Genomic DNA, 72,089 nt, shown 5'->3' with positions numbered 1-72,089 from the left:
ACTGGACTGCTGAGGACTGGGGTAAAGTCATCTTCTCTGATGAATCCCCTTTCTGACTGTTTGAGGCATCCAGAAAAAAGCTTGTCCGGAGAAGACAAGGTGGACCATCAGTCCTGTGTCATGCCAACAGTAAAACATCCTGAGACCATTCATGTGTGGGGTTGCTTCTCAGCCAAGGGAGTGGGCTCACTCACAATTTTGCCTAAGTGAATAAAGCCATGAATAAAGAATGGTACCAACACATCCTCCGAGAGCAACTTCTCCCAACCATCCAGGAACAGTTTGATGACGAACAATGCCTTTTCCAGCATGATGGATCACCTTGCCATAAGGCAAACGTGATAACTAAGTGGCTCCGGGAACAAAACATCAATATTTTGGGTCCATGGCCAGGAAACTCCCCAGAACTTAATCCCATTGAGAACTTGTGGTCAATCCTCAAGAGGCGGGTGGACAAACAAACCCCACAAATTCTGACAAACTCCAAGCATTGATTATGCAAGAATGGGCTGCCATCAGTCAGGATGTGGCCCAGAAGCTAATTGACAGCATGCCAGGGCGGATTGCAGAGGTCTTGAAAAAGAAGGGTCAACACTGCAAATATTGACTCTTTGCATCAACTTCATGCAATTGTCAATAAAAGCCTTTGACACTTATGAAATGCTTGTAATTATACTTCAGTTTTCCATAGTAACATCTGACAACATTATCTAAAGACACTGAAGCAGCAAATTAATGTGGAAATTAATATTTGTGTCATTCTCAAAACTTTTGGCCACGACTATAGATGACTCTGAAGTAAAAGAAAAGAGCCATCGTGCATCGTGGCGCAAACTGATTGAGATTTACTCTGAGAAGAAAAATGTAATGGAATCAGAGGACGAGGGATGGCTGCTTCAACTGAAATCAAAGGAATATCGGAGGTTGCTGTGAAAAGTCTACCTACGTGTCCCAGCCACTCTGCGCCATTGTTGCAAGTGGACAGGGAACCCATAGGAGAGGCAGGAGCGGCGGCAGGACACAAAAAGAGGAGAGAGGGTCTCCTCAACCCAGCAGAGAGGTGGGCCCAGCTCCAGAAAGGCACCACAGAGAGAGAGTGGAGTCAGTAAGCCCAGCATGGACAGATCAAAATCAGAAAGATAAGCTTAGCTTCAGAATACCAAATTGAAAAAGGATACAGTGAATTAGACATCATAGAAGCAGTAAGCAGAGCTGTGAGCCCAGTAGTCCTGTGAAGTCAAATAGTTACTGCATGAGTGGAGCAGGTTCCATGTCTCACCAGAGGGATGACCACAAAGGAAACACAAGTTGTGGTACCAGGTCAGTACAGAACACTAATTTACAAGTACTGTCCTTACACACTGAAGTGGCCCATCTACTGTAGGTACAGAATGAGTGATAAACTTGGCACGAGAAAGATTTTATTGACAGCTCATGAATCATTACATTGAACACTTTTTGTAAGTGTCAAACAAAATAAACCTAGTGTAGTGACTACTGCACCTCCTTTCCAGATGATTTCAAATGGCTGTGCATTTAAAGAAAAGCAGAGGGGGCTATGAGTACATTTGAGTTATTTTAGGTCACTTTACAAAATTTGCGCAAGCCTACCCCACCAGAGAAAAGTCAGGGGAAACTACAACAACAAACAGCTTTGAGGACTTTTTTTTCCCAAAGTTTGGCTTTGTGTAAAAAATCCATCAACACGACCAGAACTTATCTCCTCGTTATGACACTAGTGAAACATTTGGGACAATATTTATTTATTGTGGGAAGGGTGTGAGGGGCTTAATACAGTGGTATTCCAGCTACTAGGGGAAACTCAGGTGAAGCCCATTGGAAATAACAAAAATAAGTGTGTTTTAAGGATGAAAACTAACAAAAAAAGCTGTAAACCGCTGTTACATCGTTCTGACATGATTTAAAAAGTAAAGCAAACAGCATCTTTTGTGTTGGAGTTTATATTATAAGCTCATAGGAAGGATAACAAATAAACTTGTGAGAAACAATACTTTTATCTCGCATATAGTCATCATGGTTGTACTTTTGGAATGGTTTTAGAATGATTTACTAAACTGTTCTCTTTTCCTGGATACCCATGTTCATAACTGTTTACATGTCACATTAGCACGCCGACAGTTGGGTAGATATCCATGTTCATAACTGTTTACATGTCACATTAGCACGCCGACAGTTGGGTAGATATCCATGTTCATAACTGTTTACATGTCACATTAGCATACCGACAGTTGGGTAGATATCCATGTTCATAACTGTTTACATGTCACATTAGCACGCCGACAGTTGGGTAGATATCCATGTTCATAACGGTTTACATGTCACATTAGCATACCGACAGTTGGGTAGATATCCATGTTCATAACGGTTTACATGTCACATTAGCATACCGACAGTTGGGTAGATATCCATGTTCATAACGGTTTACATGTCACATTAGCATACCGACAGTTGGGTAGATATCCATGTTCATAACGGTTTACATGTCACATTAGCATACCGACAGTTGGGTAGATATCCAGAAAGACCAACGGACTACCCTGGTGTAAAATACAGTAGAAAACAAGTCCGATTACACAGATCAGGTCAAATAGTTTTTATTAGGGCGATAAACAAGAATGGAAGGTAGTCTCTGTAACTTTCCTCAAAATAACAAAAGCACAGTGCGTAAGGGAAACATTTTGATAAAGTTCTGCACTGATATCACCTAGAACAAGGACAAATTCACAAAACAAAAATGACTTACAAAGATATCACCAAATGAAGTATTTTTCCTAATTGGCATCCAAAATGAAGAATAAAGTACAGTGTTGTCATGGAGTGTGTTAACCTGTTATGTAAACATACTCTGTAATACATGAATAGAATATTGCAATGGTGAAATGGCAGCAGTTGTGTTGTAAGGTGCTGGAGTCTCCCTGCAATGTAGGTGCACCAGAGCTGTTGAATGTTCTGCAGTGCCAATTGCACGCTCCCTCAAAACGTCAGACATCTGTGGCATTGTGTTACGTCACAAAACTGCACATTTGAGTGCCCTTTTATTTCCCCCCAGCACAAGGTGCACCTGTGTAACGATCATGCTGTTCAATCTTTTTGATATGCCACACCTTTCTGGTGGATGGACTATCTTGGCAAAGGAGAAATGCTCACTAACAGGGATGTAAACAAATGTGTGCACATCAATTTGTGCCCCAAAATTTGAGATAAATGATTTAACCTTTATTTAACATTTCTGGGATCTTTTATTTCAGCTCATGTAACATGCGACCAACACTTTACATGTTGCATTCATATTTTTGTTCAGTGTATCTTCAATCTTGTCTGTAACTGTTATCGCATCAGAATCCACAGTGTTACGGATACAGGTATCCTGTGTGTGTGTGTGTGTATCCTGTGTTCTTTTCTCTCCTTCTTCCCTCACAGGTGAAAATCATCACTCCCAAATCAGTCACCAATCATCAATCAGAAGACACACCCCCCCTGTTTCCTACCCAATCACAGTTCCTTTCCCTTGGTTTAAAAACCCTGTCAGTTGTTTGCTCTGGAGCTCAATCTCTCTGTAAATGCCATGTCTGTAGGTCTCTGTGTTTCACTCTCGCTTTATGTATTAACCTCTCTTTTGTTTGAGCACCTCCATATCACTTTGTCATCACCTGTGAGTATTGTTTTTGGTTATGGTGTTTGTTTGTTTGCTGGTGGGAAAAGGGGAAACCAAGACAATTCGCCCATGGGCATACACTACCCGTAGGGTAAACTTTGTTAAATACACTAGTTAGAACTGGGCGGACCACCCACTGTATTTTTGGCTAGTTAGTTAGCTGTTGTTAAAATAGGCTAGTCTAGCTTAGGGGTGTGTTTGATGCTTATTGTTTCTTTCCTTGGGTCCAGCTCAGCCCCTTTTCCTGCCCCCCCATTACCGTGTGTTCACTAATAAAACCTGAGTTTGACAGTAGATTTCAGTTGTCTTGGTTATTTCGTTCACACTTTTACTTTGTCACTATAAATTGCATGAGTTATGTTATGGGTCTCATTACCACCCCCACCCTAGACTGTCGGGCCAAAAGGGATTCGTAACAACAGTCTCAAATTTCCTGACAATGTTTGGTTGTTACTAGTAACCTCAAAATTTGCTACACTTGCTTTACACTAGATAACACAGCCACAAACTCTCAGTGCGGCTGTTGATGCCAAGTCATCAGTGGTGACCACCAATGAGAGCTGGGGTTTCTGGGATATCGTGTTCAAATCTAGAAAAAAAATATTGCATACTTGCCAGAGGGGACACCTGTACACACACAGTTAACGCAGGGATCTCCAAAAACACCTGTCCACACAACTCCATAGTTGGGTAGAGCTGCTTTAATTTGTTTTTGAGCCCTTTATGTGGAATAACTAACAGAGCTCTCTCTGAAATGAGATGTTCTGGGCCCCTTGGTCAGTTCAGAGTAATGACTGAAGACCTCTATGTTGATTAATGTGTCTGTTTTTCTTCATATGTTTTGTATATTGTTTATATTTGTTTGATTGTGTTGATACAGGGCTCATCTGTGAAAGAGACCTTAGTCTCAATAACAAGAAGTTAGCTGATGGCGGTGGTAGGCCTGATCACAGACGATAATGAGACAGCCTGTAGGGAGGAGGTCAGAGACCTGGCAGTGTGGTGCCAGGACAAACAACCACTCCCTCAACGTCAGCTGATTGTGGACTACAGGAAACAGAGGGCCGAGCACGCCCCATTCACATCGACAGGGCTGTAGTGGAGCAGGTTGAGAGCTTCAAGTACCTCGGTGTCTACATCACTTAGGATCTATCATGGTCCACACACACTGATACAGTCATGAAGAAGTGTTAGGTTTTAATTCTCAGAGGAAAAAAACTCTGAAAAGCTTAACCAAGACAGGTTCGACAGGAAGACAAAGTGATTGGGTAATAAACCATTGTTTCTCCCTTAAGGGGATCTGACCTCAACCCCCTTGATGCCTAATCCAAAGACCTCCACCTGTATCCCCTATAGCAATCCTGTGACTTCCTCCCGTCCACCCAACACATTCCAAAGTCATCTGGCTCCTACGGATAACCATTAACTTCTGATGTAAAAACAGTCTTTAGGGCCTGTACTGCAGCGCTAGCTGTGCCATCAGAGACTCTGGGTTCGTGCCCAGGCTCTGTCGTAACCGGCCGCGACCGGGAGGTCAGTGGAGCTAATTGGCCTAGCGTCGTCTGGGTTAGGGAGGGCTTGGCCGGTAGGGATATCTGTCGTGGAATTATCAGAATATGTTGGTAACATTTGTAAGATGTTTAATATTCATCAAATGTGTGTAAGTGACTTCTCATAAGAATGTATTTTGTTGTACTATAGTGGTGGCCATTGGCAGTTATCTGTTCTATGTCAGGACTAAGTTGCATGGGCCACATGAGAGGGGAGAGGTCAAAGTGTCATCATGTGTAAACATATCTTATACTCCCTAACTTTCCCAGTGGGGAAAGGAGGGGTTGCAGTGTCTGGAATCATTCTATGCTCCCTCTTTGTTGACCTGTAGGGTCACTCTCCTATCTGTGAGTTTGTCCAGGAGTTTGTATTTAGTGGTTGTATCTAAATGACAATTTGATATATGCCTGTTGATATGGAGGATTGGTTTATGGTTCTGGGGTTTTGAGAAAGGAGACAAAGCTGAACGATGAATTATGTCTATGTTGTCTGACTATGGGTGTCTTTGCTATTAAAGGAACTCAGTTGCATTGTAAGGGGGCTCTCAGAGAATTCACTGGGAGACACTGAATTTATCTGAGAGTCACGGGATTGTGATAAGAGCTCATATAATTAGAGATGGACTTTTATAACTAACTCTGACGTGTGTGTGTGGTTTGCTCCCATGATTAGGTAAATAGAGGAAATGTCCACGACATATCCTTGTGTCATCGCGCACCAGCGACTCCCGTGGCGGGACGGGCGCAGTGCGCGCTAACCAAGGTTGCCAGGTGCACAGTGTTTCCTCCGAAACATTGGTGCAGCTGGCTTCCGGGTTGGATGTGCGCTTCACACATTTGCTGATAACTACTTTATTGAGGCAAAATGCACTTGATATGTGGTTGTCTCACCCAGCTATCTTAAGATGAATGCACTGTAAGACACTCTGGATAAGACTGTCTGCTAGAATGACTGCAATCTAAACATGGTGACAACATACAGTGGCTTAGCTGCAGAGTGGAACACAAAGACCGATGACAGTGCAACACTGTCTATATCGATTCATGAAAGCCCCTCAAAAAAATTTGATGACATTCGGATGTTATATTATAATAGATAGACATTTTTATCATAGTTCCAATAAATGCCAAAATAACAACAGAAAATACATGACATGTTCACAATAGAATTGAAGGCTATTTGTAGTATAATTCTACAAGAAATGGGAAATGATTACATTAAATATATATAATCTTACTCCTTTTCAAGTAATATCCACTAGAGGGCAGCATAGTTTCAAATATTACATTTATGAATGTGTCTAGGAATGGTCTGCTCACCAAGGACACACTGGAACCAGGCAATGTAAATGAAACTTATAATTCGACATTTATTTTTCATGTAGTCATTTTTTACACATTTGTGTTTATAAGTGTCACAATCCATCGTCTGCTGTTGCTAAATCCATCTATCAAGCGAAAGCCTTTAATGAACATTTAGAGAAATACTAACTTGACATGTTATTCATTAGGGTTAGTCTGGAAATGCTTGAGCTGAGGTAATGGAAATGTCAGCATTGTTCTACAAAATCAGGAAAGTAATTCTGCCAGTCCTTTCTCCTCTATAAGCAATCATCACAGTCATAAGAACGCATTTCCCTCAACATCATCATCTACAAGAACACATTTCCTTTCACACAATATGTTTATCCCCCCCCAGAATCATTCTGTTGAGTGAGTTCTCTTTATAGGGCTATTGTCATTTCTATTTCCTAGTTTTGATTCAATCAAATAAGTAGACATACTTTTTATCCCCAGAATTTACCAACAACTTCACAGAGGAAGGAGATTTCTTCTATTGGTCTGTACTATGTTTCCTATTATTCTAACGGTATGTATTGTATTGAAATATTGTGATACAAAGTCACTATGGCATTTTGACTTGACCACAAAACACCACCACCCTCTTCCTGAGGTGTGACACAGTGAGAACAGATCATTGGCACCTATGTTTAGAGACCTATGGTCTCAATCTAATGTTAGTGTCACACCCTGATCAGTTTCCCCTGTCCTTGTTATTGCCCCCCCCAGGTGTCGCTTGTTTTCCCTGGTGTATATATCCCTGTGTTTCATGTCTCTCTGTGCCAGTTCGTCTTGTATGTTTCCAAGTCAACCAGCTTGGTTTTCCCATGCGCCTGCGTTTTCGATTATCTTTTACTAGTCCTCCCGGTTTGGACCCTTGCCTGTTTTCTGGACTCTGTACCTGCCTGCCTGACCATTCTGCCTGCCCTGACCTTGACCCTGCCTGACCATTCTGCCTGCCCTGACCTTGACCCTGCCTGACCATTCTGCCTGCCCTGACCTTGACCCTGCCTGACCAGTCTGCCTGCCCTGACCCTGACCTGCCTGACCATTCTGCCTGCCCTGACCTTGACTCTGCCTGACCACTCTGCCTGCCCTGACCTTGACCCTGCCTGACCAGTCTGCCTGCCCTGACCTCGAGCCTGCCTGACCAGTCTGCCTGCCCTGACCTTGACCCTGCCTGATCATTCTGCCTGCCCTGACCTCGAGCCTGTCTGCCACTCTGTACCTCCTGGAATCTGAAATGGTTTTGACCTTTTGCCTGTCCACAACCATTCTCTTGCCTAACCCTTTTTGGATGTATTAAATATCAAAGACTCAAACCATCTGCCTCCCGTGTCTGCATCTGGGTCTCGCCTTGTGCCGTCATAGTTAGATTATTATATAATGGTAATCACTCACGCTGGAGGGAGATATGAGTGTGAAAGGTTTATGGAATGTACTTTCAACACCCTTTTTTCAATTTCATCACAGCCTTGTCTGCTTGAAAACCTCTTTTGGCCATTTCTGGAAAGAATACAAATGTGTTAAGTAAGAATACAGACATAAATATTTTGGGCTGGTTTCACACACAGATTAATTCTAGTCCTGACCTAAAAATCATTCTAAAAGGACATTCACCATTAAACATGTTTTTTAGTGCACGACTACATTGCCCTCCAACTAATATTCACACCTTCGGTAAATACGAGCAAAACGGGCTGTGAATTTTTTTATTTGCTGTTTATCCTCTTGGTCCTCAAAAATAATCACATAAATCGAGCCTTTTAATAAAAAAAATGAAATCAATATTTTTCTCCAAAACATGTGTGCCACAATTATTGACACCCCTAGAAATTCTTACGAGTAAAATCTAGCTGAAGTATGTTCCCATTCATATTTAATGTTTAAAGTTCACCTGAGAGATTAGGAACACTTAAGTGGTAAGCCATGACTTCCTGTTTCACTGGGGTATAAATATGAGGAGACACACAGGCCAAGTTTCCTTAGTCATCCATCACTATGGGAAAGACCCGAGAATACAGTAATGATGTACAACAGAAGGTTGTTGAGTTTCACAAATCAGGAGTTGGCTACAAGAAAATATCTCAACGGTTGAAAATTCCCATTTCCACAATCAGGGCAATAATTAAGAAGTTTAAAGCAACTGGAGATGTTAACAATCGGCTTGGAAGAGGACGTGTGTCCTATTTTGAACCCCCCCACGCACATAAAGGGGGAATGTGGTCGAAAAATCTCCAAGGATCACAGCTGGAGCATTGCAGATGTTAGTTGTGTCTTGGTGTCAAAAAGTCTCCAGCACTATCAGATTCCCTTTGTCTGATACTACAGGCTAGTTACTACTGATACTACGGGCTAGTTATTACTGATACTACGGGCTAGTTACTACAGGCTAGTTACTACTGATACTACAGGCTAGTTACTACAGGCTAGTTACTACAGGCTAGTTACTACTGATACTACAGGCTAGTTACTACTGATACTACAGGCTAGTTACTACAGGCTAGTTACTACAGGCTAGTTACTACTGATACTACAGGCTAGTTACTACAGGCTAGTTACTACTGATACTACAGGCTAGTTACTACAGGCTAGTTACTACTGATACTACAGGCTAGTTACTTACTACAGGCTAGTTACTACTGATACTACAGGCTAGTTACTACTGATACTACAGGCTAGTTACTACAGGCTAGTTTCTACTGATACTACAGGCTAGTTACTACAGGCTAGTTACTACTGATACTACAGGCTAGTTACTATGGGCTAGTTACTACAGGCTAGTTACTACTGATACTACAGGCTAGTTACTACTGATACTACAGGCTAGTTACTACAGGCTAGTTACTACTGATACTACAGGCTAGTTACTACAGGCTAGTTACTACTGATACTACAGGCTAGTTACTACAGGCTAGTTACTACTGATACTACAGGCTAGTTACTACAGGCTAGTTACTACTGATACTACAGGCTAGTTACTACAGGCTAGTTACTACTGATACTACAGGCTAGTTACTACAGGCTAGTTACTACTGATACTACAGGCTAGTTACTACAGGCTAGTTACTACAGGCTAGTTACTACTGATACTACAGGCTAGTTACTACAGGCTAGTTACTACTGATACTACAGGCTAGCTACTACAGGCTAGTTACTACTGATACTACAGGCTAGTTACTACAGGCTAGTTACTACTGATACTACAGGCTAGTTACTACGGGCTAGTTACTACAGGCTAGTTACTACTGATACTACAGGCTAGTTACTACAGGCTAGTTACTACTGATACTACAGGCTAGTTACTACAGGCTAGTTACTACTGATACTACAGGCTAGTTACTACAGGCTAGTTACTACTGTTACTACTGATACTACAGGCTAGTTACTACAGGCTAGTTACTACTGATACTACAGGCTAGTTACTACAGGCTAGTTACTACAGGCTAGTTACTACTGATACTACAGGCTAGTTACTACTGATACTACAGGCTAGTTACTACAGGCTAGTTACTACTGATACTACAGGCTAGTTACTACAGGCTAGTTACTACTGATACTACAGGCTAGTTACTACAGGCTAGTTACTACTGATACTACAGGCTAGTTACTACAGGCTAGTTACTACTGATACTACAGGCTAGTTACTACAGGCTAGTTACTACTGATACTAAAGGCTAGTTACTACTGATACTACAGGCTAGTTATCTCAAAGCAACATTTGTCTCAGCACTCCTGTACCATAGAACGCTACTGTCATCGTATTTCCTGTGATACAAAATATCCCAGGAGACAGTAGTGGCTGTTACCCCTTACACCAGCATGGTTGGGTTGTTTGTGGCAGGTAGGACTGATGCTCCCATAGTCAGTGGAATATCAAAACTGTTGTTGTGAGAGCACGTGCTTCTCTTGTTCTTTGGATCCAGACAGGGACAGGGTTCAAATCCATAGCTTAGCAGTTAAAGCCTGTACAATGGAATGTGGGTGATGTCACATTTTCCACTCCGCACAATGGCTAGTAGTGACAATAAGGTGCATTTTCACTGAATTTGCACATAAACCAATACATCAAATAGGCGTGAGTTTAGCAGGCAGACATGACCAGGCTCAAAACCAAATGACACAGTAATTTATGCGGAACAAAATTGCCTCGTTGGATTTGCAGCATTAAAATGTGACTCAGAGAGACCAGCTGCTATTTGCTCATAACAGATTAAATTAATATGAAAATATTTAAGTCGGAGACAACGTTCAGGAGAATAGACAACAATTCTACGATAGAAACTAGAATAAAAAATGTTTTGGGATGAATCTGAATTCCAGTGGAAACATTGTTCCTGTGGCTCAATTGGTCGAGCATGGCGTTTGTGGGGTTATGGGTTTGATTCCCACTGGGGACTAGTATGAAAATGCATGCACTCGATCTGGATAAGAGTGTCGAATGCATGACGTAAACGTACATTTTCTCACTTCAGTTTGACGTAAATCAGTTTCGTGCTTCTCTGAATTTTCTCGTTTCAGCAAAATGTTTATCTGGATCTCAATGTTCTCAGGGGCAACGGGTGTAGTTTTGTTTGACAATCTTCTTCAGCAGCAAAATAGCTCACTTTTACAATATATCCTGCACACACACACACACACACACACACACACACACACACACACACACACACACACACACACACACACACACACACACACACACACACACACACACACACACACACACACACACACACACACACACACACACACACACACACACACACACACTTCAGAAATTGCAAGATGCCAGTCCAGGAATCCACTCATTTCTGTAGCAGAACATTCCAAGCAACCTACTCGGATACCTTTGATACTCTTCCAGATTGAGTAACTTATAAAAATCTATCATATCATTGCTATGTGGATGACACCAAACCACTCGCTGTTGGCTGGGCTCCCCACTTCTGCCATCAAACCACTGCAACGTATCCAGAACACCGCAGCCCGCTTGGTGTTCAACCTTCCCAAGTTCTCTCATGTCACCCCACTCCACTGGCTTCCAGTCGAAGCTCGCATCCACTACAAGACCATGGTACTTGCCTACAGGGCAGCAACAGGAACAGTCGCTCAGAATCTTCAGGCTATGCTCAAACCCTACACACCAAGTACTCTGTTATGCCAACTCAGGTCTCTTGGCTCTCCCACCCCTACGGGAGGACAGTTCCTCTCAGCCCAGTCAAAACTCTTCTCTGTCCTGGCACCCCAATGGAGGAACCAGCTTCCCCCTGAAGCTAGGACAGTAGAGTCCCCGTCCATCTTCTGAAAACATCTGAAACCCCCTAACCTCTTCAAAATCCCACAGCCACCACCCCCTCTCCTTGTACCCCTCCCAACATGTGTTTTGCCCTTTCATGAATTCACACTTGAGGGACATTCACCACGTCACTTACAGAACTGAGGGGAGGACAGAGAGCGGTTGTGTAACATGGGAGTCCATTAACAAAGTGTCTTTTGTAAGGGAGTATGGGAGGAAATCATATGGGTTGCATCTCAAATGGCCCACTATTATCTATTTAGTGCACTACATTTGACCAGGGCTCAAAGGGTCACAAGTAGTGCACTATGTAGGGAATAGGGTGCCATTTTGGGATGCAGATTTAGAGTAATAAAGAAGCATGGGGGAGTAGCTATTGTCAGTGCCCTGGTGACATATTCGCTGTTGATTGGCTGAGGCATCGATTAATGTGAGGGTTGTGTGAGGAGTTACTTGTTGCTTCAGACAACAATAAGGTCATTTTGAGAAAGTGTCGTGGACAGGGTGCAACGCATTCACACATACGTACCATGACAATGGACCCTGTCATTTTACATGTCCAGGGGCTGACACTCTAAATTAAGATGATGTCATCAGGGGTTCTGTTGTTTTGTTTTACTAGAAAACATGTGAGTTATGAGTCAAACTGAGTCATCCATTGAAACAATTTAATTTATTCCACATTTGATATACAGTACCAGTCAAAAGTTTGCAAACACCTACTCATTCCAGGGCTTGTATTTACAGTGGCTTGCGAAAGTATTCACCTCCTCTTGGCATTTTTCCTATTTTGTTGCCTTACTACCTGGAATTAAAATAGATTTTTGGGGGGGTTTGTATCATTTGATTTACACAATATGCCTACCACTCTGAAAATGCAAAATATGTTTTATTGTGAAACAAACAAGGAATAAGACAAAAAAACAGAAAAATTGAGCATGCATAACTGTTCAGCCCCCCCCACACCCCAAAGTCAATACTTTGGTAGAGCCACCAGTCTCTTTGGGTATGTCTCTATAAGCTTGGCACATCTAGCCACTGGGATTTTTGCCCATTCTTCAAGGCAAAACTGCTCCAGCTCCTTCAAGTTGGATGGGTTCCGCTGGTGTACAGAAATCTTTAAGTCATACCACAGATTTTCATTTGGATTAAGGTCTGGGCTTTGACTAAGCCATTCCAAGACATTTAAATGTTTCCCCTTAAACCACTCAAGTGTTGCTTTAGCAGTATGCTTAGGGTCATTGTCCTGCTGTTAGGTGAACCTCTGTCCCAGTCTAAAATCTATGCAAGACTGAAACAGCTTTCCCTCAAGAATTTTAGAGCCATCCATCATTCCTTCCATTCTGACCAGTTTCCCAGTCCCTGCCGATGAAAAACATCCCCACAGCATGATGCTGCCACCACCATGCATCACTGTGGGGATGGTGTTCTCGGGGTGATGAGAGGTGGTGGTAAAGCCCAGCTCTGTGGAATGTCCGGCTTAAAGTGGTCCTATGGACAGATACTCCAATTTCAGCTGTGGAGCTTTGCAGCTCCTTCAGGGTTCTCTGATTTATGCCTTCCTTGCCTGGTCCGTGAGTTTTGGTGGGCGGCCCTCTCTTGGCAGGTTTGTTGAGGTGCCATATTCTTTCAATTATTTTATGATGGATTTATTGGTGCCCCGTGGGATGTTCAAAGTTTCTGATATTTCTTTATAACCCAACCCTAATCTGTACTTCTCTGACCTGTTTGGAGAGCTCCTTGGTCTTCATGGTGCCGCTTGCTTGGTGGTGCCCCTTGCTTAGTGGTGTTGCAGACCCTGGGGCCTTTCAGAACAGGAGAAAATATACTGAGATCATGTGATAGATCATGTGACACTTAGATTGCACACAGGTGGACTTTATTTAACTAATTATGTGACTTCTGAAGGTAATTGGTTGCACCAGGTCTTATTTAGGGGCTTCATACCAAAGGGGGTCAATACACGCACCTCTTTTCTGTTGTTTAAAAAATATATATTTTGTTGTTGAAACAAGTAATTATTTTCATTCCACTTCACCAATTTGGACTATTTTGTGTATGTCCATTACATGAAATCCAAATAAAAATCCATTTAAATTACAGGTTGGAATGCAAAAAAATATCAAGGGGGTGAATACTTTTGCAAGGCACTGTATTTGTACTATTTTCTACATTATCGAATAATAGTGAAGACATCAAAACTATGAAATAACACATATGGAATCATGTAGTAACCAAAAATATGTTAAACAAATCAACATATTTTACATTTTAAATTTTTCAAAGTAGCCCCTGTTGCCTTGATGACAGCTTTGCACACTCTTGGCATTCCATCAACCAGATTCATGAGGAATGCTTTTCTAACAGTCTTGAAGGAGTTCCCACATTTGCTGAGCACATAAATTTATGAAGCATTGGAAAGCAGCATAATCACAAATAAAAAAAGTATTGGGCCAATGCATTTCAAATCAAACGTTATTTGTCACATGCTTTATAAATGTCATGACCCATTCCCTTTAAGGTGAATCACCATTTTCTTAAACCATTTTAAATACGACATCTTTTATGAAAAGCAAAGGACATCTTTATAATCTGGTTAGATGATAAGATAACAACCAACATAACCAAAAAAGGACATCAGACTGTTAAATAGCCATCACTAGCCGGCTACCATCTGGCTACTTAACCATGGACCTAAGAGGCTACTTACTGCCCTACAGACTGAGAATCAATAGTCACTTTAATAATGTTTACATGCTTTACTCATCTCATATATATACTGTATTCTATTCTACTGTATTTTAGTCTTCGCTACACCTGCAATAACATCTGCTAAATATGTGTGTGACCAATACATTTGATTTGATAACAGAGACCAGTTAGTTGTAATCTGGATATATGACGTCTTCTCAACCAGAAAAACAGTTTACAACAAGAAAATAACACAATTAAGATGGCATGTGCCAAAATTTGCCTGCTGGAACCTTGGAAAAGAATGGTGGGTTGGTATTGGAGGAGGTGACTGAAGGACGGTTCACTTCCAGGCTCTCTTTGATGCCGCGGACATCAGCAGTGGATAGGTTGGCTTTGAGAGAAAGCAGAGCCGAAATATGTCTCCAACTGAGAAAGGTGGAAGAGCAAAAAATAAAAGTTCATCAACAAAGTTCAAAACTGTCATTTTTTGTCCATTATATTAATCAACTGGGCTCCGAAGTGGCGCAGCGGTCTAAGGCACTGGATCTCAGTGCTAGAGACGTCACTACAGACCCTGGTTTGTTTCCAGGCTGTATCATAACCGGCCGTGATTGGGAGTCCCATAGGGCGGTGCACAATTAGCCCAGCATCGTTCGGGTTTGGTCTGGGGTAGGCCTTCATTGTAAATAAAAATGTGTTCTTAACTGATTTGCCTAGTTAAATAAAGGTTCAATATAATAAAAAATGTATAATGTTGCATCAACATGTTTTGACCATGCCAGTTTTACAATCCAAATACAAATAAACAGTTCCAAATGTCTACATTAAGTCATTCTAAACTTGAGAGAAAAGCCAGTATACACAGAATGTGCCAAATTTACAGTATAAACAGAAGGACATTTTCGTTTAAAAAAAAGGAGCAGAATAGTGGTAGAAAAAGTAGCAAGACTACTGGACTAGCCCACTAGCAGAGGTAATATTACTGATGACTGTAGTAGGACAGTACTACAGCAGTAGTAGTAACGGTAGCAATAGTACCATCAGTGGCAGTAGTTGTGCTAGTTCAGTAATAGTGATAGAGGAAGAAGTAACAAAAATAGTAAAGCACTATAGCAGTAGTTGTGTTAGTTCAGTAATAGTGATAGAGGAAGAAGTAACAAAAATAGTAAAGCACTATAGCAGTAGTTGTGTTAGTTCAGTAATAGTGATAGAGGAAGAAGTAACAAAAATAGTAAAGCCCTATAGCAGCTGTTGTAGCAACATTTAGTAATAGTACTGCTTGTGTGTGTCTGGCATCTCTGCCTCGATGCACTATTAGAAAAGAGGTGCTATCTAGAGCCTAAAAGGGTTCTTCAGCTGTCCCCATAGGATAACCCTTTTTGGTTCCAGGTAGAACCCTTTTTGGTTCCAGGTAGAACCCTTTTTGGTTCCATGTAGAAACATTTTGGTTCTACCTGGAACCAAAAAGGGGTAGAATAGTCTCAAACGGCACCCTATTCTCTGCATCGTGCACTAATGTTGCACTATAATGGGAATAGGGTGCCATTTGGGATGCTCTAGCCCTGGCCTGTATTTTTCCACTGCACAGTGCTGGGGATAGCAGGGATCGCTGGCCGGTTCTAGACATCAGACAGGAGTCATATTACACCCCTTCTCTGTGTATCTCCCTCCCTCCCACCCTCCCTCCATCTCTGTACTAGTACATGACAGAAGAGATGCCTCATATTGTGTAGTCAGCCAGACACCTGAGATTCGCAGTGAAGGCCCTTGTTACCTAGGTTACCGCCCGGTGATACCTGACTTGCCCTGAGTTACCTCATTGCAACAACCCCCCCCAATAGGGTTTCATTTTAAGATATTGTGAGAGGATTAGAGGGAAGATAAAGAGATAATTGGATTCAAGGGACTCAAAATAACTAAGGATCAGCTATTGCTTGTATTTATAAATCAGCAAGGCATTCATTGTCAAATAGAAATCAAAAAGCCTTTGTTTCAATTTGGCTTATATTCACAAATATAAAGGTGTGGCTCAGCTACCAGGGAGTCATTATCTGCGTTCTATTTCCATTCTCTGTCTTCTATTTCCCTTCTCTGCCTTCTATTTCCCTTCTCTGTCTTCTATTTCCATTCTGTCTTCTATTTCCCTTCTCTGCCTTCTATTTCCCTTCTCTGCCTTCTATTTCCCTTCTCTGCCTTCTATTTCCCTTCTCTGCCTTCTATTTCCCTTCTCTGCCTTCTATTTCCATTCTCTGTCTTCTACTTTTATTCTCTGTCTTCTATTTCCCTTCTCTGCCTTCTATTTCCCTTCTCTGCCTTCTATTTCCCTTCTCTGCCTTCTATTTCCCTTCTCTGCCTTCTATTTCCATTCTCTGCCTTCTATTTCCATTCTCTGCCTTCTATTTCCCTTCTCTGCCTTCTATTTCCCTTCTCTGCCTTCTATTTCCCTTCTCTGCCTTCTATTTCCATTCTCTGCCTTCTATTTCCATTCTCTGTCTTCTATTTCCATTCTCTGTCTTCTATTTCCCTTCTCTGCCTTCTATTTCCCTTCTCTGCCTTCTATTTCCCTTCTCTGCCTTCTATTTCCCTTCTCTGCCTTCTATTTCCCTTCTCTGTCTTCTATTTCCCTTCTCTGCCTTCTATTTCCCTTCTCTGCCTTCTATTTCCATTCTGTCTTCTACTTTTATTCTCTGTCTTCTATTTCCCTTCTCTGCCTTCTATTTCCCTTCTCTGTCTTCTATTTCCCTTCTCTGCCTTCTATTTCCCTTCTCTGCCTTCTATTTCCCTTCTCTGCCTTCTATTTCCATTCTGTCTTCTACTTTTATTCTCTGTCTTCTACTTTTATTCTCTGCCTTCTATTTCCCTTCTCTGCCTTCTATTTCCATTCTGTCTTCTACTTTTATTCTCTGTCTTCTATTTCCATTCTGTCTTCTACTTTTATTCTCTGTCTTCTATTTCCCTTCTCTGCCTTCTATTTCCCTTCTCTGTCTTCTATTTCCCTTCTCTGCCTTCTATTTCCCTTCTCTGCCTTCTATTTCCCTTCTCTGCCTTCTATTTCCCTTCTCTGTCTTCTATTTCCCTTCTCTGCCTTCTATTTCCCTTCTCTGCCTTCTATTTCCATTCTCTGTCTTCTATTTCCCTTCTCTGCCTTCTATTTCCCTTCTCTGCCTTCTATTTCCCTTCTCTGTCTTCTATTTCCCTTCTCTGCCTTCTATTTCCATTCTCTGTCTTCTATTTCCCTTCTCTGCCTTCTATTTCCCTTCTCTGTCTTCTATTTCCCTTCTCTGCCTTCTATTTCCCTTCTCTGCCTTCTATTTCCATTCTCTGTCTTCTATTCTGTCTTCTATTTCCCTTCTCTGCCTTCTATTTCCATTCTGTCTTCTATTTCCATTCTCTGTCTTCTACTTTTATTCTCTGTGTTCTAGTTTCATTCTCTGTGTTCTATTTAAATCCTGTGTTCTTTTGAGTGTGAACAACATCATGCAAGGACGGGTTTAGACATAGAAAGTGCAAGCAGAGATGTTGAGATCAAATTTGTCCCAAACAGCTGTTCAGCAGGATTAAGGCCAAGTTGATCTTTGACCACACAACTTTTATAATGGCGTTGCTGCTTATGTTAAATATGAAAGATATACAGGCAGACATGCCTTTTACACTTGCCCAACCCCACATTTAATCTGAGGACCCATTTTATGTTAGTCCTGCGTCATGTGACTGAGGTACTGTGAAAGTAGTACCAGGTTATGTCACTGGGATACTGTAAATGTAGTACTAGGTTAAGTGATTATGTGAATGTACTGTAGGCAAACTCTCCATCTATGTTGTTAGCCTTGTGTGGAGGATCTGTCTGTCTGTCTCACCTAAGGTCTGGGAAGTCCCTAGCCAGGGTGACGATCTCCAGCTGGATGCTTCCTGGGTCCTGCAGTCTGACCACCTCCGCCATTTTAGGGAGGACCTCACTCAGCCAGCTTATTTTGGACCCCTGTGGACAGTGGATAGGTCAAATCATGCATACTTTCATGTACAGTATTTAATGTCTTCCATTTACTGTGTTAGGGCTACTTTACTCTATCGAGATGTTTACATTCACTTTAAATAAAGTTGGATTTAATTTGATACTAATATCTATTGAGTGTCTAAATAAATAGAAGTTTAGGGGAATCAGACCACAGCTGCAGTTTATGATACATGGGCGATTTTATTTAGAGACTCGGCCTGGAGTCTGCCAAGTCATAACATGACCCAGGTGGTGGTGGTTTTCAACATCTTTCCATGATGGGCTACAGAAAAGGCTCTCATGCATTCCAGTAGGCTTAGTCTAACTTGGGAGAACAACTTAACAACCAAAAGAACGCTATGCATAAAGTACCAGTCAAAGGTTTGGACACACCTACTCATTCAAAGGTTGAAAAACCCTGGAATGAGTAGGTGTATCCAAACTCTTGACTGGTATTGTACATCTCTAGCTTAAATTGACATTTTGATGGGGATTTCTTTTATTATGTTACTCTAGGGGGTTAAGTTGTTGTTTAAATTCTTTATTTCTTTGTTATTCTTTATGCATCATAAACATTTGAAATAAAACAATTCTTAGGATAAATGTTTTGAAGTGTGTGTTTTGAGTTGGTTTTGTGTGTATAATGCTATTACTTTCATGTGTTTGTGTACACACACACGCTCAAGCTATATTAACTGCAATATGAGGTGTGTGTGTGTGTGTGTGTGCGTCTTCAGTGCTTACTGCTTCAGTAAAGTAGGTACTCAGTTTGCTGCTGTCTTCAGCCAGTAACTTGGCTGCTGCCTCCTGCTGCTCCTTGTCCTTCAGCCTCATCTTCCTCTTTATCATCCTCTTCACATACTCCACCATCATCTCCATGTGGAGCCGGCCCAGCAGCTCCTACACACACACAGACACACAAATATCACTGTGTGTTTGTGTGTGTTTGTGTGTACATGTGTCTTTGTTTTCACACATCTGTTGGCGTGTGTGTGAGTGTAAACTTACCTCCACACAGATGGGTTTGAGGTCTGTGAATTGCTGCACGTGTCTGTCTAGTGTCCCCAGAACTTCATCCAGTACCATCTGACCCCCAGTAAACCAGGCCTGTGTCCACAGCCTATGGTAATGCACCTGAGGAGACAGGAAGTCATGCAGAGGTCAATATCTGACCTTGAAGCAGAGGACACCAGTGGGTCATAACATGATCGGTGACCCGGATGTGAAAACGTTGCAGCCATAACAACTTCATAGTTCAAGTTAAAATCAATTCCTTCTCTATTCCACTAATTTGTAAATAATTATAATAAAACAAATGTGTTTTATTACTAATATGCATCAACTGTTTCATCACAACTGAAGTGCAAAAGTAAAAACATTATGGAGAATAACATGGACAATCTGTAACCCACAAAGATGGTCCAGGCCATGTGATTTGAGTGGTCACTTGGATGACCACATTGTACCATTGTAACCTACAGTCACTTCAAACATTGTGGCCTTGATAATGTTGGTTGGAAACCATTTAGGAGGGAATTCTCCTGAAGGCTTATATTTATTCTACTTCCTTCCTACCATTAGATTAGATAAAAAGAACAAAGGTTCACGGAAAAAAAAACAAATAAACCATCTCCAGCTCAATGCCTCGTGACCTACTTGTTGTGTGTATGTACGGACATGTACAATCCATTCTGAAAGTATTCAGAGCCCATTACTTTTTCCACATTTTGTTACGTTACAGACTTATTCTAAAACGGATTCAATCATTTTCCCCTCATCAATCTACACACAATTTCCCATAATGACAAAGCAAAAACTGCTTTAAAAAAAACGGAAATATCACATTTACGTAAGTATTCAGGCCCTTTACTCAGCACTTTGTTGAAACACATTTGGCAGCGATTACAGGCTCAAGTCTTCTTGGGTATGATGCTACAAGCTTGGCACACCTGTATTTGGGGAGTTTCTCACATTTTTCTTTGCAGATCCTATCAAGCGTCGCTGCAGAGATATTTTCAGGTCTTTCCAGAGATGTTCGATCGGGTTCAAGTCCGGGCTGTGGCTGGGACACTCAAGGGCATTCAGAGAATTGTCCCGAAGCCACATTGTCTTGGCTGTGTGCTTAGGGTCGTTGTCCTGTTGGCACCTGAATCTCACCCCAGTTTCAGGCCCTGAGCGCTCTGGAGCAGGTTTTCATCAAGGAGCTCAATGTACTTTGCACCGTTCATCTTTCCCTCGATCCTGACTAGTCTCCCAGTCCCTGCCACTGGAAAAACATCCCCACATGTTGCTGCCACCACCATGCTTCAGCATAGAGATGGTGCCAGGTTTCCTCCAGACGTGACGCTTGGCATTCAGGCCAAAGAGCTCAATCTTGGTTTCATCAGACCAGAGAATCTTGTTTAGTCTTAAGGTGAAAATCTTGAGTCTTTAAGTGCCTTTTGGCAACTCCAAGAGGGCTGTCATATGCCTTTTACTGAGGAGTGGCTACCGTCTGGCCACTACCATAAAGGCCTGATTGGTGGAGTGCTGCAGAGATGGTTATCCTTCTGGAAGATTCTCCCATATCCACAGAGGAACTCTGGAGCTCTGTCAGAGTGACCATTCTGACTTTGGTCATCTCCCTGACCAAGGCCCTTCTCCCCCGATTGCTCAGTTTGGCCGGGCGGCCAGCTCTAGGAAGATTCTTTGTGGTTCTAAACATCTTCAATTTAAGAATTATGGAGGCCAATGTGTTCTTGGGGACCTTCAATGCTGCAGAAATGTACTGGTACCCTTCCCCAGATCTGTGCCTTGACACAATCCTGTCTCGGAGCTCTACAGATAATTCCTTTGACCTCGTGGCTTGGTTTTTGGATTGTCAACTCATGTAGTTGTAGACATTTGTGTGCCTTTCCAAATCATGTCCAATCAATTTAATTTACCACAGGTGGACTCCAATCAAGTTGTTGAAACATCTCAAGGATGATCAATGAAAACAGGATGCACCTGAGCTCAATCTCAAGTCTCATAGCAAAGGTTCTGAAAACGTATGTCAATAAGGTATTTCTGTTTTTACAAGTTTGCACACATTTCTAAAAACCTCTTTTCACTTTTTCACAAAGGGGAATTGTGTGTAGATTGATGAGGGAAAAATGTAATTGAATCAATTTTAGAATAAGGCTGTAACATAACAAAATGTAGAAAATGACAAGAGCTCTGGATACTTTCACATTTCACTGTACGTGTAACTGATAGATACATTTAAAAACATGAACATGTAGTGTGTGTATGTAAATTGTAAAGTATTTTGTCTACAATGTATTTTTCATTATATGTCGGACCCCAGTAAGACTAGCTGTCGCCGTTGGCGTCGGCTAATAGGGAACCTAATGAGTCAAAATCAAACCAATCAAAGGTAGTGGAAACATTCCAGTGATCAGATACCTGTTTAGTTGTTTTCCTCTTCTTAAACAGATGACTTTTTCTGTTATAAAGGCAAATTCTATTTTCTTCCATTTGGTTTCAATGTTGTTGTATTTTTGGCAAGCTGTTGGTATTATGATATGTCCTTAAAAAAAAATATATATATATATATATATATATTGTGGCAAAGAAGGGGGTCGAGTGATAAGTGGCAGATATGTGAGAGCAGAACTAATAAACGGGCTCTGCCCGATCACTAAAATGGCCACCCCTGTCAGAACTACAGATCACAAAATGGCCGACCGCCAAAACTACAAGTCCCAGAAGCAAGGGGAACCCTCAGAAGGTGGAGCCGACTCACAGATAAAGGGTCAAGAAAAACCAGGAAGAAGAAGAGAGGGTGCTGGAAGGATCTATGAACAATAGAGAAAGAGACTATAGAGATTGGCTGGATTTACCGTGTATGATCTGGATTGTTTTGGACTTACCTGTTGGCGTTTGGACCTGGACCTACCGAGAACCCGATTCGTGTACCGAACCCTGCTATCCTTGACCTCGCCTACGGCCTGGGTGGACCAGGACGGAGAAACAAACGAACAGGTACTGTCCTGTTCGAAAGAACTCTCATTCTTGGGTGATTTGGTGACAGTTTACCACTTAGTTTGTGACAAACGCTCCTAACCTTGAAGAGGTTTGCCACAATATATATATATATATAAAGTAAATATGTGCTACAATTCTGCACATTCAATAACACCTCATTTAAACGCAACTTTATGTTAAGGGCATATGACATACTTCTTCTTATTCTAAAATAAATTCATAAAGAAAAATCCTAATTAATCTACACACAATACCCCACAATGACAAAATGAAAATGGGTTTTAAACATTTTTGCAAATGTATTAAAAATTAAAAACTGAAACACCTTATTTACATAAGTATTGAGACCTTTTGCTAGGAGATTCGAAATTGAGCTCAGGTGCATCTTGTTCCCATTGATCATGCTTGAGATGTATCTAAAATTTTATTGGATGGCACCAACAGATATGGCAGCTCTGCTTCTAGCTCCTGAGCAACTTTGCAGTATTTCTTTTTTTGTGTGATATTTATTACATTATTAGCCCTGAATTGTTTTTGTGTTGCAGCCGTACCCTCCAGGGCAATTTAACTTATTCCAGAGGCAGCTCCGAAACACCACCGGCAGAGAAAAGGTAGTCAGTCAGACTCAGGAAGTGTGCACACTCGCTAATGTTCAGTTTCTGGCTAATAAAGTAGATGAGCTCAGGGCGAGGATCTCCTTCCAGAGAGACATCAGGGATTGTAACATACTCTGTTTCACAGAGACATGGCTCTCTCACGGTATTCTATCCCCATCCATACAGCCAGCTGGGTTCTCAGTACATTGCGCAGACAGGAATAAAGAACTCTCAGGGAAGAAGATGTATGTTTCATAATTAACTACTCATGGTATAAATGTGATAAAATACAGAAACTCAAGTCCTTTTCTTCACCTGACCTAGAATACCTCACAATCAAATGCCAACCGTATTACCTCCCAAGAGAATTCTCTTCGGTTATAGTCACAGCCGTGTATATTCCCCCTCAAGCAGATACCACAACCTGAGGCCACATTTTTGAGGAAAACGCTACTGAAGTGCTACCAACACATTGACTGTAGTACTCGCTCTGGAAAAACATTGGACGACTGCTATTCAAGTTTTTGAAATGCCTACATGGCCTACAAACTGATCACGACTCTATTTGGCTCCTCCCGTCCTATAAGCAGAAACTCAAACAGGAAGTACCCGTGCTAAGGTCAATTCAACGCTGGTCTGACCAATTGAAATCCATGCTTCAAAATTGTTTTGATCACACGGACTGGGATATGTTCCGGGTAGCCTCTGAGAATAACATCGATGAATACACGTATACGGTGAGTGAGTTCATCAGGAAGTGTATAGGAGCTGTTGTACCCACAGTGACTATTAAAACCTGCCCAAACCAGAAACTGTGGATAAATAGCAGCCTTCGTGCAAAACTGAAAGCGCAAACCACCGCATTTAACCATGGCAGGGTGACTTGGAATATGGCCGAAAACAAACAGTGTAGTTATTCCCTCCGTAAGGCAAACAAACAGGCAAAACACCAGAACAGAGACAAAGTGCAGTCGCAATTCAACGGCTCAGACTACAGACAATCACGGACTACAAAGGGAAAACCAATCACATCGCGGACACTGATGTCTTGCTTCTGGACAAGCAAAACACCTTCCTCGCCTGCTTTGGGGACAACACAGTGCCACCGACACGACCCGCTACCAAGGACTGTGGGCTCTCCTTCTCCGTGGCCGACGTGAATAAGACATTTAAGCATGTTAACCCTCGCAAGGCTGCCAGCCCAGATGGCATCCCAAGCCGCATCCTCAGAGCATGCGCAGACCACCTGGCTGGAGTGTTTACAGTGTTTATTCAATCTCTTCCTATCCCAGTCTGCTGTCCCCACTTGTACCCAAGAAAGTCAAGGTAACTGAACTAAATGACTATTGCCCTGTAGCACTCACTTCTGTCATCATGAAGTGCTTTGAGAGGCTAGAACCTCTCTGGGATAGGTGGGACGCAATCGTCCCACCTGGCCAATAGCCAGGGAAAATGCAGAGCGCCAAATTCAAATAAAATACTATAAAAATCAATCTTTCATTAAATCACACGTGTAAGATACCAAATTAAAGCTACACTCATTGTGAATCCAGCCAACATGTCAGATTTCAAAAAGGTTTTTCGGCGAAAGTATAAGATGCTATTATCTGATGATAGAACAACGGTAAACAAAAAGAGTAGCATATTTCAACCCTGCAGGCACGACACAAAACGCAGAAATAAAAATATAATTCATGCCTTACCTTTGGCAAACATCTTTTGTTGGTACTCCAATATGTCCCATAACATCACAAATGGTCCTTTTCTTCGATTAATTCCGTCGATATATATCCAAAATGTCCATTTATTTGGTGCGTTTGATCCAGAAAAACACAGCATCCAACTTGCTACAACTCACTACAAAATATCTAAAAAATTACCTGTAAACTTTGCCTTTCAAACTAATTTCGTAATACAACTTTAGGTATTTTTTAAACGTTAATAATCGATCAAATTGAAGACGGGATGATCTGTGTTCAATACAAAAAGAAAACAAACTGACGCAACTTTTCTGGTTATCCGCCTCTCTCAAACAGTCCACATGAAGTGACTCTCATTCAAGATGGCCGTACTTCTTCATTACACAAAGGAAAAACCTCAACCAATTTCTAAAGACTGGTGACATCCAGTGGAAGCGGTATTAACTGCAAACAAAGTCCTTTAGAAATCTGGTTTCCCAATGAAAACCCATTGAAAAGACAGTGACCTCAAAAATGAAAAAGTCTGAATGGTTTTTCCTCTGGGTTTTGCCTGCTATATAAGTTCTGTTATACTCACAGACATGATTCAAACAGTTTTAGAAACCTCAGAGTGTTTTCTATCCAAATCTACTAATAATATGCATATCTTATATTCTGCAGATGAGTAGCAGGCAGTTGAATTTGGGCACGCTATTTATCCAAAAGTGAAAATGCTGCCCCCTATCCTTAAGAAGATTTAAGGATCATATCACCTCTACCTTACCTGACACCCTAGACCCACTTCCAGTTGCTTATTGCCCCAATAGATCCACAGACAATGCAATCGCCATCACACTGCACACTGCTCTATCCCATCTGGACAATAGGAATGCCTATGTAAGAATGATGTTCATTGACTATAGCTCAGTATTCAACACTATTGTACCCTTCAAGCTCATCATTAAGCTCGGGGCCCTGGCTTTGAACCCAACCCTTTGCAACTGGGTCCTGACGGGCAACCCCCAGCTGGTGAAGGTAGGAAACAACATCTCTCCTTCGCTGATCCTCAACACAGTGCATGATCAGCCCCCTCCTGTACTCCCTGTTCACGCATGACTGCATGGCCACGCACGCCTCCAACTCAATCATCAAGTTTGCAGACGACAGAACAGTAGTAGGCCTGATTATCAAAAATGATGAGACAGCCTACAGAGAGGAGGTAAGCGCCCTGGGAGTGTGGTGCCAGGAAAATAACCTCTCACTCAACAAAGCAAAGGAGCTGATCATGGACTTCAGGAAACAGCAGAGTTTGGGTTTTTTGGGTTTTATGCAAAGGTCAAAAGGAGCGCAGTTCAACGAACCACCTCTGCAACACACACACACCTCTGCAACACACACACACCTCTGCAACACACACACACCTCTGCAACAGACACACACCTCTGCAACACACACACACCTCTGCAACACACACACACCTCTGCAACACACACACTCCTCTGCAACACACACACACTCTCTTATTGATTGTAGGATATGCTATCAGTTTGCCCACAGTGGAATCGGCCTTGATGTCAAAACAGAGTTTGTTTCCGGTCAAAAGAGGATAGCGGATAAAATAACCTGGCTTGATTGACGAGTCCAAAACCAAAAGGAAACTACATTGGAACTATTACACGTGCAGAAATAAGTCGGTGGAGCTTCGAGACAGAATTGTGTCGAGGCACAGATCTGGGGAAGGGTACCAAAACATTTATGCAGCATTGAAGGCCCCCAGGAAAACACAATGACCTCCTTCATCTTAAATGTAGCAAGTTTGGAACCACCAAGAATCTTCCTAGAGCTGGCCGCCCGGCCAAACTGAGCAATCGGGGGAGAAGGGCCATGGTCAGGGAGCTGACCAGAACACGATAGTTACTCTGACAGAGCGCCAGAGTTGCTATGTGGAGTTTGGAGAATCTTCCAGAAGGATAACCATCTCTGCAGCACTCCCACCGATCAGGCCTTCATGGTAGAGTGACCAGACGTTAGACAATTCTCAGTTAAAGGCACATGGCAGCCCTCTTGGAGTTTGCCAAAATACACCTAAGGACTCAGACCATGAGAAGCAAGATTATCTGGTCTGATGAAACCAAGATTGAACTCTTTGGCCTGAATGCCAAGCATCACATCTGGAGGAAACCTGGCACCATCCCTACAGTGACGTATGATGGTGGCAGCAGCATCATGCTGTGGGGATGTTTTTCAGCGGCAGGGACTGGGAGACTAGTCAGGATCGAGGGAAAGATGAACAGAGCAAAGTACTTTGGTGGCTTCGGGACAAGTCTCTCAAGTAACTCCTGGGTAAGGAAAAATCATCTAATTTGAGAAAGGTTGTCTGGGATTTTGAACTAGATGCCAAAAGTCAACCAAATTAACGGAGCAAACAGAGCATTGTACATTGGAGTATTGCTAGACTATTATGCTTGGTGTCTCTGCTGTCACATGTAGCCTACCCTGAGCTCCTCATGTATGGGGCCGGTGAAGTATCCGTAGCCACAGTCTCTCAGGTCTGCCAATGTGGACATACAGCTTGTCCTGATCTCTTCTGGGATTGACTCCGCTCTTCCCACTATGAAGTCTCTGTAAAGGAGGAACCAATGTCATTGCATCAATGTTGGATTTATGAAGTCAAATAAGAGGTTGGGAGGATTGGAGGGATAGAATGACAATGGCAGTTCAAAGGTACTTTCAATCATCGAGCCGACAAGGTCAAAATCTGTCGTTCTGCCCCTGAGCAAGGCAGAACTGTTCCCTCGGGTGCCAATGACGTGGATTTTGATTAAGGCAGCCCCTCGCAGCTCTCTGATTCAGAGGGGTTGGGTTAAATGCGGAAGACACATTTTCAATTGAATGCATTCAGTTACAACTGACCTTTCCCTTTCCTGGAGTGTCTAAAAGTAGCTAGATAAGTAGAACAAATGATACAACTTCAGATTGTGAGACTGCATGCATATATATCAAGACTGTTTCATGAGATTGGGGATTAGTAGAAACAAAAAGCATTTATAAAATTCTTATTTAGTGCTTGTGAATGCTTTATGTAAGGATTATACATGTGTTATGAAGCTCATGTGTAGCTAGCTACCCTTCAAATACCAAGCAAATAAACACAGAAAATGTGATTTTATGAAACAAATGACTTGGTGAAATGAACAACAGTTTTTGGCCTACCTGAATTGTTCAATGTTAACCAAGTTAGCTTTCACGACTGCCTGAGTGTTCTCCCGTCTTGCCTTCACAAATTCTTCAAGAGATCTCTTATAGCTGCAAATATACATTGTACAAAATGTCATCATGTTTCTCCAGGTTCTTTTTCATTATGTCAGTAAAATGTTGAATAGTAACACTGCAGTTCATATTCCTCAGTTATGCAACGGGTGGGTCTAATCCTGAATGCTGATTGGTTAAAACTGCATTCAAGTAGGTGTCTATTCCACCAGTTACCACCGGCGAAATCTATGACGTTAAAATGCCAGTTACTCTGTTCCATCTGACTGCGCAATCCACTGTCTCATCAGCCCAGCCAAGCAACTATAAAAAGCAAACATTATGTCACATTTCTTTTAGACTAACATTTAGTTTTCAACAGCGGAGATTTGTATAAACCTTGCTGTCTGTCTCGCCGACATTTGCAATATTGTTTCGATATTCAAATTCGATCTTCAGCTGTCCCATAGTAATGAACGAGTCAGAACGAGACAGACAGGCAGGCAACATTTCTTAGACAGTCGAAAATCATGTCAATTGAAAAAAAGGTAAAACGAAATGAAGTGCAGCTAGTTTGCTGTCTTTCCAGCGTCAGTTTGAAGTGATTGTGTTAGCTGTGTTGTTGGCTAGCTCCTCTGAACAACAGTGATTGTGTTAGCTGTGTTGTTGGCTAGCTCCTCTGACCAACAGTGTCCTGACGAGTGAACACATTTTCTATGCCAGCCGAAATCGCGCCTCATTAGCTAATTATTATGGATGTATCCAAATAAATGTCACTAGAAAATAGCTTAAACAAATGCAAATATAGATACTTTGCTGTTATTCTGGCTTTTTGATGTGCCTGTAAGTTAGCCATAGTTGACTAGCTAGCAAGCAAGGGATAAGAACGTTGCCAGCAGGTATGGCAGTGGAACATTTAGAAAGAGCAACTGGGTCGCGTCCATAGATCCAGAACAAAAAGACTGAGCAACTGGGTCGCGTCCATAGATACAGAACAAAAAGACTGAGCAACTGGGTCGCGTCCATAGATACAGAACAAAAAGACTGAGCAACTGGGTCGCGTCCATAGATACAGAACAAAAAGACTGAGCAACTGGGTCGCGTCCATAGATGCAGAACAAAAAGACTGAGCAACTGGGTCGCGTCCATAGATACAGAACAAAAAGACTGAGCAACTGGGTCGCGTCCATAGATACAGAACAAAAAGACTGAGCAACTGGGTCGCGTCCATAGATACAGAACAAAAAGACTGAGCAACTGGGTCGCGTCCATAGATACAGAACAAAAAGACTGAGCAACTGGGTCGCGTCCATAGATACAGAACAAAAAGACTGAGCAACTGGGTCGCGTCCATAGATACAGAACAAAAAGACTGAGCAACTGGGTCGCGTCCATAGATACAGAACAAAAAGACTGAGCAACTGGGTCGCGTCCATAGATACAGAACAAAAAGACTGAGCAACTGGGTCGCGTCCATAGATACAGAACAAAAAGACTGAGCAACTGGGTCGCGTCCATAGATACAGAACAAAAAGTCTGAGCAACTGGGTCTCTGGCTACCAAACCGATAGAATGAACAACCGGTCGGCTTGGGTAGCAACCCTAGATTTGTTTTGGGACTATATCTTGTGGAAGGATGAAATAGTATGAATAAATTAATAAAAATAAAGTTATTTGAATATGTTGGTAACCCGTTGTATAAAAGTAATAATGCCTTCGAAGCCGACATCTCAGGCCTAACAACACCCTTGTCAGTATACCCTCCAAACACAGGCTTCTCATATGGAACGCCGTTTGGGTCTTTGCGTGTCAAAAACAAAACACGTCAAATAACACAATTCTATTATAGAATGTTGTGTGTGCTGAACTTTCATGTGCAAGCCAAGCTCCACCACTACGATCAGTAGCACTGTCAAAGCTGTACAAAAAATAAGTCTGCAAACAAGCACACAGAGTGACATACCTGCCAAGTATGATGAGTTTACAATACCGTGTTGGTAATAAGGCATTCTTTTTTCAACCGAATGGGGAAAACGTCTGTGTGAGCATTTGAAATATGATCAGGATCAAACTGATTTAGCTAATATCTTTGATACAGATGTTATTAGCAACTTCTGTGGTAGCTAGCTTGACTGGTACAATGAATGTGGCTCAATTCAGTGGTTTCAGAGTCCCGCAATAAAAGCTACGATGCTAATGTTCTCTGGGTGTCACGGAGTAGTCTGATACCCCATGTCATTGATCCACAATGCACCGGTAAGGCTGTACAGTGAAATAAGGATGCCCCCAATGCAATTCTAAAGTATAATACATCCAGTGTGATTTCAACAGATTTGTCAAATTAACAAATTATTGTATTTTTAAAAATGTATATAACAACATTCAAACCTTGTTTAGCATGGTTTATTCAATTATGGAATAATTCTACTATCTGTATTCATTTGCATCACTGTCAATGACAGACTAGCGAACTGCTAATTCCACTATTGTGGCTAATCCTTATTGTGGCTAGCTTCATATAGGTGGGTCCGACCACCATTGATCAAATAAGACCTATATTTTGCAACAGCTAATGGGGATCCTAATAAAATACCCAAATGATAAATTAGGGGTATTTTAGATGATGAAACCTAGCTAGACAGTTAGTCGGCTAACTATAGCTACTGAAACAGATTATGTAGTTTTGCTATGTTTTTGGGGAAGAACTTTGTTGGCATCCATCAGCTAGCTAGCTCTTTATATGACCAGCACTGTCCAGAGTTTGGGGAAGAACTATGTTGGCATCCATCAGCTAGCTAGCTCTTTTTATGACCAGCATTGTCCAGAGTTTGGGGAAGTGTGTCTGTGCTCGTGCAGCAGTGGTGGGTGTGCGAGACAAAACTATACCAGCATCATAGCATACGTGTTGGTGAATCGTTATGACATATGAAATACGAGTGATAGTGTAATAACTATGTAAAACATGTATGAACATGTTCAATTGTTATGTGATGTGCAGTCATATTCAGGTCCTGATCGGTCAACAAACTTATTTGACACGTCAAATACTGTTATTTGACGTGTATCTTTTTGGACATGCAAAGACCCAAAACGGCATTCCATATTCTCTGACATTATCACTTAATTGTAGCATACTAAACAAGCTCAAAGACAGTCTGCGACAAGACAGTGTAGATAGAACACCAATGTTGAATTATCAACTTTTCCCAGGAAAAAGGCTATGTAGAATTATGCAATTTGTCTGTGTGGCTGTGGAACCAGAACACAGTAAGCTAATTGAATGGCTTTGAGCATGATGCTGGATATCAACGTGCATGTTCATCAGTAAAATATTAGATTGGACAGCCCTAAGCCAAAGCATTCAAACTTAATAGAAAAAGTTGTTTTTCAAAAGAAACTTGTGATTAAGTTCAGATGAGCAATGGAAAAGTAAATGTTCAAATACGACAGGATGTGTTCATTAATAAAGCACATAACCGAAATGTTTTGCTATGGAAAAGGAAAATCAGTGTTACTTATTGGACAAGTCCAGGTAGTCTCTCTCTGTTTCAGTCTGTTTTATTCCATTTGGTGCCTAAGGAGCTCGACCCAGTGGCCAGAGCAATAAGAAATGGGTATACTACCTCATCAAGAAGCTGTCCAGCTGACAAAGGATTCTTTGGGCATTAGCCTCACTGCCCAGAATAGTCCTGGCCTCTCTCATGGCCCCATCAACAGCCTAGTAAACAGAACAACATACAGTATTAGCACATAAAACCTGACCCTGTACAGTCAACATAGCTTAGAGCAGGGATGGGATTAATTCCATGAAAACTCAATTCAGTGTAGAAACGTATGAAATTCAGTGCATTTATTAAATATTTCTGATTTATGGGGCTCATTGTTTTGAGGTCTGAAAATATCAGACAAACTTTGGTTTTGGAGGGTAATGTCAGTTTAAATTGAATTATGTCAAATCAAATCAAATCAAATTTATTTATATAGCCCTTCGTACATCAGCTGATATCTCAAAGTGCTGTACAGAAACCCAGCCTAAAACCCCAAACAGCAAACAATGCAGGTGTAAAAGCACCTGTCAATGTTGACATGTTAATATGAAGCTTCTATAAAACCATTCGGGAGAAAAAGCTACTTCATATCTGTGGTATGAAAACAAAGAAGAACATGTTCAGGTCAAAGAAAGAGTAGGGCTGAACACAGACAAGTACTAGAAGAAGTAGTAGTAATCCAATAGGTTTCAACCTGTATGATGTCAATGGCCAGAGGACAGAAGCAGTACCCGTCAATTAGTTCTGGACTCTTTCCACTGAGCCAACCCTCCTCCTCCTTACTGAGAGCCTTGGAGAACCAGGTCCTGACTTTACTCTGAAATCGACATAGCACAGGTCATCACAAGTCTGTAAGTTTGACACTATAGTTCTGAAAGACATTGTATACAACATTATAAAATAATACATTATTTCCAATTCTAAAGCACTCTGAAAGTAGCTTGGTCCCAGATATGTTTGTGCTATCTTGCCAAGCCCTATGGTCATTAACACACCATAGCAGTTTGCAAGACAGCACAAATAGATCTGGGACCAGGCTACTCTGAAAGGATGGTCTAGACGTATACACATGGATTTAGCCTGTTCATTAAATGTAGCTGTTTCTGGCATCCTGTTTACCTCTTTTTGTAGTAGATACTGCTCCTCCAATGTTGTGAGATCCTTCTCAGATAAAAGAGTTCCCAAAGACTCCATGTTGATGTGCCCCTCAAGGTCTTTGTGTTTTAAGATGTCACTGAAACAGATAAACATGTTGTAAATGACATCAAGTCATTGATAGAAACCATACGAGACATCTCAGAAACATTCAGACTGTACAAGGCAGGAGGATAATGTAGGCAACCTTGAGCAATCAGCTATGCCAAATATGCAGAATTTTAGTTTGCAGACATTTAAAAAAAAAAGGGTGAACTAGCCTTTTTTTCAGGATGTTCAGGATTTTAATTTAAATGTTCCCTCACCCTGAAAATAGTGAGCATCTTAACATCTGCCACAAACAGTAGTGGCTTCCCACTGGGCACAGACGTTAGTTCAACATCTGGTTTTGATTTACATTTGGTTGAGTTGTCAACTACCGTCAATTCAATGTGAAATCAACCAAAAATGTCACTCTGTCATTGGATGTGTATACATTTGGGTGAAAACAAAATTCCATTAAGTTGAAGACTTTTTGGAAATCCAAATAGTTTCCCATGTTGATTCAACCAGTGTTTGCCCAGTGGGATGGTTCCAGCCACTACAAACTTCAGCTAACTTTAGCCACTGCTAGCTAACAATCAATGGAAATTATAGGCGAAAGCGTTCAATTTTCTAAATGTAATGGCCCAATCAACTCAAATCAACTACATATGCAGTTTGACATCACTTAAATGTGATTTGGACATTTTAAAAAGCAAATTGCCCCCATCACTTCCACTGATTGTTAACAAGCCCTTCAATAATCCAGGGCAACTGCCCTCCCATTTCCCACTTACTTTGGATAGTAATTGTTCACCCAGCAGAGGAGGTAGTTACAGTCATCCACATCGAGCCCAGAGCGGGCCAGTTCTGTTAACCTTGCTGAGAACTTCTGATGGTAAAGTCTCACATACAAGTTGCACACGTCAAAGTCTGGGGGGTAGCAGTCCCTTATGTCCCTGGCCACCCTGAGAACGTCCTCCTTCAGACGCTTGCCCATCCTACATACCTCCCTTTTCATGGACGTTGACAGGTTGTCCACACTGCTAACGCTAATATTGTCCTCCTCCACTGTCGCGTTCCTCATTTGAGAATCCACCATTTTTTCAAGCAGGGTGTCGTGGGTGTGCCGGCACTGGTGTGGCCGCCACACGGGGGCCTCGCTGCTGCCCTCGGGCCGCCCTTCCCATTGCTGGTCCTTCTCTTCCAGCAGCGTTATGGTTTCCACCGCACTCCGAAGTATCTCTAGGTGTTCTCCTGAGGGTGTGGAACTAAAGGTGGTGTGAACTGCCATCCATAAGTGGAGCAGCAGGGTTTCATAGTCTTTTTGGAGCGTGTCTTTATCGTCCTCGTTGCAAACCTGAACCAACCCCTCTACCGTCATGGTTTCTTGGCCAAATAGCTTGTCCTCTCGCAAGAGCAACTGCTGGCAAGCCTCCACCAAGCGATTTTCCTTCAGGTTCTCCATAAAGTCCAAAACCACCTCTGAAAATAAACAAGTAGAATTCAGGTGAATGGTTACTACAAATCACGGACCACGAAGTACAGTAATTGAATAGTTATTTTAGCGCAGTCTGTACGTGACAATGAACGGTGACATAAATATACTGTGGCAATCATTTCTCATGGTGGCGGAAAATATAATATGACTGATTTCTTTCATTTAGAGTTCCTCTTTAAGGATGATAAATCTAACAAATCAATATATTGAGGTAGTAGGCTAGTACTTCATACAGGCTACATCATAGCGCATGTATCGTATCCGGCTAAAGTTTGAACACACCTACTCATTCAAGGGTTTTTCTTTATTTTTACTATTTTCAACATTGTAGAATAGTGAAGACATCAAAACTATGAAATAACACATATGTAATCATGTAGTTACCAAAAATGTTACAATTGTTCAACAAATCAAAATATATTTTAGATTTTTCAAAGTAGCCACCCTTTGCCTTGATGACAGCTTTGCACAATCTTGGCATTCTCTCAACCAGCTTTATAAGGAATGCTTTTCCAACAGTCTTGACGGAGTTCTCACATATGCTGAGCACGTGTTGACTGCCTTTCTTTCACTCTGCGTTCCAACTCATCCCAAACCATCTCAGTTGGGTTGAGGTCGAGTGATTGTGTAGGCCAGGTCATCTGATGCATTACTCCATCACTCTCCTTCTTGGTCAAATAGCCCTTACACAGCCTGAAAGTGTGTTAGGTCATTATCCTGTTGAAAAAGAAATGATAGTCCCACTAAGCGCAAACCAGATGGGATGGCGTATCGCTGCAGAATGCTTTTGTAGTGTGCCTTGAATTCTAAATAAATCACTGACAGCAAAGCACCCCCTCCTCCTCCATGCTTCACGGTGGGAACCACACATACAGAGGTCATCTGTTCACCTACACTGTGTCTCACAAAGACGTGCTGGTTGGAACCAAAAATAAAACATTTGGACTCATCAGACCAAAGGAAACATTTCCACCAGTCTAATGTCCATTGCTCTTGTTTCTTGGCCCAGTCTCGTCTTATTATTGATGTCCTTTAGTAGTGGTTTCTTTGCAGTAATTTGACCATGAAAGCTTGATTCACGCAGTCTCCTCAGAACAGATGATGTTGAGATGTGTCTGTTACTTGAATTCTGTGAAGCATTTATTTGGGCTGCAATTTCTGAGGCTGGTAACTCTAATGAACTTATCCACTGCAAGAGAGTAACTTTGGGTCTTCCATTCCTGTGGAGGTCCTCATGAGAGCCAGTTTCATCATAGCGCTTGATGGTTTTTGTGACTGCATTTGAAGAATCTTTCAGAGTTCTTGACATTTTCCGGATTGACTGACCTTCATGTCTTAAAGTAATGACTGTTGTTTCTCTTTGCTTATTTAAGCTGTTCGTGGCATAATATAGACTTGGTCTTTTACCAAATAGGGCTATCTTCTGTATACCACCCATATCTTGTCACAACACAACTGACTGTCTCAAACGCATTAAGATGATTGTGGACTTCAGGAAACAGCAGAGGGAGCACCCCCCTATCCACATCCACGGGACAGTAGTGGAGACGCTAGTAAGTTTTAAGTTCCTCGGGGTACACATCATGGACAAACTGAATTGGTCCACCCACACAGACAGCGTTGTGAAGAAGGCGCAGCAGCACTTCTTCAACCTCAGGAGGCTGAAGAAATTTGGCTTGTCACCAAACGCACTCACAAACTTCTACAGATGCACAATCGAGAGCATCCTGTCGGGATGTATCACCGCCTGGTACGGCAACTGCTCCGCCCACAACCGTAAGGCTCTCCAGAGGATAGTGAGGTGGCAAACTACCTCCCCTCCAGGACACCTACACCACCCGATGTCACAGGAAGGCCATAAAGATCATCAAGGACAACAACCACCCGAGCCACTGCCTGTTCACCCCGCTATCATCCAGAAGGCGAGGTCAGTACAGGTGCATCAAAGTAGGGACCGAGAGACTGAAACAGCTTCTATCTCAAGGCCATCAGACTGTTAAACAGCCACCACTAACATTGAGTGGCTGCTGCCAACATACTGACTCAACTCCAGCCACTTTCATAATGGAAATTGATGTAAAAAATGTATCACTAGCCACTTTAAACTATGTCACTTAATATAATGTTTACATACCCTACATTACCCATCTCATATGTATATACTGTACTCTATATCATCTACTGCATCTTTATGTAATACATGTATCACTAGCCACTTTAAACTATGCCACTTTGTTTACATAACATACATTACTCATCTCATATGTATATACTGTACTCGATACCATCTACTGCATCTTGCCTATGCCTTTCTGTACCATCACTCATTCATATATCTTTATGTACATATTCTTTATCCCTTTACACTTGTGTGTATAAGGTAGTAGTTTTGGAATTGTTAGGTTAGTTTACTCGTTGGTTATTACCGCATTGTCGGGACTAGAAGCACAAGCATTTCGCTACACTCGCATTAACATCTGCTAACCATGTGTATGTGACAAATACATTTTGATTTGATTTATATTTGGATTTGTTTAACACTTCTTTAGTTACTACATGATTCCATATGTGCTATTTCATAGTTTTGATGTCTTCACTATTATTCCACAATGTAGAAAATAATAAAAATGAAGAAAAACCCTTGAATAAGTAGGTGTGTCCAAAACATCCAAAACATTGATTAACCTTAAATTAGGATATAGCCAATATAAATTATGCACACATTCTAACACCAGAGAGAACGCCGAATACAACTTCTGACCACTTAATACTGTAGCTAAATATACCTGTTTGAGGTGGATTGCTCTCCACTATGGGTTTGGGGCTCCGTGGTCTTGGCACAAAGCCTAGTATTTGGGGCATCTTCAGTTTATGCTTAAACCTCCCATGTACTGTTTTGGCACTGCCCTCCATTACAGGTGATAGAACAGTCGCTGCCACCGGGTCGTGTCCGACCGCACCCATTTCCTCTGTGGAAAAAAATGTGACGTTATACAGTCGAAAATATTTTCTCTTCATAAAACCTATCATGGCATTGCACAATTTTTTTTATAGCACTTATTATCAAACCACAGCGTACTTTTCATTGTGGCACGTGTACAAATCAGGCAAACAAACTGGATACGATGTTATAGGCTACAATAGTGGGTTCGCGTTATAACATAGGCATAACTGAACACACGGTTTCTATTAAAACTATTTCACCGCAGGCGCATTTTGCGCAAAATATCTTTTCCGTTCTCTCTCTTATAGCGGAAGTTGAGTGAAGATTGCTTAGCCAAAACAAAACCACACAGGCAGACACATATTTTTTGTTATTTAATATTTAATAACGTGCCCAAAAAGGTGCACAAAGACCAATAAAAATGTCCCTACCTTTCATGCTCCCAGAACATTCGGTACCTACTCGTAACCTAATAGTGACAGATAGACCTGTAGACTAGGCTTTGGTATTAACAATTGCTGGCCAGAGGGCGGAGACATTGGCGTAGATAGCCTACATTTGACAGACGACTGCTATTCATCATCAATACTTTACAAAACTTAATGTATCATTAGGAAAACATAGATTTGAATGTCATTCTTATGTTGACACTTGCAGATAAAATTTAAATCATTAAAACTAACAACAGTGTTATTATTGTTCGACTGTCCCTCCCACATAAGTTGCATCAAATATTAAAAAGACCACGTTTAATATTCCCCTCATCATTTCCCACTCCACTCTTCAATCTCATCTTCCAATGTGATGAAAGTTAACCTCTTCACTGGACAAATGTAAAATGATCACATGCTGTATATTGCAACCACTAAAAATGAAATCCTATTATTTAGAATGTGCTGTATATCGTAGTAGTGGGCATCAACAAAAGGCTATTCATATCAATGAATACATTACAACCTTTGTATATTGTAGGCTATTTATATGTGTTATTATATATGTATTTATCTTACCTTTAGTCTTCCTCAGTCTTCTGGGCAGTACGTGGAGAACAGAAAACTTCATTGTGAATAACCGAATGAACAATGCTTGCAGCAGCTCTTCAATATCACACTCTACTCAAGACTGAAAAACTCCACTGTGTCCGCTGTTTATATTGATTGCCCACAGATCTGAGCGTTTCTCTTTGTGCGCATGGTAGGGGGATACCATGGGTCTTTCTGGAGGAAGTAATTTCCCCCTTCAGTTTCTACTTATCTTAAATTTGCTTCCCTGCTTTCCACTCACTGCAATTGCCTCACCTTTTGCCAAAAGGAAAATAATGTATACCTTAAAGAGGCAATCTGGGATTCAAACAACCAGAAAGCGGCCACCCTGCCACTTTTTGGTAAACAGTTTGTGCTGGAGAAACGTTACCATTCTCAGATTCATTGGCATACCTCAACATGAGATCAAAATGATAGTTTTGAACCATGTTTTAAAGATACACAATGTTGGTTTACAGTTTACAAACATTGGAGTAAAAAACAAGCTTATATTTTGGAACTCCAAGCACAGATAGGACAAACAGAAGCACTCATGTGCAGAGGGTCCCTGGTTCGAGGAGAGGAGAGGGACGGAAGCTATACTGTTACACTGCCACCGGGTCATGTCCAACCGCACCCACTTCCTCTGTGAATTTATATTTTATTTTTACAGTCTTCAATATTTTACACATATGATGATGTTCATATAATACCCTAGTGACTCAACAAAATCAATGGGGGCCCCCTGGGGGTCGAGGCCCCTGGGCACGCAATATAGCCATTATAACTACAAGATGTAGATAGCTGACTAGCCTAACTTATCTAACTAACATGGGCTAGTAGTAGATCAACTGGACATTTCTGACAGTTTATAAAGAGGAAAATTGCCCATGCACTACCAGCTTAAAAAAACTGCACCTTGTGCATTCTACTATCACAAATGTCAACAGCAGTAAGTACGAGGTCCATATTGACTCTGTTCTCGGTCTGGATCCAGACCGTGGTCCACATATTGACTATGGCTGCTCTAGGAACAGTGACACTATTATACAGTGACCTAGTGAAAATCTGCACACACCTTGCACAGTATTCACATTTTGCTGCCTTAAAGTGATGCTCCGGAACTTTTGTATAATTTCAGCCAGTAGTTTTGAAAACGGTGCTCACAAACCAAAACAGGTCCCGGTTTTTAGTGTACTACTACTGTATGTCATTCAGTTCTGTACTACATCATTCCTTTCGTATTATGATGTTACTTCCTGACCCTAAAATGTACGGGGGAGCAATTCGTATGATACAAATCCAATTCGTACAATATGTTACGAATGTGTTGTGCTTAAAATCCCCGACTGCATTTTTAAAGTTGAATAAAAAAAATGGATTCAAGTAGATCTACAGAGCCTACTCATTTTCAAAGTGAAAGAAAATGATAGAAAATGTTACAAATTATAATTATTTTCAAGTATTGTGGTTGCAGCATTATGTTATGGGTATGCTTGTCATCAGCAGGGACTGAAGAGTTTGTCAGGATCAAAATAAATATGGAAGGAGCAAAGCCCAGCTAAAAAGTTAGAGGAGAACTCTCCTTAGTCTTCTGAAAACCTAGCCCTAGGATAGAATTTTATTTTTCAGCGGGACAATTGCACACATTTTTATGACAAAGACACATCAGAATGTCTATCCAAGAGGCGGTGGGTGTTCCTGAATGGTCTAGTCTCAGTCCTGACTTAAATCTGCTTTAAAATCAAAGACAATTCATTTTGGATATACTGTATGTTTCCCTAAGAGCGGTGCAAGGTTGGAAGAATCGTATTCAACATTTTTCACATCAGTAATAGCTGCCAAAGGCACTTAAATCAAGTATTAAATATGGGGTGTGAAGATATGCACAATCAATACATCTTCAATTTAATCCCTTGTTAGATTTCATTTCAAGACAGAAGAATGTGAACACTGTTCCAGGGGTATGTAGACGTTCCACTAGGCACTGTATGTGGGACAGTCTAAATGTTACCCACATCACAAGGTCAGTTTTTGTTCATCCCTCTTTGTATAGAGAAGAGTAGAGTGGGTGCCAAGAATCCATGACTCACTCGACTAAGGCTTCCAGTGTCATCACAGCCTCACCCAACAGTTTATCATCACACTCAGTGCTATAAAATGACTTTCCCTAAAGAGAATGATACATGGCGAGATGTAAACCAAGGACCCTAGTTGAGTGGACACTACCGGACAGTATTCAGCAGTATGGATATGAGAGAGTGTGAACAACTGGTGACTGCATGTCCTCATGCAGCGTTTCGCAAAGGTTGGGTTTTCCCAATGGTAGGTCGGGACTCACTGATAACTTTTGGGTCCTACTGTGGTTCGAGATTTGTTTTTGCATATTTTACTTTCGGTTTCGTGCACCAGCTTTAAACAGCTTAAACAACAATAATTTTGGTTATGGAAAATACATTTCACAGCAGCTAAGGTGGTTAAATGATTCTCTACACTATACTAGCTAATTTTGTTACAAACTGAAATTAGGCTAACTATTAGAGTTTTAGCAACAAGGAAATGCGAGAGCGATTTGTGTACTATAGTGCAACTTTAAAAATGTTGCAAGACTTTTAATAACACTGTTAGCTTGGATGAACTGTTTGGAACTCCAAGCACAGATAGGACAAACAGAAGCACTCATTAAGATCAGGTTGGCCAATTAGACAGGGGGGGCGCAGCTAACACACCTGAACCCACTTAACAAGATAGGATGGAGATGGTTTTGTTGACACTGAGAACAGAATGTATATCTTTTTCAATAACATTCTTAGAATGGTCTTTGAACATTCATGTTTTCTTGTGGTTTTTATGAAACTTTTCTTAATGTTCTGAAAACATAACTTTCAATAGATCAAGGAGGAAACCTGAAGAAAACATTATTCTGAAGTACTGAAATTCTCTCAGAAGAACGTTGTTTCTTAACATTTTCTGAACGTTCAGAAAACATTACTTTAAATAGGAAACATGTAGGAAACGTTATGTTGAAGCATTTAGATTATCACAGAAGAACATTGTTTCTTAACACTTTCTGAACTATTTGAGAACATTCCTAATGTCAAACCAGTTGGAGATCTTTACTAGAACATTACCAAAAATGTAATTAAATGTAACCATGTTTGAACTTTTGTGAAACATTCTGTTAAAGTAATGAAATACCAAGAAAATAACATTATTTTGTCAAGTTCCTTAAATGTGCTGAGAACGTTCCCAAGCCAAGCAACTATCCTGCACCATTCCCAGAACGTTGTGGGAAAGTAACCATAGGACAACCACACTCTCACCATTCTCTAAGAAACATATGGTTCTCAGAACGTTATGTGCTTGCTGGGTGACTACGCGGATCCTCATTTCTTGAGAACATCTTCTATTGGATCACAACCCCTGAGGCTGTAAAGCTATGTGTACACATTGTGGTGACAACCCATTACTCAAGATCCTGATAAGCTGAAGGGCTCGGCTAGAACAAGAACCTGCACACCCCGTAGCTCTCTAGAACCTCTGTTGTAGATGCATGAAACATGCATGAGAGCATCAGCTGGTCCAGATGACTGTGATCATGCTCTCCGCAGCCTATGTGAGTAAGACCTTTAAAACAGGTCAACATTCACAAGGCCGCTGGGCCAGATGGATTACCAGGACGTGTACTCAGAGTATGCACTGACCAACTGGCAAGTGTCTTCACTGAAATGTTCAACATCCAAAACCTAGGAAGAAACCTAGAGAGGAACCAGGCTATGAGGGGTGGCCAGTCCTCTTCTGGCTGTGCCGGGTGGAGATTATAACAGAACATGGCCAAAAATGTTAAAATGTTCATAAATTACCAGCATGTCAAATAATAGTAAATAATAGTAATCACAGTGAACAGGTCAGGGTTCCATAGCCGCAGGCAGAACAGTTGAAACTGGAGCAGCAGCACGACCAGGTGGACTGGGGACAACAAGGAGTCATCATGCCAGGTAGTCCTGAGGCATGGTCCTAGGACTCGGTCCCCGAGAGAGAGAGAGAGAGAGAGAGAAAGAAAGATAGTGAGAAGGCAGGATATAACCCCACCCACTTTGCCAAAGCACAGCCCCCACACCACTAGAGGGACATCTTCAACCACCAACTTACCATCCTGAGACAATGCCGAATATAGCCCACAAAGATCTCCTCCATGGCACAACCCAAGGGGGGGGGCACCAACCCAGACAGGAAGACCATTTTCAGTGATTCAACCCACTCAAGTGACGCACCCCTCCTAGGGACGGCATGGAAGAGCACCAGTAAGCCAGTGACTCAGACCCTGTAATAGGGTTAGAGGCAGAAAATCCCAGTGGAGAGAGGGGAACCGGCCAGGCAGAGACAGAGTAACAGAGTAGTTGCAGTAGCAGTACCCTTATCTGCATCAATATGAACAATATCATACAGTTATAAGGGAGACTCATGTAAGTGTATTCCACTTGGTTCATTGTACTAGAGAACATGACAAACTTATTTATAGCCAGGGAAATAATTGGGGACTTTTCTATACATTTATATCTGATATTAGTTGTGATTGAATAGGGCCAGTAGTGTTATTATAAAAAGCAAATCAACAACATCCATTTTGTTTGTGAAAAGCAGCCTCAGTGGAAAAGTGCTTATAGTGTGGACACTGTATAAATAATGACATTGAATATGTATTGTACTTACCTGCAGTATAGTATAATTGCTATTCATGTGTGCATGGTTATTATTGGCATTGGCATTGACCGTGACCTTTCCCCTTTGATGAGGTCATCATCCAGAGTCAGATCTGTACAAGGCCACATGTTGAGTGGGCTGTATCGCTTTGCTGTATTTTGTACGGTTTGTACATGGCTGTACACCTTTTATTTCCCAGGTTGAAAATAAAGGAAAGCACTAAAGAAATGTGTGTGGGCATTCCTTGTCAAGTTACTACACTCTCTAATGCCATATTCAATGCAGTGGTTCGACTTCTCTTTTCTCTTGGTGCCAAATGAAAGTAAATGATTTTTTTGATGTTCATGCATTCAATTGTGTGAGTCATTGCAGAACATTTGGAGGCCCTTTGGTTTTCCTTGAAATAAGCCACATTTTAAAACATGTGAAAGCACCAAGCTCTTAGAATTGCACAATATAAATGCTAACAGATTTACCATTTATGCATTTCACAATTTCTCCTTTCTTGCTCGCATTGCATGCGAGAGTAAATGCTGTTAAAATAATGAGCAGGACACTAGGAATAAATGTCATAGAATATAACCAGCTTTAGTAAGAATACGAAGATAAATAACAATAAAGAAATACTGTATGCACATCAATACAAAAGTATTAATTCACAATTCAAAACAATAAATGGCCTATTGGTTTCAATATAAAAATACCTTGAGCAAAATTCAATATTTGACCCAGGTCAATTAATAAGCTACTAATTATAAACAAGTACCATAACATATGTATATTAGAGCATCTTCCCACAAACTCAATATGACTGTACAGTTAGGAGGATCGGTTCACATGGATAGTCTTCACTTCACTAGTGAAAGAATATAATTACATTAAGAAAACAAATTAGGCACATTTGGGCAGTCTTAAGACAATATTTTGAACAGAAATGCAATGGTGCATTGGATCAGACTAAAACTTTTCACATACAGGCTGGAATATATAGGCTGGAATAATACATTATTAAAATACTTATTTTCCACCATAATTTGCAAATAAATTCATTAAAAATTCTACAATGTAAGTTTTTGTATTCTTTTTTTCTCATTTTGTCTGTCATAGTTGAAGTGTACCTATGATGAAAATTACAGGCCTATCTCATCTTTTTAAGTGGGAGAACTTGCACAATTGGTGGCTGACTAAATACTTTTTTGCCCCACTGTATATATCTAAATGTGCAAATTGTCCAAACAGATACCCAAGGTAGATGGATTATTTTAAATATGTTATTGGACAATAAACAGATATGGCTTATTAACCTATACGGTCTGAATAATGATGATCCAAGCTTCTTTGAACATATGTATAAGAATTTATCAACTCTACAAGTAACACTAGACTCTATTATTATGGTGGGAGATTTTACTACGGTTTAAAATAGCTCTATGGACCGTAAAGGAAATCATACTACAAACTATCACCCTCAGGCACTTAAGGAATTCAGGAATGTCATGGATATATTGGAGTTAGTGGATATATGGAGGCTTAAATACCCTGACCTAGTGAGATATACATGGGGGAGGCTTAATCAAGCTAGTCGTCTTGATTACTTTCTTATGTCATTCTCTCTGGCACCAAAAGTTTTAAATGTGTTGATAGGGGACAGAATGCGGTCGGATCTTCAAATAATTGGCATATATATTACTCTTACAGAATTTCCACGTGGGCGAGGATATTGGACATTTAATTAAAGCCTACTGAATGATAACTGGTTTATACCTAGGACAGAATAATTTTTAACCTACTTTTTCTGACATAACATAGGAACAGCAGATGCCCTTATTCTATGGGACACTTTAAAATGTGCCATTAGAGGCCATGCAATTCAGTACTCATCTATAAAACAAAAGGACTTTAGATCAAAAGAGTCCATATTAACAAAGGAAACTGAAGGACTAACAGTACAGTTAGATAGCAATAAAAACGATACCATAGAGGCACAGAATAAGTTAGAGGAAAAACAAAAAGAAATGGTTGGAACTTCTTCAAGAAAGATCCAGTGTAATATATTATAAAAATAAAGCGAACTGGATGGAATATTTTTTATTTTTAAATTTACCTTTATTTAACTAGGCAAGTCAGTTAAGAACAAATTCTTATTTTCAATGACGGCCTAGGAACAATGGGTTAACTGCCTGTTCAGGGGCAGAATATGGATGGAATATGGGCGAAAATGCCGAAAAGTCTTTTTCAATCTTCAACATAGAAATGCTACCAAATCCCCCCCAAAATGTATTGAAACCTGTTACAAAAGATGGAGTCAAGCATGATTCACCAAATTATATTTTGAAAGAGGAAGTACAGTACTTTAAGAATATGTTTTAATATCATTTTCTTCCCTCTCCACTAATCAAAGCTAATTGTATGGATTGCGTCCCAACTAGAGCTCTGGAAATGCAAATGCGCTACGCTAAATGCTAATAGTATTAGTTAAAACTCAAACGTTCATTAAAATACACATGCAGGGTATCGAATTAAAGCTACACTCGTTGTGAATCCAGGCAACAAGTCAGATTTTTAAAATGCTTTTTGGCGAAAGCATGAGAAGCTATTATCTGATAGCATGCACCAATACACTACAACACAAAAGCCACGCAGGGGACGTAAACAAAATAATTAGCATTTCGGCGTTACACAAACCGCACAATAAAATAGAAAACAGTCCTTACCTTTCACCATCTTCTTTGTTGGCACTCCCAGATGTCCCATAAACACTATTAGGTCTTTATTTCGATTAAATCGGTCCATATAAAGCCTAGATATCGTTATATGTAGACTGTGTGATAAACGAAAAAAACATCGTTTCAAAACGTAACGTCATTTTTTTAAATTCAAAAAGTCGACGATAAACTTTCACAAAACACTTCGAAATACTTTTGTAATGCAACTTTAGGTATTAGTAAACGTTAATAAGCGATAAAATTCATCAGGAGGCGATGTAAAGATCATTAGCTGTCCGTCTGGAAAAATGTCCGGCTAGAAACTCAACGAAAATATCCGGTCCTAGACCTGAAGAAATACGGTGCCTCGCATGTGTTTGACCAAGAAAAAACTCGAAGGGAAATGACAAGACTCTAGACACCGTGTGGAAGCTGTAGGTACTGCAACCTCAGTCAATTAATTGTGGTTCACCTTTATCAATTGGTTCAAGTAGCGCATGGATATATTTTCCCATTTTCAGTGATCAGTTTTTCCTGTGCTTTTCGATGTAAATGCCGTTCTGGTAAAGCCACAGCAGTGATTTAACCAGTTTTATAAACGTCTGAGTGTTTTCTATCCACACAGACTAAGCAAATGCATATACTATATTCCTGGCATGAGTAGCAGGGCGCTGAAATGTTGCGCGATTTTTAACAGAATGTTCAAAAAAGTAGAGGGTCGACTTAAGAGGTAATGCAACATTAACATGTGTACAGAAAGACTCATGTGAAGCCAAATTACAGAGGAGGAACTTCTTGATGCAATTAAAATCTTTAAGGATGGGAAAACTCCAGGGCTGGATGTCAGACCAGTGGAAGTATACCAAACTCCAGGGCTGGATGTCAGACCAGTGGAAGTATACCAAACTCCAGGGCTGGATGTCAGACCAGTGGAAGTATACCAAACTCCAGGGCTGGATGTCAGACCAGTGGAAGTATACCAAACTCCAGGGCTGGATGTCAGACCAGTGGAAGTATACCAAACTCCAGGGCTGGATGTCAGACCAGTGGAAGTATACCAAACTCCAGGGCTGGATGTCAGACCAGTGGAAGTATACCAAACTCCAGGGCTGGATGTCAGACCAGTGGAAGTATACCAAACTCCAGGGCTGGATGTCAGACCAGTGGAAGTATACCAAACTCCAGGGCTGGATGTCATACCAGTGGAAGTATACCAAACTCCAGGGCTGGATGTCAGACCAGTGGAAGTATACCAAACTCCAGGGCTGGATGTCATACCAGTGGAAGTATACCAAACATGTTTTTATACTCAGAGGACATTATCAGCATTTAACCACTCCTATATAGAAACTAGATTACCGGACATGCAACAAGAAGGTCTGATATCATTATTACTGAAACAGGATCCAAGTGGTATATATAAAGATACAGCCCATTAAATAAATCGGAGGTACACCCTCGTACACTTCAGTGTTGTGATGCAAAAATTCTAGAAAAATGCTTGGCGCATAGAATTAAAAAGGTATTGTCAGATATTATTCATCCTAATCAGACAGTTTTTTTTTTACATGGACGATACATTGGAGACAAGTACTGGAAACAATACAATACTATGAAATATCGGGGAAACCAGGCCTGGTGTTCACAGCTGATTTTGAATAAGGCTTTTGATAAAGTACGACTGGAGTTTATATATAAATGCCTAGAATATTTCAATTTTGGAGAATCTCTTATAAAATGGGTTAAAGTTATGTATAGTAACCCTAGCTGTAAAATAGTAAATAATGGCTACATCTCAGAAAGTTTTAAACTGTCAAGAGGAGTAAAACAAGGTTGTCCCCTATCGGCATATCCAGTTATTATTTCCATCGAAATGTTAGCTGTTAAAATGAGATCCAACAAAAATATTAATGGATTCAAAATCCGTGACTTAAAACAAAAGGTGGCATTGTACGCTGATGATTCATGTTTTCTTTTAAAACCACAATTAGAATCCCTCCACAGCCTCATAGAGGATCTAGATACTTTTGCTATCCTCTCTGGATTCAAACCAAATTATGATAAGTGTCCAATAAGTGTCCAATATTACGTATTGGATCACAAAAAAATGAAACTTTTACATTCTCGTGTAATTTACCAATAAAATGGTCTGACAGGGATGTGGACATACTCGGTGTACAAATCCCAAAAGAAAGAAATTCTCACTCCAATACATTTTCATAGAAAGTTAGCAAAAATAGATAAGATCTTGCTACCATGGAAAGGAAAATACCTGTCTATTTGTGGAAAAATCACCATGATTATGACTGATGCCTTTAGTGAGAGGTCTAATGCTTTAATATTTAATATTCACATTGGTTATATAAATAGGCCCTTTTAATTTTGTCTGGCTTGCCATTGCAAATCAAATTTAATATTTTTATATAAAATTTAAGAAGCAGGTCACTAGGTGTCACTAAGCAAATAGGTAAACTGTGATATGACTAAAGAGTTAATCATGGTGATTTTTCCACAAATGGTAGCAAGATCTTTTCTATTTTTGCTAACTTTCTAAGTTATACTTAAATCCAAAATGGTTCGCTAGTAAATTAGTAAGAATGTCTCACCCCATGTTCAAGAATGGCCTTTTTCCCTTTACTCAGATTACAACTGCTCACTTTCGGTTATTTGAAAACAAAATTGTCTCCAAAATATAGTTATTTTTTAAACAAGCCTTAGAAAGTTGGTTGCAATTTCAGTTGAATCCACCTGAAAAGACAGAACAAATAATACAACAAATATTGTGGTTAATCTAAAATATACTATTTGATAAAAACCTTGTTTTTTCGATATTTTTTTAGAAAAAGTATAATTTTTGTAAATGATATCATAAATAGGACCGGTGGAGTTATGTCACACATGCAGCTAACACAGACATATGGAAATGCATACACTTATGGAGTCATTAAAACTAGTTTTTCAACCACTCCACAAATTTCTTGTTATAAAACTATAGTTTTTGCAAGTCGGTTAGGACATCTACTTTGTGCATAACACAAGTAATTTTTCCAACAATTGTTTACAGACAGATTATTTCACTTATAATTCAATGTATCACAATTCCAGTGGGTCAGAAGTTTACGACACTAAGTTGACTGTGCCTTTAAACAGCTTGAAAAATACCAGAAAATGATGTCATGGCTTTAGAAGCTTCTGAAAGGCTAATTGACATCATTTGAATCAATTGGAGGTGTACCCGTGGATGTATTTCATTGCCTACCTTCAATCTCAGTGCCTCTTTCCTTGACATCATGAGAAAATCAAAAGAAATCAACCATCACCTCAGAAAAAGAATTGTAGACCTCCACAAGTCGGATTTATCCTTGGGAGCAATTTCCAAATGCCTGAAGGTACCACATTCATCTGTACAAACAATCGTACACAAGTATAAACACAATGGGACCACGCAGCCGTCATACTGCTCAGGAAGGAGACGCGTTCTGTCTCCTAGAGATTAACCTACTTTGGTGCGAAAAGTGAAAATCAATCCCAGAACAACAGCACATGACCTTGTGAAGATGCTGGAGGAAACAGGTACAAAAGTATCTATTTTCACAGTAAAACAAGTCCTATATCGATATAACCTGAAAGGCCGCTCAGCAAGGAAGAAGCCATTGCTCCAAAACTGCCATAAAAAAAGGCAGACTACGGTTTACAACTGCACATGGGGACAAAGATCATACTTTTTGGAGAAATGACCTCTGGTCTGATGAAACAAAAATAGAACTGTTTGGCCATAATGACCATCGTTATGTTTGAGGGAAAAAGGGGCTTGCAAGCCGAAGAATACCATCCCAACCGTGAAGGACGGGGGTGGCAGCATCATGTTGTGGGGGTGCTTTCCTGCAGGAGGGAATGGTGCACTTCACAAAATAGATGGCATCATGAGGCAGGAAAATTATGTGGATATATTGAAGAAACATCTCCAAACATCAGTCAGGAAGTTAAAGTTTGGTCGCAAATGGGTCTTCCAAATGGACAACGACCCCAAGCATAATTCCAAAGTTGTGGCAAAATGGCTTAAGGACAACAAAGTCAAGGTATTGGAGTGTCCATCACAAAGCCCTGACCTCAATCGTATAGAAAAGTTGTGGGCAGAACTGAAAAAGCTTGCGCAAGCAAGGAGGCTGACAAACCTGACTCAGTTACACCAGCTCTGTCAGGAGGAATGGGCCAACATTCACCTAACTTATTGTGGGAAGCTTGTGGAAGGCTACCCGAAACGTTTGCCCCAAGTTAAACAATTTAAAGGCAATGCTACCAAGTACTAATTGAGTGTATATAAACTTCTGACCCACTAGGAATGTGATTAAAGAAATGAAAGCTGAAATAAATCATTCTCTCTACTATTATTCTGACATTTCACATTCTTAAAACAAAGTGGTGATCCTAACTGACCTAAGACAGGGAGTTTTTTACTAGGATTAAATGTAAGGAATTGTGAAAAACTGAGTTTAATATATTTGGCTAAAGTGTATGTAAACTTCCGACTTCAACTGTAAGTACCTTGGTACATAAGGCCCAGTCAGATGGTAACGTACCTTGGTGCATAAGGCCCAGTCAGATGGTAAAATACCTTGGTGCATAAGGCCCAGTCAGATGGTAACGTACCTTGGTGCATACGGCCTAGTCAGATGGTAAAGTACCTTGGTACATAAGGCCCAGTCAGATGGTAAAATACCTTGGTGCATAAGGCCCAGTCAGATGGTAAGAATGGAGCAATGTTTTGTTTCTTTCATTACCTCTTTTGACTAAAAGTGTCCTTCTGCCTTTTGCAGCAGGGTGTCAGCTCTCAGGGCCATGTAGTACTCCAGGCACGTTGACGGATGTTTTTTAATGAGTATTTTTTGCAATTAATTGTTATTTATGTAATACTATGCAACTTTGAATTGTTATTCAGATTTGCAAAGAGAGTTGAAAAAACATCAGAGAGAATTTGTAAATGTGAAGTAGTGTACTTTGTCCACTAGTTAAATGTGAATGTGAAGTAGTGTACTTTGTCCACTCTAGTTAGCGGATTCATTGTATTCAATTCGTCTTTGTCTGTTTTTGTCTCGACTGAAAGAATATGTTTTTCTGATTCAGGGGCCCCATTGTAAAGTATGAAAACAATGTTCATTGTGCAACGTTCCCATTAGCCACAATGTACTCCAATGGGAAACACTATTTTCACACATGTGATGGAAAGCAACACTTATGAGGAAGTGTGGTGCGGTTAAGATTAATAATGTTTCCCCAGTTTGAGTAAATACATTTTGACGTTAATTCCCCTTCTTCTTACCCCTTGGAGGGTAAAAAGGCAGAAACACTTGAACTAATGTGTTTATTTCAACTCGTCAGTCTACGTCACGGATGGTCTACTGCAGCAGATGAGAAGAGGCTCCAGGGGGCGCCAAATCACCAACCCTTGACAACTGAGGAGTGGTAAACACCACCTGGTCCGATGAATCCCGTTTTCTGTTGTGTCATGCTGATGACAGAGTCAGGATTTGGTGGCAACAGCATGAGTCCATGGCCCCATCCTGCCTTGTGTAAAAGGTACAGGCTAGTGGAGGTCATGTAATGGTGTGGGGAAGATTTTCCTGGTTAGGTCCTTTGATACCAATTGAGCAATGTTTGAACATCACACCCTGTTGAATCTATGCCCCAAATAATTCAGGCTGTTCTGGAGGCAAAGGGGAGGTCCGACCCGGTACTAGATGGGTGTACCCAACAAACTGGCGACTGAGGGTATATTTATTTAGTGTACAAAACATTAGGAACACATGCTCGTTCCATGACATAGACTGACCAAGTGAATCCAGGTCAAATCTATGATGACTTGTTGATGTCATCTATTAAATCCACTTCAATCAGTGTCAATGAAAGGAAGGAGACAGGTAAAACATTATCTTTAAGCCTTGAGACGATTGAGACATGGATTGTGTTTGTGTGCCATTCAAAGGGTGAATGGGCAAGACAAATGGTTTAAGTGGGGGTATGGTAGTAGGTGCCAGGCTCACCGGTTTTAGTGTGTCAAGAACTGCACCGCTGCTGAGTTTTTCATTCTCCGTGTGTATCAAGAATGGTCGACCGCCCACAGGACATCCAGCCAACATGACACAACGATGGGAGGCATTGGAGTCAACAAGGGCCAGCATCCCTTTTGGGAAAGCTGTTGTGGAAATTCAACACCAGGGACACCTGAAGTCAATCTTAAAATGAATCACTCTTTATTATCAGCAAGCTGGATATGTTACAACAAACTCTGCACACCATACAAGTCTATCAAAAATGAAAAACTGTCGTGGATTCCTTGCCATTGACGTCATGTTTTTCATATGTGTGTATTGAAGCATGACTGAAGCCGAACTACAAGTAACTAGGACGTTTTTTGTTTGTTCTTCTACAGGAACCAAACAGTGGCACTGGGTGTCAGTAGTCGTCCCCCCCCCCCAAAAAAATGTGTCAGATGTTTTAGATCTTTCAACGTCCCAGGACATCTGTTTTAAAGAGTCAGCTCTTTGCCACAATCCAAATTGAATGGAAAAGTGAATCGCTGTGTAATTTGTAGTGCTTGTCTTTTCCAATCACTTGGGGTTGAGACTTGTATGTACCTTTACAACCGATTGTGTTAGATGTGGACTTATCTTTACATTAGACTGAAACCATACTAGAGAGCATCTACTAAATGTTAAATGTATTACCTGTCAGGTATTTTAACTGTCTGTAATGTCTACTTGTTAAAAGTTTCTTATGTCTTAACGTAAATTGTAATTGTTTGTAATGTATTTTTAGTTCTGTGTCAGGGCGTCAGCAAATGGGGATCCTAATAAAAAAAATACAAAAATCGGCCAAACATTGATATTGAAGTGTAATGTACCCTTAATTGAATTTCCAATACAACAATTGAAATTAGCTCTATATTTTCAATTAGTTGATTTTCCTTCTTTCATTTTTTTTTGTACACTTCCTGACTTGAAACGCTGAATTGACCCCTATCTTGTGATGAAAAGCTGTGTCTACCTTCTTTAAACACTAGATGGCGACTGAAGCACAGTTACAGTGAGCTGCTTACCAGAGAACATAGTTCCCAAAAGGTCAATGATCCCTTTGCGTTTATATATATGCATTATGCTAATACAAAGGGATGTTTATTATTCAGAAATGTTCAAATGATTTCCAAGGAAATACCGACAATCAGGAATAGAAAAGCATTATTCAGAATGCTCTATTTAGAATTCGCTAGGGAAGGCGTTCGCAAACATTTTGTGATAGGAAATTCATCAGGGACCCCCCTCGAGTGAGATAAAAGATAGCATACAAGGAGTTTTACTATGACTTCTGCAGTGCATGAGCCAAGTATCGGGCCCTGGGAAGGAACATTTAAAAGTTCCACATCTTTGCATGGAAGAGAACATTTTGCAAGTTCATTTCCTGCAATTCTACACATTTTGCCACGAGGCAGAGAGAAAAATGTGCAGTTTTAAAGCCAAAAGCTAGAGTCCTTAATTGAAACAATAATAAAGCGTGAACTGTTTTGGTAAAAAGCTGAGGGATGGGCCTGGTGAAATGTAACCACTCTCAAAATCATAGACAGAGCTATGGATACAGGTACTGACCAGCCATGATAGCAAAATGACTGTTTTACCAATGTTTTGAAGCTATACGGTGTTTGTTTACATATACATTCATTGCAAACATTGGAGTAAATCAAGTTATTTTGGGGCACGACAGTTGAACTAAGCTCATGAGGCATTTAGAAGTTATATTTCTCATGAATCAATAGGTATATATATCATGAAATTCCATACCAAAAATGGATGTAGCAACTAAGGGTTTTTACTTTAAATTACAGTGCGTTTTGCACAATACAAGAACTCTATAGAAGAAGTAGGCTTACTCAGCTGAAAAATTGATAATTGGTGGAACACTGTGGATACCAATATCACTGTGAGTGTCCCAGGCCCATGTTGCCCAGGGATAAGAACATAAACTGTAGATTAATATTATTACATTGTATTGTATTGCACCCTCTAAACTTATTCCATGGATCCCTTGGCCAAAATTAATTTAATTTGTTTGAAATAGTCATTCAAATGTAGAATTAGGAAGAAAAAAATAAATTATATTTTGAGATCTCACCATGGACCACCGGAAGTACCTCCTCAGACCCCTGGAGACCCCACTTTGAGAACCCCTGCTCTATCTGGCATACCTGTAGACTTCCAGTCATTGTGCTAACACTAGTTAGCATTGGCTTGTTAACTAACCATATTGGTCTCTGGATAGGCTACCAACATTCTCAACTCAGGAGCAATTTAAAAAAAAATTAAAAAGTGGGATAGTGACTAGACATCCCCGATTTTCAGGGACAGTCCACGATTTTGGTGGCCTGTCCCCGGCTAGATCTATCGCTGGAAATGTCCCCGACTTCCCCTCAGAACGTAAAAAAGGACTGTGGCTTGAGTGAATCATTTTGAGCTGTTATTACCGGTATTGGCTTGCCATTCATGTTGTGCTTGTTTCGGCCAGCTGAGGGGGCCACTCGCTCTAGTACAGGGCTCTCCAACCCTGTTCCTGAAGAGCTACCCTCCTGTAGGTTTTCGCTCTAACCCCAGTTGAAACTAACCTGATTCATCTTATCAACCAGCTAATTATTAGAATCAGGTGTGCTAGATTAGGGTTGGAGTGAAAACCTACTGGATGGTAGCTCTCCAGGAACAGGGATGGAGTTAAAAGCTACTGGATGGTAGCTCTCCAGGAACAGGGATGGAGTTGAAACCTACTGGATGGTAGCTCTCCTGGAACAGGGATGGAGTTGAAACCTACTGGATGGTAGCTCTCCAGGAACAGGGATTGAGTTGAAACCTACTGGATGGTAGCTCTCCAGGAACAGGGATTGAGTTGAAACCTACTGGATGGTAGCTCTCCAGGAACAGGGATGGAGTTGAAACCTACTGGATGGTAGCTCTCCTGGAACAGGGATGGAGTTGAAACCTACTGGATGGTAGCTCTCCAGGAACAGGGATGGAGTTGAAACCTACTGGATGGTAGCTCTCCTGGAACAGGGATGGAGTTGAAACCTACTGGATGGTAGCTCTCCTGGAACAGGGATGGAGTTGAAACCTACTGGATGGTAGCTCTCCTGGAACAGGGATGGAGTTGAAACCTACTGGATGGTAGCTCTCCAGGAACAGGGATGGAGTTGAAACCTACTGGATGGTAGCTCTCCAGGAACAGGGATGGAGTTGAAACCTACTGGATGGTAGCTCTCCTGGAACAGGGATGGAGTTGAAACCTACTGGATGGTAGATCTCCAGGAACAGGGCTCCAGGAACAGTTTTGCTCTACTGATTGCACTCACACTCTACAGTAGTTCTCAGGCTAGCCTGCCTAGACAGTTGAGTGAGTGTGAGAGAGCCAAAAGGGAATTGAGAAGAAGCAATCCACCATATAAATTCAAGACCTGATGCCCTCTCAAATCAAATCAAATTGTATTTGTCACATACACATGGTTAGCAGATGTTAATGTGAGTGTAGCAAAATTATTGTGCTTCTAGTTCCGACACTGCATTAATATCTAACAATAATATCTAAGAGTAATATCTAAGCAATCTAACAGTTCCCCAACAACTACCTAATACACACAAGTCTAAAGGGGTGAAGGAGAATATGTACATGTAAGTATATGGATGAGCGATGGCGAAGGTGCAATAGATGGTATAAAATACAGTATATACATGTGATATGAGTAATGAAAGATATGTAAACATTATTTAGAGTGCATTGTATAAAGTGGCCAGTGATTGGATCTCAATGTAGGCAGCAGCCTGTGATATCACTGTGATAAAGGGGTTTTACGTGTCTATTGCATGAAGAGGTTTTTCTTCAAAATGCTTTCATGCAATAGAAACATAAAACCCCTTGTAGCAATGGACTGTAATGTAGCCAGAGAAAGTCATTAAACCACTTCGCAGGGAAAGATTAAACTTTGTTTGACAGCACTTGGGTCTCTATAAACCTGGGGTGTGGCTGATAAGGCTCTGTGCTGTGACTTCTGTCTTCTGTCAAATCCTTCGCTGTGAAAGCAGACTTTGCATTTATCAGTACTGGCTTCAGAAATTGGAGTCATACCCAATGCCACTCAGTCACTCTGAGTGTGCATGAATGTAACCCTGTGGAGACACAGTTATGAAGTGCCAGGGCAAGACAACTGGAGGAGAATAGCCACTGTCTAGGAAAAGCCCTGAGATGTCATGAGGAAGAACATTTTTACTTTTATCAGAATTTAAAAGACAAAAACAGAAGATGTCTTTGAAAAAGCCCCGCAAATATTACTTGAGCCCTCAAATACAACCAACACTGACTCATCCTGATGTCGTGTCTTTGGCTATGCCGGATTAAGTGATATGAAATGCTATTCTATAAAATAATTTCTCCGTAATTAATATCACCTGATTGAGCTAATCATGTAAATGTAATTAACTAGAGAGTCGGGCACCACAAAATAATATTTATAGAGCTGTTATCTTCCGAATAAACTCTTAAAGACCTAGTAATATTTTACATCAATAGCAGTCAAGATTAATCTTCATCTTACTTCAGTCACATTATCTGAAAGTTGTAAATAACAATTTGAATCAGCAATACAAAATTGGGTTAAATTATTTATTTACTAAATACCTAACTAATCACACAGAATTCACATACACACAATTAATCATAACTTGATTACAAATGACGTCATAAAGGAAAACGTCCCTAGCGGGCAGAACAGATATGACAGCTTGTTACACAAAGAAAAGGGAAGAAGCTGGGCTTTCGTAAATACAGTATCTTATGGATTCTAAATGACCCCCCATTTGGAAAAGGAAAATGCAATAAATATTTACTCTGAGCTGCGCTTCAGTAGGTTGGTGGTAGATGGAAGACCGTGTTGCCAAACCAAGTCCTCTGAAGAATGTCTCTGGTGGTCACTTGGATAAGTTGTAGTAACGTTGTTGTGTATTTGTATCCCATTTGTAGATGGGATACTCTGTCTGTTCCTTCCTAAACTGCGTTTGCAGCTGCGGTCGCTAACTCAACGGCTAGGAGGTACAGTATCACTTCTGTCGTGAATAAGAGTTCAAAGTTCATACAATTCGCAAAACAAAAGCTCATGCTGATGTTGGCTTCGTTCTGTAGTTATTATCTGAACCATTCTGACATAGGACCGTCATCCTACCGCAACGGAACAGGAAGTTATGTTGTCGTCAAAGTTTTATATAGGAAGGGAGAAAAGGGGTGTGTTTCATAGTTTACAACCTCTGTCTCTTCACGTGGGCGGGCCACTGAGTGAGCAGCAATATCTTATGAAAACCCACATCTCACATTTTAGAAGCTAAAATCACATTTCATCCCATCACAAATAATTTCATATTCAAACATTTAAATTGAACAACAATTCTATGTGAATCCGATAACTCTAATGTGTAGACTTTCCACTGTAGAGTTTATGTCATCTTATCATTGATGAGAATGTCTCAGATGACAACCGAACTGACATCATATTCATTAAGTACCACCGCATATGTTCAATTGTTCGGATTACCAGAATATAGTTAATTTCCCCCCACATTCAGACGTTCCCAGAATCTCTATGTTAACCAAGGGTTTTGCAACTATAACCTCAGTAGGGTAGAGAGAGAGGAAAAAGGCGGGAAGAGGTATTTATGACTGTCATAAACCTAACCCCCGGACCAATGTCATGACACTGATTTAGAATGGTTGTGATGGATTTGTTGTGTACTGTCTACCTGGTTGGACAGTGGTTTTATAGTGGTGTAAGGCATGTAAGCCATTATCCTCTTGGCTGCTGTAGATAATGGCTGCTCTATTAGCTGTACAATTAGCCGCTACACAGTAACTCAGCATCGGGTTTAAAAACTATAATTAAATACATTCTGAGGGATCTGATAGCAGAAAAAGTATTTTATTAACATATGGTAAACAGATATGTTATTTTTTTCTTTAGTTTTACCACAGATTTCCTGCAATTCTACACGGGCCCAGCCAGAGCCCGAACTTGAACACGATCGAACATCTCTGAAGAGACCTGAAAATAGCTGTGCAGCAATGCTCCCCGTAAAACCTGACAGAGTTTAAGAGGATCTGCAGAGAATAATCTGAGAAACTCCCCAAATACAGGTGTGCCAAGCTTGTTGCATTTTACCCAAGAAGACTCAAGGCTGTAATGGCTGCCAAAGGTGCTTTAACAAAGTATTGAGTAAAGGGTCTGAATACTTATGTAAATGTAATAATTCCGTTTTTTGTCGTTATGGGGTATTGTATGAATATTGAAAGGGAAAAACACGAGTTGATTCATTTTAGAATAAGGCTGTAACGTAACAAAATGTGGAAAAGGTCAAGGGGTTTGAATGCTTTCCAAAGGCACTGTATATGACTCCCAGACAGAGATTGGTGTTCCCCCATCCTTCCAACTTTCTCCTGTTTTGCCTCAATAACTGACTTGCCTAGTTAAATAAAAAGGTAAAAATTACACCTTGAAAATATGTGAGAGTGGAATTACCCTCTATTTATTTTTTAATGCAAAATTACTAAATTAAATTGTGGCTATAATTGGGCTACTCATTTTGAATCCACAGGTGGCACATTTTTTGTCACCATAAATGTCTTTGTGACCGAACACAGCTATAATCATTAGGTTGCAAAAGTTATGGGCCTGCCCTAAACAATATGTGATTACGAAAACAATACACAGTGCCTTCAGAAAGTAGTCACGCTCCTCTGCATTTTACACATGTTGTTGTGTTACATCCTGAATTTATCACTGGCCTATCCCATAATGTTTTTACAAATTAATAAAAAATGAAAAGCTGAAATGTCTTGAGTCAATAACAATTCAACCCATTTGTCATGGCTAGCCTACATTAGTTCAGGAGGAGTAAAAATGTGTTTAAGTTGCATGGACTCACTCTGTGTGCAATAATAGTGTTTAACATGATATTTGAAGGATCCTTTTGAGCATGGTGAAGTTATTAATTACACTTTGGATGGTTTATCAATACACCCAGTCACAACAAAGATACAGGAGTCCTTCTTAACTCAGTTGCCGGAGAGGAAGGAAACCGCACAGGGATTTCACCATGAGGCCAATGGTGACTTTAAAACAGTTACAGTTTAATGGCTGTGATGGGAGAACTATGGATGGATCAACAACAATGTAGTTACTCCACAATACTAACCTAATTGACAGAGTGAAAAGAAGGAAGCCTGCACAGAATACAAACATTCCAAAACATGCATACTGTTTGCAACAAGGCACCAAGGAAATATTGCAAAAAATGTGGCAATACAAAGTGTTATGTTTGGGGAAAATCCAATACAACCCATTACTGAGTACCACTCTCCAGATTTTCAAGTATAATGGTGGCTGCATCATATAGACATAATTTATAAAGGAAGCATGTGTGTTTAATGAGTCAGCCAGATCAGAGGCAGTAGATGATCAGGGATATTCTGTTGATAAGTGTGTGAATTGGACCATTGTCCTGTCCTGCTAAGCAGTCACAATGTAACAAGTAATTTGGGGTGTCAGGGGAAATGTATGGAGTAACAAGTAGAAGTAGAATCATTTCTTTAGGAATGTAGTGAAGTAAAAGTTGTTAAAAATATAAATAGTAAAGTAAAGTACAGATACCCCCAAAAACAACTTAAGTAGTACATTCAAGTATTTTTACACCACTGGTTTTCAGGATAAAAATAAATGAATAATGTATGCACAGGCTAAATTCTAGAGGAAAACCTAGTTCACTCTGCTTTCCACCATACACTGGGAGATGAATTCACCTTTCAGCAGGACCGTAACCTAAAACACCAAATCTACACTGGAATTGCTTACCAAGAAGACAGTGAATGTTCTGAGTGGCTGAGTTACAGTTTTGACTTAAACCTACTCGAAAATCTATGGCAAGACCTGAAAATGGTTGTCTAGCAATGATCAACAACCAATGACAGCGCAGAACATACTGCTCTACATACTTATTTTTAGCATAAAATTAAGAAAATCGGTGCACAATTGTAGTAAACCCTCCCTGTGCTGCTGTGTGGAGGAGGTTGAGAGCAAGCGGCAGCCCAGGTAGGTTCGGTGGATGGACAGGCCAGAACATCAGGCACTTCATGCAGAATCTGGCAGCAGGGTGCACCACAGTCTCCCATCCCCTGCACTCTACCTTCTACCCTACTGTCACCCTACCTTCATACTCTACTGTCACCCGACAGTACCTTCTACCCAACTGTCACCCTACCTTCATACCCTACTGTCACCCTACCTTCATACTCTACTGTCACCCGACAGTACCTTCTACCCTACTGTCACACTACCTTCATACTCTACTGTCACCCTACCTACATACCCTACTGTCACCCTACCTTCATACCCTACTGTCACCCTACCTTCTACCCTACTGTCACCCTACCTACATACCCTACTGTCACCCTACCTACATACCCTACTGTCACCCTACCTTCATACCCTACTGTCACCCTACCTTCATACCCTACTGTCACCCTACCTTCTACCCTACTGTCACCCTACCTTCTACCCTACTGTCACCCTACCTTCTACCCTACTGTCACCCTACCTTCATACTCTACTGTCACCCGACAGTACCTTCTACCCTACTGTAACCCTACCTTCTACCCTACCGTAACCCTACCTTCTACCCTACCGTCACTCTACCTTCTACCCTACCGTCACCCTACCTTCTACCCTACTGTCACCCTACCTACATACCCTACTGTCACCCTACCTACATACCCTACTGTCACCCTACCTTCATACCCTACTGTCACCCTACCTTCATACCCTACTGTCACCCTACCTACATACCCTACTGTCACCCTACCTTCATACCCTACTGTCACCCTACCTTCATACCCTACTGTCACCCTACCTTCTACCCTACTGTCACCCTACCTTCTACCCTACTGTCACCCTACCTTCTACCCTACTGTCACCCTACCTTCATACTCTACTGTCACCGACTACCTTCTACCCTACTGTAACCCTACCTTCTACCCTACCGTAACCCTACCTTCTACCCTACCGTCACTCTACCTTCTACCCTACCGTCACCCTACCTTCTACACTACTGTCACCCTTCCTCTACCCTACTGTCACCCTTCCTCTACCCTACTGTCACTCTACCTTCTACCCTACTGTCACTCTACCTTCTACCCTACTGTCACCCTACCTTCTACCCTACTGTCACCCTACCTTCTACCCTACTGTCACTCTACCTTCTACCCTACTGTCACCCTACCTTCTACCCTACTGTCACTCTACCTTCTACCCTACTGTCACTCTACCTTCGACCCAACTGTCACCCTACCTTCTACCCAACTGTCACCCTACCTTCATACCCTACTGTCACCCTACCTTCATACCCCACTGTCACCCTGCTGTCACCTTACCTTCATACCCTACTGTCACCCTACCTTCTACCCTACTGCCACCCTACCTTCATACCCTACTGTCACCCTACCTTCATACCCTACTGTCAACCTACCTTAATACCCCACTGTCACCCTACCTTCATACCCTACTGTCACTCTACCTTCTACCCTACTGTCACCCTACCTTCATACCCAACTGTCACCCTACCTTCTACCCTACTGTCACCCTACCTTCATACTCTACTGTCACCCGACAGTACCTTCTACCCTACTGTCACACTACCTTCATACTCTACTGTCACCCTACCTACATACCCTACTGTCACCCTACCTTCATACCCTACTGTCACCCTACCTTCTACCCTACTGTCACCTTACCTTCATACCCTACTGTCACCTTACCTTCATACCCTACTGTCACCCTACCTTCTACCCTACTGTCACCCTACCTTCTACCCTACTGCCACCCTACCTTCATACCCTACTGTCACCCTACCTTCATACCCTACTGTCACCCTACCTTCATACCCTACTGTCATCCTACCTTCATACCCCACTGTCACCCTACCTTCAACCCTACTGTCTTCCTACCTTCTACCCTACTGTCACTCTACCTTCTACCCTACTGTCTTCCTACCTTCTACCCTACTGTCACCCTACCTTCTACCCTACTGTCACCCTACCTTCATACTCTACTGTCACCCGACAGTACCTTCTACCCTACTGTAACCCTACCTTCTACCCTACCATCACTCTACCTTCTACCCTACTGTCACCCTACCTTCTACACTACTGTCACCCTCCCTCTACACTACTGTCACCCTTCCTCTACCCTACTGTCACTCTACCTTCTACCCTACTGTCACCCTACCTTCTACCCTACTGTCACTCTACCTTCTACCCTACTGTCACCCTACCTTCTACCCTACTGTCACTCTACCTTCTACCCTACTGTCACCCTACCTTCTACCCTACTGTCACTCTACCTTCTACCCTACTGTCACTCTACCTTCGACCCAACTGTCACCCTACCTTCATACCCTACTGTCATCCTACCTTCATACCCCACTGTCACCCTGCTGTCACCTTACCTTCATACCCTACTGTCACCCTACCTTCTACCCTACTGCCACCCTACCTTCATACCCTACTGTCACCCTACCTTCATACCCTACTGTCAACCTACCTTAATACCCCACTGTCACCCTACCTTCATACCCTACTGTCACTCTACCTTCATACCCTACTGTCACCCTACCTTCATACCCTACTGTCACTCTACCTTCATACCCCACTGTCACCCTGCTGTCACCTTACCTTCATACCCTACTGTCACCATACCTTCTACCCTACTGTCACTCTACCTTCATACCCTACTGTCACCCTACCTTCTACCTTACTGTCACTCTACCTTCTACCCTACTGTCACCTTACCTTCATACCCTACTGTCACCCTACCTTCTACCCTACTGCCACCCTACCTTCATACCCTACTGTCACCCTACCTTCATACCCTACTGTCACCCTACCTTCATACCCTACTGTCATCCTACCTTCATACCCCACTGTCACCCTACCTTCAACCCTACTGTCTTCCTACCTTCTACCCTACTGTCACTCTACCTTCTACCCTACTGTCTTCCTACCTTCTACCCTACTGTCACTCTACCTTCTACCCTACTGTCACCCTACCTTCTACCCTACTGTCACTCTACCTTCTACCCTACTGTCACCTCACCTTCTACCCTACTGTCACTCTACCTTCGACCCAACTGTCACCCTACCTTCTACCCAACTGTCACCCTACCTTCTACCCTACTGTCACCCTACCTTCATACCCTACTGTCACCCTACCTTCATACCCTACTGTCATCCTACCTTCATACTGTCATCCTACCTTCATATTCCTGAGAAAATCTTCCGTCATTTCCGGTCACAACTTGCAGGCTTGTTTTCGAGTTGCTGTGCGTTTTGTTGCCAACCTATTTTGCTACCTGACAACTTTACGGTTTTCACTTTTTAATTACCGTTCATATATTTATTCCTCAACTTTTTCACTCCGGACGCTTTATCTGGACACGATTCGTCAGGACCTCCAACAGCCGAAGCTAAGTAGTAACATTAACATGATGCCTTCTAATTGCAGCCGCTGTGCTCGCCTTACGGCGAGGATAGCTGTACTGCAAGCCCAGCTTCAGACGCAATCATTAGGCAAGGGTAATTTCAGTGTAGGAAAGGATGAAACAGCGTCTGTGCCACCAGTAAGTACAGATAGTAGTATAAATCCCCTGGCACAGTCCCCGCAGCCGGACAACTTTCTCACGGTTTCTGGAAGGAAATGCTGTAGGAACGCTCAACCGGTGTCGCTCATTCAGCCGACAGAATCTTTCAACCGGTTTTCCCCATTAAGCAGCGGGTCGGTGTCAGAGGCCGAGTCTTCTCTGGTCTCTACTCCTCCCGTTACGGGGTCTGAGACGCCGAAGCTTCCCACCATTAGCTCTGACAAATTGAAAACTCTAGTCATTGGCGACTCCATTACCCGCAGTATTAGACTTAAAGCGAATCATCCAGCGATCATACACTGTTTACCCGGGGCAGGGCTACCGACGTTAAGGCTAATCTGAAGATGGTGCTGGCTAAAGCTAAAACTGGCGAGTGTAGAGAGTATAGAGATATTGTTATCCACGTCGGCACCAACGATGTTAGGATGAAACAGTCAGAGATCACCAAGCGCAACATAGCTTCTGCGTGCATATCAGCTAGAAAGATGTGTCGGCATCGAGTAATTGTCTCTGGCCCCCTCCCAGTTAGGGGGAGTGATGAGCTCTACAACAGAGTCTCACAACTCAATCGCTGGTTGAAAACTGTTTTCTGCCCCTCCCAAAAGATAGAATTTGTAGATAATTGGCCCTCTTTCTGGGACTCACCCACAAACAGGACCAAGCCTGACCTGCTGAGGAGTGACGGACTCCATCCTAGCTGGAGGGGTGCTCTCATCTTATCTACCAACATAGACAGGGCTCTAACTCCTCTAGCTCCACAATGAAATAGGGTGCAGGCCAGGCAGCAGGCTATTAGCCAGCCTGCCAGCATAGTGGAGTCTGCCACTAGCAGAGTCAGTGTAGTCAGCTCAGCTATCACCATTGAGACCGTGTCTGTGCCTCGACCTAGGTTGGGCAAAACTAAACATGGCGGTGTTCGCCTTAGCAATCTCACTAGGATAAAGACCACCTCCATTCCTGTCATTACTGAAAGAGATCATGATACCTCACATCTCAAAATAGGGCTACTTAATGTTAGATCCCTTACTTCAAAGGCAATTATAGTCAATGAACTAATCACTGATCATAATCTTGATGTGATTGGCCTGACTGAAACATGGCTTAAGCCTGATGAATTTACTGTTAAATGAGGCCTCTCCTCCTGGTTACACTAGTGACCATATCCCCCGTGCATCCCGCAAAGGCGGAGGTGTTGCTAACATTTACGATAGCAAATTTCAATTTACAAAAAAAAAAATGACGTTTTCGTCTTTTGAGCTTCTAGTCATGAAATCTATGCAGCCTACTCAATCACTTTTTATAGCTACTGTTTACAGGCCTCCTGGGCCATATACAGCGTTTATCACTGAGTTCCCTGAATTCCTATCGGACCTTGTAGTCATTGCAGATAATATTCTAATCTTTGGTGACCTTAATATTCACATGGAAAAGTCCACAGACCCACTCCAAAAGGCTTTCGGAGCCATCATCGACTCAGTGGGTTTTGTCCAACATGTCTCTGTACCCACTTACTGTCACAGTCATACGCTGGACCTAGTTTTGTCCCATGGAATAAATGTTGTGGATCTTAATGTTTTTCCTCATAATCCTGGACTATCGGACCACCATTTTATTACGTTTGCAATTGCAACAAATAATCTGCTCAGACCCCAACCAAGGAACATCAAAAGTCGTGCTATAAATTCACAGACAACACAAAGATTCCTTGATGCCCTTCCAGACTCCCTCTGCCTACCCAAGGACGCCAGAGGACAAAAATCCGTTAACCACCTAACTGAGGATCTCAATTTAACCTTGCGCAATACCCTAGATGCAGTTGCACCCCTAAAAACTAAAAAAGATTCTCATAAGAAACTAGCTCCCTGGTACACAGAAAATACCCGAGCTCTGAAGCAAGCTTCCAGAAAATTGGAACGGAAATGGCGCCACACCAAACTGGAAGTCTTCCGACTAGCTTGGAAGGACGGTACCGTGCAGTACCGAAGAGCCCTTACTGCTGCTTGATCATCCTATTTTTCTAACTTAATTGAGGAAAATAAGAACAATCCGAAATTCCTTTTGATACTGTCGCAAAGCTAACTAAAAGCAGCATTCCCCAAGAGAGGATGACTTTCACTTTAGCAGTGATAAATTCATGAACTTCTTTGAGGAAAAGATTATGATTATTAGAAAGCAAATTACGGACTCCTCTTTAAACCTGCGTATTCCTCCAAACCTCAGTTGTCCTGAGTCTGCACAACTCTGCCAGGACCTAGGATCAAGAGAGACGCTCAAGTCTTTTAGTACTATATCTCTTGACACAATGATGAAAATAATCATGGCCTCTAAACCTTCAAGCTGCATACTGGACCCTATTCCAACTAAACTACTGAAAGAGCTGATTCCTGTGCTTGGCCCTCCTATGTTGAACATAATAAACGGCTCTCTATCCACTGGATGTGTACCAAACTCACTAAAAGTGGCAGTAATAAAGCCTCTCTTGAAAAAGCCAAACCTTGACCCAGAAAATATAAAAAACTATCAGCCTATATCGAATCTTCCATTCCTCTCAAATTTTAGAGAAGGCTGTTGCGCAGCAACTCACTGCCTTCCTGAAGACAAACAATGTATACGAAATGCTTCAGTCTGGTTTTAGACCCCATCATAGCACTGAGACGGCACTTGTGAAGGTGGTAAATGACATTTTAATGGCATCGGACCGAGGCTCTGCATCTGTCCTCGTGCTCCTAGACCTTAGTGCTGCTTTTGATACCATCGATCACCACATTCTTTTGGAGAGATTGGAAACCCAAATTGGTCTACACGGACATGTTCTGGCCTGGTTTAGATCTTATCTGTCGGAAAGATATCAGTTTGTCTCTGTGAATGGTTTGTCCTCTGACAAATCAACTGTAAATTTCGGTGTTCCTCAAGGTTCTGTTTTAGGACCACTATTGTTTTCACTATATATTTTACCTCTTGGGGATGTTATTCGAAAACATAATGTAAACTTTCACTGCTATGCGGATGACACACAGCTGTACATTTCAATGAAACATGGTGAAGCCCCAAAATTGCCCTCGCTAGAAGCATGTGTTTCAGACATAAGGAAGTGGATGGCTGCAAACTTTCTACTATTAAACTCGGACAAAACAGAGATGCTTGTTCTAGGTCCCAAGAAACAAAGAGATCTTCTGTTGAATCTGACAATTAATCTTAATGGTTGTACAGTCGTCTCAAATAAAACTGTGAAGGACCTCGGCGTTACTCTGGACCCTGATCTCTCTTTTGAAGAACATATCAAGACCATTTCGAGGACAGCTTTTTCCATCTACGTAACATTGCAAAAATCAGAAACTTTCTGTCCAAAAATGATGCAGAAAAATTAATCCATGCTTTTGTCACTTCTAGGTTAGACTACTGCAATGCTCTATTTTCCGGCTACCCGGATAAAGCACTAAATAAACTTCAGTTAGTGCTAAATACGGCTGCTAGAATCCTGACTAGAACCAAAAATTTGATCATATTACTCCAGTGCTAGCCTCTCTACACTGGCTTCCTGTCAAAGCAAGGGCTGATTTCAAGGTTTTACTGCTAACCTACAAAGCATTACATGGGCTTGCTCCTACCTAGCTCTCTGATTTGGTCCTGCCGTACATACCTACACGTACGCTACGGTCACAAGACGCAGGCCTCCTAATTGTCCCTAGAATTTCTAAGCAAACAGCTGGAGGCAGGGCTTTCTCCTATAGAGCTCCATTTTTATGGAACGGTCTGCCTACCCATGTCAGAGACGCAAACTCGGTCTCAACCTTTAAGTCTTTACTGAAGACTCATCTCTTCAGTGGGTCATATGATTGAGTGTAGTCTGGCCCAGGAGTGGGAAGGTGAACGGAAAGGCTCTGGAGCAACGAACCGCCCTTGCTGTCTCTGCCTGGCCGGTTGCCCTCTTTCCACTGGGATTCTCTGCCTCTAACCCTGTTACGGGGGCTGAGTCACTGGCTTACTGGGGCTCTCTCATGCCGTCCCTGGGGGGGGTGCGTCACCTGGGTGGGTTGATTCACTGTTGTGGTCAGCCTGTCTGGGTTGGCGCCCCCCCCCTTGGGTTGTGCCGTGGCGGAGATCTTTGTGGGCTATACTCGGCCTTGTCTCAGGATGGTAAGTTGGTGGTTGAAGATATCCCTCTAGTGGTGTGGGGGCTGTGCTTTGGCAAAGTGGGTGGGGTTATATCCTTCCTGTTTGGCCCTGTCCGGGGGTGTCCTCGGATGGGGCCACAGTGTCTCCTGACCCCTCCTGTCTCAGCCTCCAGTATTTATGCTGCAGTAGTTTATGTGTGGGGGGCTAGGGTCAGTTTGTTATATCTGGAGTACTTCTCCTGTCCTATTCGGTGTCCTGTGTGAATCTAAGTGTGCGTTCTCTAATTCTCTCCTTCTCTCTTTCTTTCTCTCTCTCGGAGGACCTGAGCCCTAGGACCATGCCCCAGGACTACCTGACATGATGACTCCTTGCTGTCCCCAGTCCACCTGGCCATGCTGCTGCTCCAGTTTCAACTGGCCTGGGCCCTAGGACCATGTCCCAGGACTACCTGACATGATGACTCCTTGCTGTCCCCAGTCCACCTGGCCATGCTGCTGCTCCAGTTTCAACTGTTCTGCCTTACTATTATTCAACCATGCTGGTCATTTATGAACATTTGAACATCTTGGCCACGTTCTGTTATAATCTCCACCCGGCACACCCAGATGAGGACTGGCCACCCCACATATGCTCTCTCTAATTCTCTCTTTCTTTCTCTCTCTCGGAGGACCTGAGCCCTAGGACCGTGCCCCAGGACTACCTGACATGATGACTCCTTGCTGTCCCCAGTCCACCTGACTGTGCTGCTGCTCCAGTTTCAACTGTTCTGCCTTATTATTATTCGACCATGCTGGTCATTTATGAACATTTGAACATCTTGGTCATGTTCTGTTATAATCTCTACCCGGCACAGCCAGAAGAGGACTGGCCACCCCACATAGCCTGGTTCCTCTCTAGGTTTCTTCCTAGGTTTTGGCCTTTCTAGGGAGTTTTTCCTAGCCACCGTGCTTTTACACCTGCATTGTTTGCTGTTTGGGGTTTTAAGGCTGGGTTTCTGTACAGCACTTTGAGATATCAGCTGATGTATGAAGGGCTATATAAATAAATTTGATTTGATACCCCACTGTCACCCTGCTGTCACCTTACCTTCATACCCTACTGTCACCCTACCTTCTACCCTACTGCCACCCTACCTTCATACCCTACTGTCACCCTACCTTCATACCCTACTGTCACCCTACCTTCATACCCTACTGTCAACCTACCTTAATACCCCACTGTCACCCTACCTTCATACCCTACTGTCACTCTACCTTCATACCCTACTGTCACCCTACCTTCATACCCTACTGTCACTCTACCTACATACCCCACTGTCACCTTACCTTCATACCCTACTGTCACTCTATCTTCATACCCTACTGTCACCATACCTTCTACCCTACTGTCACTACCTTCATACCCTACTGTCACCCTACCTTCTACCTTACTGTCACTCTACCTTCTACCCTACTGTCACCCTACCTTCATACCCTACTGCCACCCTACCTTCATACCCTACTGTCACTCTACCTTCTACCCTACTGTCTTCCTACCTTCTACCCTACTGTCACCCTACCTTCTACCTTACTATCACCCTAACTTCTACCTTACGAGATCTTCAGCTTCTTGGCAACTTATTTCATGGAATAGCCTTCATTTCTCAGAACAATAAATAGAATAATAAATACATATGCCGATAGTGGACAACCTTGTCTTTTTTTCTCTTTCTGAGATTTACATTTACATTTAAGTCATTTAGCCGGATGTAGCCATTATTTACTATTTTACATCTAGGGTTGCTATACATAACTTTAACCCATTTTATAAGATTCTCCAAAATGGAAATATTGTTTGCATTTATATATAAACTCCAGTCGTACTTTATCAAACGCCTCTTTAAAGTCATCTATGAAAACCGGGACTGGTTTCTCTGATATTTCATAGTGTTCCAATACTTGTCTTATCTCCAGTGTATCGTCCATGTAAAAGCCTGTCTGATTAGGATGAATATCTGACAAAACCTTTTTCATTCTATGCGCTCAGCAGCTAGCTAGAATTGTTGCATCACAACACTGAAGTGTAAGAGGCCTACAATTTTTCAATGGAATGGATCTTCATACTGTATATACCTGTCACAAGAATTATGTTCTCAATGTTCATTCAGTTAACTACTCAGCCTGAAACCCAGAATTTGTAAGAAACTGGTTGAAATGAATCAGACGGAGGCCCAGCTACAATAGTCAGAAAGTTTATTTACGAGAGCGCTCCTCTGTTGTACAAAACAATTAATTTTATACTGGCTTCTCACGCCCACACATTCACACTAACATTAGTACATAATGTCCTGCTACCCAGCCGACAAAGATTAGGGACCGTGAGAATCACTCCCTGTTCTTTCGCAAATCTCTCAGTGGCCCCTAGCCAAGGTCGGCACCGAATTCTGCTCAGACAGTCTGTTTTTAAGACACTTTAAAGACATAAACATTAGCTATATTGTTTTACCCTAATTCTGACTAGAACTACACATTTATTGGTTATAATTTTATACATTCTAATCAACTCCATACAATTATATGGTTTCAGGGTGGAATATTCTAATCATTCAATTAACAGATAAATCCCATTAACAATACCACTTGGATCCTGTTTCAGTAATAATGAAATCGAACACTATGTCCGATAATCTACCTGATAATCTGATGACATAATGGAAACCAGGTGTGTGCAATCAAGACAAAACACATAGGAAAAGAAACGTAGATCGGTGGTGGCTAGAAAGCCGGTGATGTCGACCGCCGAACGCCGCCCAAGCACCGAGAGGCACCAACTTCGGCGGAAGTCGTGACAATATAGGAGTGGTTAAAACATGCTAATAATAGTCCTCTGAGTATAAAAACAACGTTTGGTATTCCTCCACTGGTATGCCATGTTGTTTATTAATCAGGGTCTTGATATACCACACCTGTCAGGTGCATGGATTATCTTGGTAAAGGAGAAATGCTCTGTAAAAGAGATGTAAACTCATTTCTGGACAGAATTTGAGAGAAATAAGCTTTATATGCGTGTGGAACATTTCTGGGATCTTTTATTTCAGCTCATGAAACATGGAACCAACCCTTTACATGTTGCATTGATATTTCTGTTCAGTATAGGAATTCTCAAGATAATTGATTCAACAACCATCCACCAATATTGTTTTGGTTTAATTAATTACTTTCATTGTGCTTTAACCAGAAAAAGAAGAGCTATATATGGATGTGTATTTAAGTAAGCTGACCGACCTGGGTGATGGTGGAATAGCCGACAGGCCTGGTGGTGGAGGACTAGCCGACAGGCCTGGTGGTGGAGGACTAGCCGACAGGCCTGGTGGTGGAGGACAAGCCGACAGGCCTGGTGGTGGTGGACTAGCCGACAGGCCTGGTGGTGGAGGACCGACAGGCCTGGTGGTGGAGGACAGGCCTGGTGGTGGTGGAGGACTAGCCGACAGGCCTGGTGGTGGAGGACTAGCCGACAGGCCTGGTGGTGGAGGACTAGCCGACAGGCCTGGTGGTGGAGGACTAGCCGACAGGCCTGGTGGTGGAGGACTAGCCGACAGGCCTGGTGGTGGAGGACTAGCCGACAGGCCTGGTGGTGGAGGACTAGCCGACAGGCCTGGTGGTGGAGGACTAGCCGACAGGCCTGGTGGTGGAGGACTAGCCGACAGGCCTGGTGGTGGAGGACAAGCCGACAGGCCTGGTGGTGGAGGACTAGGACAGGCCTGGTGGTGGAGGCCGACAGGCCTGGTGGTGGAGGACAGGCCTGGTGGTGGAGGACTAGCCGACAGGCCTGGTGGTGGAGGACTAGCCGACAGGCCTGGTGGTGGAGGACTAGCCGACAGGCCTGGTGGTGGAGGAGCCGACAGGCCTGGTGGTGGAGGACTAGCCGACAGGCCTGGTGGTGGAGGACTAGCCGACAGGCCTGGTGGTGGAGGTGGCCTGGTGGTGGTGGACTAGGACAGGCCTGGTGGTGGAGGACTAGCCGACAGGCCTGGTGGTGGAGGACTAGCCGACAGGCCTGGTGGTGGAGGACTAGCCGACCTGCCTGGTGGTGGAGGACTAGCCGACAGGCCTGGTGGTGGTGGTGTATAACAGGTGGTGTATACATTTTTATTATCATTAATAGTGCTGAACATATGCAGAGACGTTCATATCTGTTTTACACAATGCAACTTATGTCCTAAACTTTGTCAATTGTCTTTCATTTGTTTCCTGTATACATGATTGTACAGGTGGCCCAAGGTCCTTACACTCTGCTCTGATTCTTCTTTAAACCAAGAGATGGAGGGGAGGGACCTTGGATCTTCTCTGATCCATTCTGGGACAATCACAAACATCAATTGGATTTCCTTGTTTCCTTACATGCTCTCTCCTCCCCCCTTTCTTAAACCTATGGGATGAGAAGGACCGTGAAAAAAACAGGGATAAAAAGGTTGAGAAAGAGCCCTGAGTTGTGTTTAGTGTGGGCACAATGCTGCATCATGTAGAACAGATGAGTGCCTCATGTAGAA

The 72,089-nt window shown here is 41.8% G+C and overlaps 1 protein-coding gene and 2 long non-coding RNA genes across 5 annotated transcripts in view; all 3 read right to left on the bottom strand.

Annotated features, from left to right (window-relative positions):
- Positions 1–12,524: 12,524 nt before the first annotated feature.
- On the bottom strand, positions 12,525–38,415 carry LOC115107526 (tumor necrosis factor alpha-induced protein 2-like). Of its 2 annotated transcripts, none has more exons than XM_029630909.2 (12): positions 38,266–38,415; positions 37,098–37,280; positions 33,608–34,295; positions 32,754–32,868; positions 32,329–32,451; positions 31,710–31,804; positions 28,051–28,143; positions 27,333–27,459; positions 19,563–19,688; positions 19,299–19,454; positions 18,418–18,539; positions 12,525–14,986 (listed from the first exon to the last, which is right to left on the bottom strand). In XM_029630909.2, exons 1-12 carry the CDS (start codon positions 38,315–38,317, stop codon positions 14,815–14,817), a joined length of 2,052 nt encoding a protein of 683 aa, XP_029486769.1. In that variant the 5' UTR covers positions 38,318–38,415; the 3' UTR covers positions 12,525–14,814. The 2 variants fall into 2 exon arrangements, with proteins under 2 accessions (XP_029486769.1, XP_029486770.1); XM_029630910.2 differs by lacking the exon at positions 38,266–38,415 and adding an exon at positions 37,687–37,792.
- A 31,360-nt stretch (positions 38,416–69,775) lies between these two features.
- On the bottom strand, positions 69,776–70,969 carry LOC115107264 (uncharacterized). The gene is made up of 2 exons (XR_003860173.2): positions 70,825–70,969; positions 69,776–70,545 (listed from the first exon to the last, which is right to left on the bottom strand). It is a non-coding gene; the product is annotated as an uncharacterized LOC115107264 (long non-coding RNA).
- Positions 70,970–71,540: 571 nt separating this feature from the next.
- The window catches only part of LOC115107525 (uncharacterized), a 3,475-nt gene continuing 2,926 nt past the window's right edge, over positions 71,541–72,089 (bottom strand). The window contains exons 2-3 of one of the 2 annotated variants that reach the window (XR_003860213.2): positions 71,829–72,089; positions 71,541–71,650 (exon numbers count right to left, since the gene is read on the bottom strand). The exon at positions 71,829–72,089 is cut by the window's right edge and continues 1,395 nt beyond it. This is a non-coding gene — a long non-coding RNA (uncharacterized LOC115107525). The other variant, XR_010460840.1, reaches the window with a different exon arrangement.

Source organism: Oncorhynchus nerka, linkage group LG24 (genome assembly GCF_034236695.1).
Source record: "Oncorhynchus nerka isolate Pitt River linkage group LG24, Oner_Uvic_2.0, whole genome shotgun sequence".
NCBI classification, from domain to species: domain Eukaryota; kingdom Metazoa; phylum Chordata; class Actinopteri; order Salmoniformes; family Salmonidae; genus Oncorhynchus; species Oncorhynchus nerka.
Note: the sequence above shows the minus strand (reverse complement) of the source record. Positions and strands in the feature narration are given on the sequence as shown.

Bases quoted from the DNA above. Each gene is read 5' to 3' on its own strand.
- LOC115107526 (XM_029630909.2), bottom strand. From the start codon at position 38,317: ATGAAGTTTTCTGTTCTCCACGTACTGCCCAGAAGACTGAGGAAGACT. The intron at 34,296-37,097 runs GTATATTTAGCT...GTTTATTTTCAG, and splicing joins GAGCAATCCACCTCAAACAG to AGGTGGTTTTGGACTTTATG. The intron at 19,689-27,332 runs GTAGGCTACATG...CTGTCTCCTCAG, and splicing joins CCATACATGAGGAGCTCAGG to GTGCATTACCATAGGCTGTG.